At 47.7% G+C, this 66,536-nt stretch overlaps 4 protein-coding genes across 4 annotated transcripts; 2 read left to right on the top strand and 2 right to left on the bottom strand.

Annotated features, from left to right (window-relative positions):
• Positions 1-20,436: 20,436 nt before the first annotated feature.
• LOC133907156 (uncharacterized) lies at positions 20,437-22,708 on the top strand. The gene is made up of 2 exons (XM_062349196.1): positions 20,437-20,551; positions 21,222-22,708. Exon 2 carries the CDS (start codon positions 21,344-21,346, stop codon positions 22,331-22,333), a length of 990 nt encoding a protein of 329 aa, XP_062205180.1. The 5' UTR covers positions 20,437-20,551; positions 21,222-21,343; the 3' UTR covers positions 22,334-22,708.
• Positions 22,709-22,854: 146 nt separating this feature from the next.
• On the top strand, positions 22,855-23,743 carry LOC133904834 (uncharacterized). The gene is made up of 4 exons (XM_062346420.1): positions 22,855-23,122; positions 23,198-23,277; positions 23,370-23,436; positions 23,548-23,743. Exons 1-4 carry the CDS (start codon positions 23,025-23,027, stop codon positions 23,741-23,743), a joined length of 441 nt encoding a protein of 146 aa, XP_062202404.1. The 5' UTR covers positions 22,855-23,024.
• A 5,256-nt stretch (positions 23,744-28,999) lies between these two features.
• LOC133907149 (uncharacterized) lies at positions 29,000-32,577 on the bottom strand. Its single transcript, XM_062349192.1, has 9 exons — positions 32,383-32,577; positions 32,148-32,259; positions 30,766-30,802; positions 30,495-30,564; positions 30,213-30,317; positions 29,812-29,962; positions 29,640-29,722; positions 29,446-29,539; positions 29,000-29,355 (listed from the first exon to the last, which is right to left on the bottom strand). The coding sequence occupies exons 1-9, from the start codon at positions 32,405-32,407 to the stop codon at positions 29,268-29,270; spliced, it is 765 nt and encodes a 254-aa protein (XP_062205176.1). The 5' UTR covers positions 32,408-32,577; the 3' UTR covers positions 29,000-29,267.
• A 14,427-nt stretch (positions 32,578-47,004) lies between these two features.
• LOC133907125 (putative cytochrome c oxidase subunit 5b-like) lies at positions 47,005-50,323 on the bottom strand. Its single transcript, XM_062349160.1, has 6 exons — positions 50,035-50,323; positions 49,864-49,943; positions 49,698-49,748; positions 47,638-47,704; positions 47,456-47,535; positions 47,005-47,319 (listed from the first exon to the last, which is right to left on the bottom strand). The coding sequence occupies exons 1-6, from the start codon at positions 50,177-50,179 to the stop codon at positions 47,254-47,256; spliced, it is 489 nt and encodes a 162-aa protein (XP_062205144.1). The 5' UTR covers positions 50,180-50,323; the 3' UTR covers positions 47,005-47,253.
• Positions 50,324-66,536: the final 16,213 nt, after the last annotated feature.

Genomic DNA, 66,536 nt, shown 5'->3' with positions numbered 1-66,536 from the left:
CTTCAGCTCATAGATTGCAACAATGGTTTTGTCAATCTGTTCGTAATTTGGTAAAATTTACTCCTTCGGTATTTAGTTTGTGGCTTCAGACTTTTACCGGCTGTGCAAGAAGGGGTTCAAATGATAGTTTTAATGGAATGATATAGATGTGCCTTTTGTTTACACGTGCTTTTTAGCTTTGACTAGCCCGTGGTATACTCCTGTAATCATGTTGTAACCACTTTTTAGTGTGGTAGTGAAATCATTCTCTAGTGTTCCATATTGCCATCATTTTACATACAAGATAATGCTCTTAGATCACTCCCAATACTCCACCATGGATAATGTTTTAGATATTTAATGACCATGTCATATAGGATTTGTGGTGAGTTGGCAAAAACTAAAGAAGAGATGGAGAGAGGTAGTGTCTTCTTAAAGACTTAAGCGGGGAGAAAATTAAATATCAGCACATATTTTGATATGCGAAAAAAAAACTATGTATTAGAGAGCTAATTTCAACAGTAGCTAGTATCTACGTGAGATATAAGTAAATAGATATCGCTCTAAGATATCGCTCTAAAAAAATGTAAAGATAAAATTTTAGCTAAAGTTAGTAAAAAAATCTGAATGCATGACATATGGACTAGAGTCTAATAAAAGCATGACTTGTAACAATTATAATAATCCTCAAACAGTTACCTAAAAATCTATAACATAAATAAACTTGTGCATAGTAAAGTTACACACAAATCAAACTTGTCCTTGCACCTGGTTGATAAACCGCTGCTACCGGGTGTAGTCCAGTGATCTCTTAAGAGAACAATTGCAAAGGAGACACACTGTAGGAGAAAAACTATTTATTTTTTATTCATCTATATTTTTATAATGAGGGGTTCTGCCCCGTATATATAGTGTCAAAAACTCCTAAAATATATAATCAAATCTTTCAAGATTGTAAAACTCCAGGTTTTCTAATACTCCCCCTTGATACTTCTTGCAAAATACATATGTCTCATTAAAACTCCCTAAAAACCCAGTGAAAAAATTAGAAGAAAGAGTACATAGCTCGCGATATGGTCATATGAATTGCCTCGTTAAAAATCTTAACATGAGAATCTTCAGGAAAACTCATCTAAGAGAAAAAGAGTATAATCCCCCCCCCCCCCCCAAATGCTTCATATAATCTTTATGATTAACTTTTAGGCACTTAATCTTCTTGACTAAGATTTAATTCTTCATATCGGTTTTATGTGAAAATTCTTCCCCTGAAATGTACAACTCTCTAGTCTCATCATCCCAATGCCACGAACACATCTTTCAAAACTAGATGTAGGGAGCGACTTGGTGAATAAATCTGCAAGATTCTCACATGACTTGGTATGCATTACCTTTATTTCATTCATCTTATGCAATTCATGAGTATAAACAAATTTGGGGTTAATATGCTTCCTTAAGTTGCTTTTCACATATCCTGATTGCACTTGTGCAAGACATGCATTATTATCGTCATATATAATGGTAGGGTTGTTAATAGTGTTCAAACCACATGACTGTTGGATATGATTGATCACTCTTCTAAGCTATGCGTATTTCCGTGCGGTTTTATATAAAGCTATTATTTCTGAGTGGTTCATCGAAGTAGATATAAGACTTTGCTTTGATGATTTTCAGGAAACTACAGTTCTACCACATCGAAAAATATAGTCAGTCTGTGATTTCACTGTATTCGGGTCTGATAGATACCCAATATCTACATATCCAACTAGATTTAGGTCTTAATTCTTTCTGTAGAACAGACTCATATCTTTGCTACCTTGCAAGTAACGCAAAATATCCTTCAAGACCTTGCAATACCTTTTAGTGAGCTATGCATTGTATCCTATTGCACTTAAGTATGAGAATTTCGGTCCTAATACTTCCTCCCTCTCTTTTCTAAGTCTATAGGGATCTTGATCTGCTTGAAATGACCTTCCAACTATGGGGTTTTAGCGGAAAATAATTTTTTAAAACCAAATCTCTCTAACACCTTCTGAGTGTAGTTTAACTGATATAAAAAATTCTATCTGTCACATGTTCTAGCTATAGGGCTAAGCAAAACTTAGTTTTACCCAAATCTTTTATTTCAAATTTAGACTTCAAGTACATGTATTTTTTCTTCTATACTGATGATATTTAGATCATCTTCATATGCAAAAATCCATTTTGGGACCTGACTGTTTTAACCTATATATCGACTTCTTCAATTGTACATTATAAATGTGTCTATTTCTTCTATCCTGATTTGGCAATGGTATTTCTTCAGGTACCTTCATATAAATATCTGAATCAAAGCTCCCATAAAGATATGCGGTCACAACATCCATCAATTTTATTTTCAACTCTAGATTAACTACCGTCAAGATTAAATATCTAAAGGTAATACCACACATCACTGGAGAATAGGTTTCTTCATAATCAACGTCTAGTCGTTGAGTGAAACCTTGTGCCACTAGTCGTGCTTTGTACCTCACAATTTTATTCCTTTCATTCCTCTTACGAATAAAAACCCACTTTGTCGGTGTAAGGTATATGTGGGTCCTTTGCCAAGACGAACGTCAACGACCGGTTTTTGCGGGACTAGTTCTTTTTCTCTAAACAGGGTCCACCACGCGACCACTCGGCATCGCACGACCACACTCCCGACCCCCGCTGGATTTCCCGCGATCAGTCCCTACTGGTCGCGGGGCAGGTGCACCCCACCAGCCGAGGCGACTGGGGCAGACACAGAGCTTCCGTGTTCCCTCCCGTGGCATTAATTGTTACAGGATGGGTTCGCAGACGTCACTAAAGGTGTGGTAGGCGCGCGTGGGCAACCGGTGATGGGACGGAGCAGGCCGGGCGACCCAGACTGATAAGTACAGAAGGAGCTGATGGATGGGACAAGCCTCGCAGCGCTCCGGAGCTGGCGTGGCACGTGCGTGCTCCGTAATGATAGCCTATTGTTGACTGTATAGATAGGGATGGGTCAGTTGGATGGGCCTACTTGTAAGGATCTTTCCCCCCCTGGGCTATAGAGAGGAGAGGAGAGTAAAAACGGAGACCCAAAAAAAAAGAATACACAGGATGTAGGGCCATTACCCTAAGGGGGGGGTCTGAACCTGGATAATCCTCGGTGTTCTTGAGTTGCACATATACAAACAAATTCAGTAGGCACTCCCTGAACAAAGATCACGCACCCGTCGTCCGATACACCTCGGAATTATTTTCGAGTTCGGGATCCAAGTTGTTGTGAGGTGTTCTTCATTGGGTACGACTCAGACAGATCCGATATGTCCCAAACTCAAGACATTGGATCAGGATCCGAAGACTTCGGGAGGCGATGGGGGGCAGCAGAGGCATCCATGCTCCCAGCGCTAAGGAGAGCTCACAGACCGCAAGCTCTAGGGGAACTGGCTTCTTCGGTGGTAGCCCCACCCGGAAGAGTGCTCACCGCGCTGGGACTGCCACCCCCCAGCCCCGTGACGTGAACTGAAACCATGGGCCATGTATGATTCGATCCGGCAAAAGAGTATCCGGGAACTAATCACGCATGTCGTTTCTCCGAAGGGTCTACACCATGAACTTTTGGCATGAGTAACGACCACTCCCCGTTGGGTACTAGTAAGGAAGGCAGCTTACCAGAATCTTAGAAAGGTAACCATCTCCTTTTCCGGTGCTGACCACCCTTCAATTAGAAGGGGGAATCCTTGTCCTACCTTGCAGGATTTCAAAGGGCCATGGACGCGATACTGGTCGCTAAGCGAAGCATGCTTTCCCCCGACCAGGAAGGAGCGAGCACAGGACCATGCATCGTCAGGTACATGGTTCAATTATGTTTTTTCCAATTATTAAATGCGAAGCGGAGTATGAGGGCCTCTTAACTGGAACACGAGCATCACCCGCACGAGGGAAAAACGCTTACTAGCGATGAGGGACTCGCTACTAGGTATAACCCTGTCACCAAGGGGTTTTCAGTACTTGGACCGGACGATGGCGACATACCTCTCCGAAGTGAGAAAGCTATAGCAACGCTCTATCGGTCGGAAAGTCACACACGTCCCTCGCAAGGATTTCTTCCCTGGCCGATGGGCTGGCCCGTCTAGCCTCTTCTTGCAAACCTGTCTAGGTCAGAGTCTTTGAGAAAAAGACTCACACAACCACCCGTTGCGGTCTCGGGCCGACGCAGAAGGGATGCTTCGCTTGGAAATGGAACACCAGAGGCAACACCTTTGGCGGCAACGCCTCCCTTGGTACCGTCGACCTTAGGTGGCCATCATGTGGTTGCCCTGCTCGATTCGAGTACGACCTGGATGAATCAGATCTCGGACTACATTCAGAATCAAGCAACCCCTGATGGCGATGTGTCAGTAGAAAAGGTCACGCGGGCTAACCGCGAGAATCCTCCTCGGTAGAGGGACGCCTCTACCACCAAGAGAGCAACAACCCTTTACTGAAATACATCGCTCAGGATGGGAGGAACACTGCGCTCCCTAACATCCTCGGAGGAAGACATGGAGGCCGAACCTCACACCACCCTCCAGGATGCTTGCGAGCAGGTGAAAAGGTGCGGGTCGTGCCAGCACCACGACCGAAATACCAACCTACCAGCCCAGGTACTGCAAACCATACCACTCTCTCTGCTTTTCGTTGTCTGGGGGCTGGACATCGTGGGACCATTCTTTGAAGCCCCAGGCGATCCTAAATTCCTACTCATGGCAATCAACAAATTCACAAGGAGGTTCGAGGCCAAGCCCGTTAGGAAGATTACCGCCGCAGCAATGGTTAAGGCTCAAGCAAGTGCTGGCAACGTGGCCTACCAGTCCAAGTTGCATAAATACGGACAACGGAACCCGATTCGCCAGTCGATGGTCGCACGCTGGCCATCTCTGATAGCCAGCTAGTCGGGCCCGACCAGTTGGCCCGGCGAAGACAACGATGAAAACTCGAGCGAAGAGGTCCGCGAGTGTACTCCATGGCCCAGGTAGCCAGGTCCTAACAGGGCCTCAGGCACGACCGTGACCACCACGCGCGAAACTGGTTGCAGGTCACTTGCGACCTCCAGTTTCCTGGCCTCACGCGGTCGGGTTTGTCGGGGCGGTCGGTCGCCGATCATACAGCTCGGGAAGCGCCAGCTCTGTGTATAAGGTTGCTCGGCGACGAGCCTGTTTGTCTATTTTTCAAGACCTTCTAGACGAGTGTGGACATGACTTATAAGTTTTTTCAAATCCAAGCAATCAAACTCTCTATGTTGCAGGACTCCACGGACAAACGCGGTCTCGTGCCAAATTCCAAGATTTGTTTAGCCCGCTCGCTCGTGTTGGTGGGATGAGATCCAAAGCTAACCCGCTCGCATGATGACTGGGTAAAGGCGCCCAAGGGTTAACGACTACAAGGCCCTAAGTCCTAGCTCGGGTCGAGCGCTGGTCGCCACCGAAAAGCTCATCGTGCTAAGAGTCTCCCTTAGCACCAGGAACGTTGCTTGTGAGCGACTTGAAGCGTTCCTCCCTAAGCGCTACAGGCACTCCGAAGGCTATTCATCATTCGAACACGGAAAAGACCCACATAAAGGCCAGTGCGTGTCATTACAAAGCCCGGGGGCTGGTTCCAGACAAACCTAAGACATTCTTCCTAGGACCCAAAAATACCCCTAAGAGGGTCGAACCGGACGGTCCAAAGACAGGAACGAACGGCATACAAAAATGAATCAGCACGGACGCCGAGTTCCTCTGTGGTCATCCGAGTACCCTCAAAACCAGCGCCAACTGCCGGCAAGAGGTCCAGGTTGGGGAAGTGGTCATGGACGCAGGCAAGGGCAAGGCAGGTGCCAGAGACTCCGACCTCGAAAAGATGGTCTCCGGCAGTCTCGCGAATCCTCTACTCGAGGCCACCTACCTCCTCGGAGGCCGCCAGAAACCACTCGATATGACCGATCATGGTGTTCACAGGGGTCGGGCGAACCTGGACACCGGCGAACCAAAGCAATGAGTCAAAAGGGGTAAAAGCTCGGCTAAGTTTGTGGTAGAATGCCACTCGCCGCTCTTCGCTCTCCTTGGTCAGTCGCTCGAGTTCTTTTTGCATCGCATGCAGATCTTCGCGGCAGCGGCGAAGGCGGTCATAGAATTCCTCTCTCTGCTGGGCACTTTCCTTGGTCACCCGTTCTAGGTCCCTCTGCACCCCGAGTAACTCCTCCCTGCAGGCTAGTCAAAAAACAGATCATAAGCCACACCAGTGTCAGCCGGTCGAATCCTACATGTGTAACCTAGGACCATCACGTGATGCAGGTGGTCGGTGCAATGTACCTTGAAGGTCGCTCGACGTACTTGTCCGCTCGGCCGCAGACCCCCACACACATCTGGTCGCTGCCTCCAAGAAATGTCGGTCGGAAGGGAGTTCGACGGGTATGGTCGGGGATTCGGTGAGTGCTGGGGAGCCAATCAGCGTAGGCGGGGGATTAGTTTGGGCGGAAGGTTCGGACACTCCGGGAACTCTACGACCACAATGATGCAAACTTATCAGAAAACAAAAGCATGGGGGCTCCATTAAAAAATGTTACAGAACAAAAGTTACAATCAAGATTTTACTCCTCGGCGGCCTCCACCTGGAAAATGGACGTCACATAGTCTAGCGCCCCCTGACACTCCCGGTGTAGTCTCTCCTCGGCTTCGAGTCCGGCAACCACCGCCCCCTCTCGGACCAAGTCCAGGTTGAAGTTGGGGTCACAGTTGCGGTAGCACCAGAAGATATATTCCGTGGTCGCTTTCACTGCCTGCGAGACATCTTCTGCGCCCCTCAATGCCAGGGTGGCTAGGAGCTCAGTGAAGTGCTCCGCAAGGACCTTGAGGGCATAGGCCCAAGCTCGGGCAGTGCAGTAATCTTTCGGCTCGGTAACCCCCAGCCCGAGGCTACCCAGGGGATCCGCCAGCACTTCGAAGGCTTCCCAGAGAATGCTAAGGGTAGTGCATTCATCCTCCTTGAGCTAAGAGCACTCAACGGCCAGTGTGGCCTTCTCTTGGGAGAGCTCACCGCACCTCCGCTGCAGCTCGGTTAGCTGCTTCTCCAGTTCGACGCATCTGCTAGTCGCCGCCTCCTTCTCTTCGACCAGCTTGCGGATGGTAGCCGGGAAACGGCCGACCCATGAGAGCAAGTCAGGAGTCAGAATGGACTCCTTGACCGAGCCTGTAGGGTCTGGAGCTGCCGTCGATGCTCTGAGGGTCAAGACCAACGCTGGCAGATGGGCCGGGGTATTTGGCTAGGGCACCATTGGAGGGGTTTTCACGGTGGTCGCCGAGGGCCTGCGACAAACAAGCAAAGTTGTGGACTCAAGAAGAAAAGAGCAATTCAAAGTATCTACACCTGCCCAGAAAAGCTTACCTCAGCGACGGAGGACGGAGCACCAGCTTGGCCCTCACGAAACCGCTAGATCGGCCAGTCGGAGATAACAACCCCGCAAGTGGGCCGCAGGCGCTTGGGGTCCCGCGGGAACGTTTTGACGCCTTCGCATCCGACGATTCTTCCACCGCCCTCTTCCCACGCTGTGTAGACGCTAGGCCCACAGCGGTGGGTCGGACTACGCTTGGCTGGGGTTGGTCGTGGGGCACCGGGTCGGTCCCGGGCTCGTCGCAGGGCACCCGGTCGGTCCCTATCTAGTCACGAGAAGCCAGGTTGATCCTGGACTGGTCACGGAGCACCTGGTCGGCCTCCTGCTGACCGACATCACTCATGAGGCCGCCGCCCTCGACCACCACCTAACCCTATGAAGGTTGGCTGCCTCCCAGCCCAGTCAGGTGCGAAGCGCAACCAGGACAAGGGATGTCCAGGGCGGGGGCAGACACTTCATGATCAATCTCCCGAAGGGCCTCCTCGACCTCATCGATTATTGGCCTTAGGGCATCGATCTCGGGAAGATGCTGACGATAGCTCGAACAATAAAACTCTGACCAAGGAAAAAACTTGGAATAGGAAATTCTGGAAAAATGCTAAACATACCAGCATAACCCGAGCCCTCTCCACTGGGAGGGGGGGCTCACATAGAGGGACACTCGGAGGGCCACCTTTCCTGGTGGCCGCTGCCATCAACGATCTGACATGCAGGTAGATGACCTCGTCGGGAAGATCTGAAAATAATAATAGTAAAACACCACTCGATCAAGCCTCTTGAGGCAAGAGGATGGCTGTAATATTTCCTGCGGAGCTCTCCCTGGTATCATCATCGCTTCCGATGTACAGGTAGGCCGGGTGCGCCCTTCGCCGTAAGGGGCACAGCCGGCGCTTGATAAAGTCATGGACGACATCTGACTTTGACATACCGGCTTTCGCAAGCGCCCTGACCCGGTCGGCAAGGGATAGTAGTTCGGCGGTCGGCGTGGGAGAGCTTGCCCAACTCTCTGCAAGGCGCGCCAACGCTTCCGGCATGCAAAGGTTATTGAAGGAGTCATCGGTCATAAGGTAGAACCACTCCTCCCTCCAGCCCGACCACAACGATTTAAGATTCATCTCCAGGTAGGAACTGGTGACACCATCTTGGAGACGGAAATTGCAGCTCCCGGTGGCCGACCCTGGCTGCAGCCGGGCCACATAAAAAAAACCTGAAGAGATCGAGACATGGCTTGACCCCGATAAAGTTTTTGCACATGTGAGCGAAGACTCTCAGCATGATAATGGAATTGGGGTTTAGATGAAGATGGCAGATATTATAGAAGGAAATGATGGTACAGAAGAACTCGTAGAAGGAGGGGACGAGACTCGCCAAGAAAAATGAGGTGAAGATTACAATCTCCCCCTGGAGGGGAGTAGGAACTTCTTCCCCAGGGCGGTATCCGGAGGACAGACGACGCGGAAGCAGTCGATTCTCAAACATCTGCTTCAGCTTCGCTACGGTGCATTTGGACTTGAGGAAATCGGCCTCCTTTCCGGTGCGCGGCGCCATGGGAATGCAGTGGTGGTTCTCTGAAAGACTCTGGTGGGGATTGGAGGCGATGGTCTCTAGTGCAAGGGCTCGGAAGGCGTAGAGATTTCTGGGACCTTCTGTCCTTCCATTTATAGGATCGACTCGGTTCCGCCGCCTCGGCTCCCGAGGATCCATATGGGGAACCGAAATTCCCTTGAAATCCAGCATCCATTAAGGTTTCTCTTTCCCACGATTCTCTCCCTTGTGCATGCCTCCCTATTTTCTCTCTCCCATTATCCTTTTTCTATGGACGCTTAATCTCCCCTTGGGGTGCGGTTTTCTGAACCCATCGCTAAAACGGCCTGCGTCGCTAACCACTCCTCGGGCATGGCTTGAGTTTGTCCGAGGCTCAAATGGCACGACCAAACCCAACCGTGTCCGTGTAAGGATCGGTTCAGGCCACCATACCCGCGGGGGAGCTTGGGGGCTACTGTCAATGTAAGGTATATGGGGGTCCCCTGCCAGGACGGACGTCAACGACCGATTTTTGCGGGACTAGTTCTTTTTCTCTAAACAGGGTCCACCACGCGACCACTCAGCATTGCATGACCACACTCCCGACCCCCGCTGGATTTCCCGCGACCAGTAGGGACTGGTCGTGGGGCAGGCGCACCCCACCGGTCGAGGCGACTGGGGCGGACGTAGAGCTTTCGTGTTCCCTCCCGTGGCATTAATTGTTACAGGATGGGTTCGCGAACATCACTAAGGGCGTGGTAGGCACACGTGGGCAACTGGTGATGGGACGGAGCAAGCTGGGTGACCCGGACTAATAAGTACAGAAGGAGCTGACGGGTGGGACAGGCCTCGCAGCGCTCCAGAGCAAGCGCGACGCGTGCGTGATCCGTAATGATAGCCTATTGTTGACCGTCTAGATAGGGATGAGTCAGTTGGATGGGCCCACTTGTAAGGATCTTTCCCCCCTGGGCTATAAAGGGAGGAGAGGAGAGTAATAACGGAGACCCCAAAAAAAAGAATACACAGGATGTAAGGCTATTACCCTACGGGGGTCTGAACCTGGATAATCCTCGGTGTTCTTGAGTTGCACATACACAAACAAATTCAGTAGGCACTCCCTGAACAAAGATCACGCACCCATCGTCCGATACACCCCGGAATCATTGTCAGGGATTTTTCCCCCGACACACTTGTATCCTATTGGTTTGATGTGGGAAGGTATTGGTTTGATGTGGGAAGGTATGCGGTATACTGGCCCCAAAACCTCACTTTTGTTTAGGGATAACAGTTCAAATGTTATTACCTTCTGCCAGTCTTCTCAATCTGACCTCATTCTATATTTAGTGAGCGATGTTGGCTCAGGGTCATGATCTATCACTATGGTAATTTTATTTGCGAAGTAGATGTCAACTATTGTGGCTGCTCTATTCCAGGTTTCCCCTGAATTCATATAATTCATTGCTATTTTATCATGAGTTGAACTTTCAGGTGCTTCTTCATCTTGATCTTCATTATTTCTTTTCAGGTGCACTTTCATGTGCTTCTTCATTAATTGTTACTATGGGAGCAAGGTCATTTAGTTTACCAGTATCAATTTCAGCATGCACATTTTTGCTGGTTTTTTCCTGCGTGGAAAGATTCATATCTGGTATGCCTACCTTCTAAGGTTCCATTCCATCACCCGATCTCAACTGGCTCCCCTTATTCTTCCTTTGGGGCATTTTTATGATCGACTATGGTAAGCTCTCATTTCTTGTCTTTTTATTATATTTTAGAGCTTCTAGGACAAAATGAGGGGTACCTTATTTTGTTACTTCCACCCTCTCCGGTGTACTGCGTACAAGCACATACGACTTAGTCGCACTCTTCAAATCACAAAAATGACCAGGCAGATCATTTGCTAATTTTTGAAAAATGATAATTTTATGTACTTCATCATTTGCTTCACTAGTGCGAGGATCATGTGCCGCAATTTCTTCAGCCTGCCACATAATTTCTTAACATTTTCATCCAAGGGTATATTTCCTCCCCCTAATGACGAAAAATTATTTTCATCAAATATGCAGTCAGCGAAGCGGGTCGTATGCAAGGCCCCATAGCGGTTTACTATGACGGCGGTATTGACACATAAACCACACATCCAAATTTGTATAAATTGGAAGTCTTGAGAATTACTGTGAGGAACCATTCAAACAGTATTTTAATTAATCATTAAGCCAATCATTTGATGAATCACGACTTTGATGATTAATTAAAATACCGCTCAGGTAGTTTCGGCACGTGTTTTGTACCCAAAATCGGAACATATGCCTTTCCAACATATGCATCAGAACATAGCTTAAAAAAGAGCGAGTAGTTAAAGTTATATTACATGTTCTTAAACATGCAACTATTTACAACAGTTTAAATAAAGAGATAACTAAGCAGCGGAAGAACATCTAAAACGACAAAAGGAGAGGCATCATATGCTCTTAGGCACCGCCCCCAAAAACTACGCCTACAGAGTAGGATGCACTACTCATGCCCACCGCTATCACCGGCGGGCGTGAAGTAGCCAAACAACGCCTCTTCCTCACCAACAGAACCTGAAAGAGTAGCGTGAGTACGAAGGTACTCGTAAGAATTAATCCATATAGGGCACATATAAATTGCCTGACTCCAAGGATTATGCATTGAGCCATTAGCAATGAAAAAGGCCACAAGATTAGATAAATTAACATGTATAAGCAACCTAGACATATATGTGTGAGCACCTATACTTAACCAACTATGAACAAAACTACCCTACAAAACTCCATATGAACATAAATGTGAATAGAACCATCATAAAAATAACTGTAAAGAACCATCTCATCCTCATACCAACATACCATAGCCACCAAACCAAAATCGGAAACTCTACGACCGATGTAAATGAACAAAAGCTTGCTCATGACCGAGAGCGCGACATTTCAAAATATTTTTACACCCTGCACGGGGATACTCCTGGAACCATATGACTCGAGGACCATATAGCTCATGTGTCCACACAGGCCCATGCAAGGGGTACTTCTGTCAACCTTTCCCAGTAAGCTCCAACCATTTGGATCATACATCGCTCGATGCAGAGGTATCTAGAACTACTCCCAGAGCAAACTAGATACCTCTACAAGTCCGTCATCTCACACCGTCGATGTTCAAGCCAAATGACCACAACTATAGAGGTATTCGACTTGGCTTACTATTAGATCAGCATGTGGTGAGTAAGGTAAGTGCTAGAGACAACTGCACCAACGGACGGCCTTAAACGATGCAGGCGGTCTACGGTGTCCGGTTCCTCTCCAGAACTGCCCCGAGGACTCCTCCTGAGCACAAAACACCCCTAATACCACCCACATCTAGTCTCATACTCATCACTCATCCAACTATTTCAATATCATAAATGTATTCGTAAACCAAAAGTGAACCCTATGCTCGCAAACAACGGGGGCACCATCGCTCGACTTCTACCGAGGACCTAAGCATTGCTAAGCATTTCGAGCGACTCTTAAGTTAGACATCAACCTAGTGAACAAGGCTACAAGGATATGAATAAACAACAATACTAGGTAGAGATCATGCATTCAACATAGGTTTTACCCGAATAAGCCCGACACTTGACTCAACACATGCAAACATACATAAAGCATAATTTATCAATTGAGACTCCATTCAATTCGAACAAATGGTGCAATATTCTTAGATGCTTGCCTTGCTACTCCGAGGTCTGTCTGATGCTACCTGCATAGAATTCGCAAAAGTGGTATGCCTCGGTGTCACCCTCGATCACACCCACGTCAAGCTCCGATTCTTCGTTCACTAAAAGAACACATGCAATGATGAGCATAAATGACGTGCAATGAAAGATACTTCACAGTGCATGACGATAGTGGAGATACAATGTTTTCAGGTCATGAGTTTTAAGGCCTCAAAGATTTCCTAATTTGGATCAATATTAAGCATTTAATCATTTCCTAGATTAATTAAGGTTAACACAAAGCTTAGACCTAATTAGAATTTATACTTAGCATGATGGTGATTATTTTTAATGAGCATGGAATCAATTAATAAGATTTACAAAATTGATTTCATCAATGTTGGAGTTACCAATATTTATTTATGAATTAATAAAACTTTAAACATATTTTATTAGTTATAGAAATTCCAGTACATATTTCATATCCCGTAGTATTTTTATCATGTAGATTATGATCATATGAATCTAACAAAATTGGTTTCACTATTTTTGGAGCTATATTCATTTGCATATGAATTTTACCAATTTCAGCCAATTAACCATTGAGCAATAAATTGATTTCACCATTTTCTAAATAACTGAATAAAAAAATTGGCACGAAAACCTTTTTGCACTAGGCCATTTCTAGCCACAGAGATGAAACGCGAGCTCGACTTATTTGACTTGGGTCAAAACCGACCCGCGCCAATGGTCGGCTATGGCGGGTGGCGCTGGCGGGGTCTGTCGGCAACAAGCGGCGCAACACCGACGGCTGGGGAGGGTAGCAATAGCACCAAACAATGCATGTGGACTCGACTAGGGCACAGGTCATCAACGGCGACGGTTGGAGAGCGGCGACGACAGCGCACGACAGCAGTGACACGACAACGGCTTGGTCCGAGCGTGTCGGCGGTGAACGGCAACCCAAACGACCCGACCGAGGGCGCCTACAGCTTCCACGTGGGACGGCGAAGACAACGGTGTGGCTAGATGTCAATGGGCCTGATGGCGGCTCGAACGGCGGCGTGTGCAGGGAGGCAGCGGCGGCTCGGCTATCGTTGACAACTGCGCCAGCAATGAGCTAAGAGAAAAATAGTGCGCGTAAAAAGTAGAGGAGAGCACAGGGAAGCTCACTGTGGGCTTGGTGGACCGAAGAAGCAACGACTCGGCTACTTGGTAGTGAGAGGCAGAGAGAAGGTGCTGGCACCAAGGAAGACGGCACGGGCGCTCAAAATCCGGCTGAGGAAGAGTGGGGTCTTAGAGGGGAAACGACCGAGGTTCTTCGGAGGCCTTCTTCCTTGCTTCACATGGCTCGGGCTCGAGGGAATTCGTCGGTGGTGCGGCGGATTTGGCGGCGGCGTGCGTTGTTTAGCTCTGCTTTGTTGGCTCGGCCGAGCGAGAGAGAGAGAGAGAGAGAGAGAGAGAGAGGAGAGCGAGCAGAGAGGGAGGCCGAGGGGAGGAGATAAAGGCAACGCCCGACACCTCGGGAAGGATCACGGTGCCGTGGCCCAGCTTTCCGGCGACGTGGGTGTGGCTGACCTCCAAAGTTAAGGAAAACGACAGCGAGAGAGAGAGAGGGATGGGCATGAACAGTAGCCAACAAAAAAATCCCCATCCCTTTTTCAAACCATTTGGATATCTTCATGTGGTCCAAAATTTGTGGGATAAATTTTATATAAAATATAATTCACGTGAAATCCATTTTAACTTGTTTGACCCCAATAGCCTGAGCCAATGTTAAACTAAAATTCTCCAAAGATGCAATTTTTTCTGACTTGTTATAATTTTATGCCTTCAAAATAATTCCCAAAATTTGGAAAAATCCATTTATATTCTTCATATGGCATGGACTAATTTCTAAAATGGTTCCCCACTCTATGTTATACAACAACTTTGTGAGATGCTTCACAAAGCACCATTTAATATTGACTTTAACCATTTATGTTTAATTTGAGTTGCATATCAAAACTTGCTCAAAATAATTAAGCAAAATGCTAATGATGCTTACGATGCTTAATTACGTGTTTACAGACTTTGGGCTGTCACAGTTACCCCTTGCACTAGTTGCATAGGTGAATGTATATTATAAGATGATGATCTATAATTAATGAGAGCCGTCGCATGTAAGACTGCATATACCCAACATGTAGCAGGTAAATTACAGTGTTGCAACAAAGGTCTAGTAATATATTTTATTTTTTTATCAGTGCTTTGGCTAGTCTATTCTGAGTGTGGATGTGCAGTATAGAATGTTCAACTTTAATTCCCATACCAGTGCAATAATTATCGAACGCTTTAGAAGTAAACTCTCCAGCATTGTCTATTCTAATGGATTTCACTCGATGGTTAGAAAAATTAGTCCTGATTTGTATGATCTACAAGATCATCATTCTAAGACTAGGGTTATATAATCTATCATGTCATAGGGAGAATAATTCTGCACTATGAAACATAGTCTTCAAGGTAGTGAATACTTCAGGTGTTTTAATGAGAGTGTAGTACAAGCCACTACTTATGGTAGGAAGTTTTTTCTAGTATTCTCACTTCACTATCACACTTAATGATGAGCATGTGCTCCCTACCATATTCTTCACCAGTTTCTATATAGAAACCGTTAGCCTGAATATCTGTAAAACTTAAGATATTTCTTGTAGATTCAGGATACAACATTACTTCTTCAATGTGCAAAGTAGTTTTCATTGGTAGTATGTTTGTGGCTCTTCTAGAATCTACTATGCATTTACACTACTAGTGACAGTCATCACTTTCTTAAGATAGTGTCTGTGGTTCCACTATCCACAATACACACTTCCTCCATACGGGCGCCACACATATTCTATAAATACCAAAAAATATTGTTTGCAACTAAGTTTGCTCTTCTATAACTTTCATTTATTCATTCAATCCTTCTAAATTTAGCAACTGAATAAATAGCTAATTACTCTAATTTAAGATAGAGTCTGAAATATCCAACCACTTCTTCTTTAATGGCTTTCTTTTCTGCTTCATCCTTCATGACATCTTCTATGGCAGTGGAGGAGGGCAAAGTTGAGGCCTCTGCATCCTTCATTGGGAGGTCTTTTACTGTCATTGTGGGAGCATCATCAACTCCATGTGAGATGATTCCATTTCAATTATGGCTACTTTTTCCACCTCCATCCCCACTACAATGGTGAGGTGTGCTTCTGGCTGCTCCTTCTTCTTCTTCTAGTATGGTTCCACAACATGCTTTGGTGTTTTGCAGATTCTGGTTCTACTCACCATATGACTTAACTTATTTCTTTGTCTTGCCATTATCATCACTAGGCTCAGCATCGTCTGCCACCATTTTTCTTCCTCCCTTCCCTCGCTTCTTATTACGGTTCTTGCATGTTTTGAAAGAGCTGTGATTGACTTCTAGGTCACTGCTCTTCACTTGTGACTGAGATAAGAAGTTCTTGTTTATGACTTCATCATGAACTTCATGAAGTTGCAACACATCAATCAGTTCAGAATACTTCTTGTATTTTGATTAACGGTGATTGCATGCGGATTCTGCCGCATTCGGGTGGAAAGTGGAGAGAATCTTCTCGATTTTCTCCTCTTATGTGATCTCTTTCCCACAGAGACACGGGAGTGTGCAAATACGGTGTAGTGTGGAGTTGTACTCTCTGACATACTTTTAGTCACATAAATAGAGCCAGACCCATTCTTGCTCTGTAAGAGGCTTAATGGTCTACTTAAGACGCTCAAAACGCTCCTATAGTGCATCTCATAGTGCCTTAGTGCTGGTTATTTGAATGTACTAGATGTTGCCTAGAGGGGGTGAATAGGTGTTACCTGAAAAAATAAAACTTCGCAGCAGATTAACAAAATCCGGAACTTTCGGGTTCTGGAAGTTTCGAGCACAACCCGGATAGTCCGGCTGGAACACAAAATTGAAAACTAAGAACACCTATGCAAGTCTAGTTGGTTCTAAATGTTACCACATATTTCAAAGGTTTCCTAGAGGATTTTCTACCAAATACCTACAGTCACAAACTCACAAATACATAGATCAGGGCAAATCGCCCAAAATACCAACTAGAACAAGTATGAACTCAAGAAAGCAAAGGAGTCATGAATTTGTTTTCCGAAGTTCGTATCCAACGATCTTACGTTTCCATTGAGGTGCTCACAAAGAGCCGAGTCTCTTTCAACCTTATTCCTCACCAAGCGGCCACGAAGATCGAGTTTGGGCTTACTCAAGTGTTCATCTTCCCTTGCGGAGGCGAGGATGACCTTCACAAACTTATCGGAGTACTCCACAAACTTGGGTGCTCCCCGGGTGACGTCTAGCTCTCTAGGAGCTCCAAGCTCCAAGAGTAATGAACGCGAATCGACGACTTGATGATGAACTCAAGTGCTCAACATTTGAATTTGGCTCACTTACACTCAATCTCTTGCTCTCACACCCAACTCTCAAATCCTTGCAAAAATTAAAGCACTAGAGGAGTGGGGAGAGCTATTGAAGAGTTATGAATGCTTTTGTCTCAAGGTAGTTCAGCAGCTAAAGAAAGGAGGGGGTGAAGGGGTATTTATACCCTTCCCCCCAAAACTAGCCGTTATAGGGTTTTCTGACCTAACCTGGATACTCCGGGTTCAATCCAAAACCTCCGAGTTGGCACTTGAATGCGTAATCGAGAACCCCTGGCCGGAATTCAACTTGGAGGGTCCAGATGAAACACCAGAACACAAAATATCTAGATCAACCTGAAACCTCCAGGTAAAACATTTAGAGCTTAACCGAGCATCCCTACTCGGAGCAAACTCCGGAGACTTCGGCAACACAAAGCATCCGGGTTGGCTTAAAAACCAAAATAAAGCACCTCTGTCGAAGCTAAACTCGGAGACTCCGGCAACCCGAAGTATCCAGATTAGCCCGAAACATTCAAGTACAGACAAAGACTTAGAACTTCCTGATCCTCGTGGAGTGATTTGTGTCTCTCATCTTTGGTCTTAATAGGTACTTTGAGCACTAAGACATCTTCAAGTCAATCTAAACGTATCCCTATTTATAGTACGACACACATATACTCAAATTTAAAGATAAAACGAATTTAAATCTATTGAGTAAATACATGTCATTTCTCTTTTCTTTTGAGGGACGCCAATGTATTTTAACATTTTCAATGAGACTAATACATATTCATATTCTCATTCTAATTAAATTCATTAGTCCCTTAATCGTTTGTCATCAATTACCCAAAACCCACTTAGAGGGCCTAGGTGCACTTTCATCATTGCCATGAACTCATCCTTCACAGTGGGAGAGAGATGGTGGCAGAGAAAATGAAGTGCTTGATCATTCTCATCCTCCGTGGGAACCATTGCACTACTTGTTCCTATGCCATTGGCAGCACGAAGCTTTTCTCGCTCCTAGTATAATCCAGGCATCTGATGCCCAAGTGAGATAGGCTACGGCCATTTGCACTCAGCTCAGCAAACTCCTTGTTCGTGATGCAAGCCATTTATATATTCAAATGACTTAAGTATTACTACTAGTAAAGTTGCATTGTGTTGCTAAGTAGGATTGTTGTAAATTTTCCAATATTTTCTATATTGAATATTACTAAATTTAAATGCATAACATGCAATTTAAACAGTAATAATAACATAAAAATAAAATGTATAATTCCAGGGGTACTTTCATGCAGAAAAAACTATTTCTGGGGTTTTCTGCAAAGTCTATGGGTTTATACGCAAAATCTAGAATTTGTGTAATTTCTAGAAATCATAGGGTCTAATATGGAAAATCAGAGCCTTTGATAATTTTTAGAACTACCAAGAGTTTAAATGCAAAAATACATAGGTTGCGCTCAAATAAAAGAAAACTTAGGGTGTTAAATGTAATTTTTTGGATTTTTTTTTATTTTCCATCAGATTTGTTCCTCATCCGCCTGATCTAAATGGGGGGGGGGGCTAGGGTTTGAAAACCCTAGCCGCGACTCAGATCGGCGGCCGGCGGCACTCGATGCCCATGTAGGGGTGGCGACGGTGTGGCTCATCGGGCCTACGGTGGCCCATGCCGGTACAACTCCAGGCGCAACACACCGATGGGGTTGCAGCGGCACACGCTTCGAGCGGCACATGCTTTGGGCGGTACATTCGGCGCGGCGGCACGCGCTTTAGGCGACGGGGCGGTCCTCGGCCAGCCAGACTCTATGGTCTGCCGACCTACCAACATGACGGCCTTGAACGACGCGAGACGGATGCATGACCGGTGGCAGCTCGGTCGCTTGTGGGCGGTGCAGTGGCAATCGGCCAGCACACGGCGCGGTAGAGCTACAAGGCCGTCGGTTTCCATACCGACGGTATGCCTCCCTTTTTCTTTTTTTTTTCAATCTATGGCAGTGACCATCTAGTCACCATGTACTGTGTAGGAGGACGACCGCTGGTGTGCTGGTCGATAGTGTGGCGGCGGCTGCGGGCCTCACCAATCTTGATATGTCGTAGTCATGCATCTGTTGTGTGCAGAGATGGCAGTTGTCGGTTCCACCTAGCGGTGTGGTGTAGCATATCTACTGTTTATGCTATTTGCTATTGTTCGTGCATACGATGCTACTGTTCATACGGCGCAATTCTAGATCTATTTTGATGCAAAAGCAGTTGTATCAAAAATACATACTGAATCTATCGTACCTTTCAATTCTTGTTAACAGATTCGTGTCGCGTAGGGCCTTTAGGCTAGGTCATGACCTGTCCGCTTGGCTACGATGTCGATACAATGCAGATCTGTCGCAGACAGATTCGTTCCGCTAGCTTAGACTTTGGCAAAGTTTCATGTTGATAACGTGTTAAAAAATCGCTACTATCAGGTATCTAATGATCCTCAATAGAATAATTGCAAATGAGACATATTGTACGAGAAAAACTGATTATTCTTTATTCATCTATATTTTTATAACAGAGATTCTATTCGTATATATAATATAAAAAAATAAAAAATAAAATCAATTTTTTTTAAAAGATCGAGAAGAACCTATGTTCAGTTATAAAACTCCGAGCCTTGCTTTTGTGGCTTTGGAAAGTTGAGATTTTTTTAATTTTAAAGGCTCAAACTCCGAAGTACGGCAGTATAGCAGCATTGGTGGCTCGTGCCAGAACGAGGGAGAAAAGTTTCAAACGAGAGCATCCAAATGACAGTACAGTTTAAATGCTCCTTGAGACCTCGAACGTACTACGTGCCCCGCATTCCTACGTGCCGGGCCGCTCCTTTCCCCCGGTCCCACCAGAATTATTCCCGCCCATGCTGTTCCAACGCGCATTCACCCATTCGCACACCCGCTCGTCTCACCCACGGCCTCGCGTACTACCGAATCCACCCCTGCGCAAGGGACCCACATGTCATGCGGGTTCCGCGGCTTTAGTGCTCCTGCGCCTGCGGCCTTGCCCAGCTTTACCGTTCGCATCGCAGTAGGGGCAGCAGAGCAAGCCGCACACACACCCAGGCGCTGATGTGGCGCCTACCGTACCTTCCGCGTCGGTCGGTCACCTCACTCACTCATGAACCACCCCGTCCCGGTCCCACCAGTCATCGTTGCGCTCACCTAGGCCGGCGGGGTCCACGCGATCGTCTTGGAGACACGGACAGGCGGGGCCCGAGTGCCGGCGCACGGTGAGGTCGGTTCACGCGAGGCGGCGCAGCCGCCCACAGGGACGGGGTTGAGCCGCCGAGCCGGCTGGGCTGGGAACCCTAGCCAACCACGTCACCGTCCACGTCACGCCCACCTATAAAGTTAAGCGAGCCACCACACTACCTGACCCTTCTCGTTTCCTCCTCCTTTCCTTTCCGGCCTTCCCTTGGCGTCTCCTCGCCGCGACCGCGGCCGAATTCTAAGCCTCCTCGCCGGCGGCTGCCGCCGACTCGCTGGGACACGGTAAAACCTTCCTCCGCCTCGTCTTCCATGTCGCTGCGCCGGGGCCCGGTGTCGCCGCCGCCGGCGCCGATCTGGGGCCTCGCCGGCGTTGACCTCGCCCGATTCGGCTCGGTCTCGTGCCCGGCTGCGCGACCTGCGCCCCCGTTAGCGTTTCCTTAAAATTATTTCGCCGGTGTGGTTGTACTTCGAGTGGATCGATTGCGGATATGAACTTCTGCAAGATGCTTTTGCTCTTACGCTTCTTGAGAAGGGAATCGTAGAAGTAGACTTTTTTTTTTTTCGAGGGAGTTCAGATGTGGAGCCTCGAAATCTACCTTACTGGGTCCAGTGCTCTCCTAGTTCAAATTTTCACGGGAATTTGAACTATCTAAGGGCTCCTGCTGCGCCCGATGGCTCAGAGGATTCTATGTTTTGGGGATTACCGGCTAATTTCTACCTTTGAAGGCAAGGTGTTCGTCTCCAGATTTCCTAAAATTTCATCATCTTTGAATTAGAGTTTGTTATCGTTAGGAATTCGCAGTCAATTGCCTTTCCTTTTGCATAAGATAAAGAGTTCTTCAAATCACAACTGTCTAATCCTTGTTTATATATATGTATCTGATGGCTTCCGGAGGCTATTGCTTGCGATCTGATCAAAGCCTTTTCTTCTTATTGTGATTCTTTTTTTCAGAGTTTGGAGTTGGAAATAAAGAATCAACCTTGCATCTGTGTCTCTGTGCCACTTTTATTTGGATTGCAGCAAAAAAATTGGAACAAACAAACACCCTTGCATCTCACTGACTTGAGGTAACTATGCCAAAGGACAGGAGCTCCCGTGTTGCCTCCTTCGAGAGCCGCCGCCGATCTCGCGGTTCGCCATACTTCTCGTCGTCGCGTGGACGGAGCGCTTCTCGCCTTTCAGAGGAATCTTCTGCGGCTGCTGCGGCGGCCGCAGCAAAGCAGGCCGCCGAGTGGGAGGAGGTCCGGTGCCCCGTGTGCATGGACCACCCGCACAACGCGGTTCTGCTTGTCTGCTCGTCGCACGAGATGGGCTGCCGCCCCTTCATGTGCGACACGAGCTCCCGGCACTCCAACTGCCTCGACCAGTACTGCAAGTCCTCCAAGGAGTCCTCTAAGGATCCGGGGGCGGCGGCGGCGGCGGCGGCTGCGGCGGCGGAGTGCAGCGAGTGCCAGCAGCAGGTGAAGCTGTCGTGCCCGCTGTGCCGTGGGCCGGTCAGCCATTGGATCAAGGACAACGATGCGCGGAGGTTCATGAACTCCAAGATCCGGTCGTGCACCACGGACTCGTGCGAGTTCAGGGGCGCGTACCACGAGCTGAGGAAGCACGCCAGGGTGGAACACCCGGCGGCGAGGCCGATGGTGGTGGACCCCGAGCGGCAGCGGGACTGGCGCAGGATGGAGCAGCAGCGCGATTTCGGGGACCTGCTGAGCATGCTGCGTTCCGGGTTCAGCAGCGGCGTGGAGGATGACGGCGGGCTTGGAAACGGCGAAGGGGAAGAGGAGATAACTGAGACTGCCCTGCACAGCCGGTCCTTCACAATGGTTGTCATCATGCGGTCAACCAGGTCGATCAACCAGTACTTATCAGGCCGGAGAACGATTTTTCTGATCAGGGAGGGCCTTGGTGAACCCTCCCCAGCAGCAGGAACCAGCGGCAGTGATGATGCCAACGCCGCGGCTCCCGACGGCGAGGCAGGGGATGGCCCTGCGCCATCAACAGAGGCATCTACCGGTTCGGCGCATGACTGCGAAGAATTAGCCGACGGCGACCCCGCACAATGATGGGTAGCAGCTGGTAGGAGGTTCCATGGCGTCCTCTTGGCCTGAAGATCCTGACCAGCATGATACCGTGCATCCTGTGCCACCGTGCTGGGAAGGATAAAAACATGGATGCTTGTGTCTCCAAGGCGTAGTCAGGACATTCTGCCTACGGCAGAGACGAATTTGAGAGGAGCTTAGCAACGCAGGGATAGGCTCGAAGCCGTGGTGGAGTTGGGCCTGTACTCGAAGCTCTAATGTATTTGCTTGGGTCTGTAGCAAACAAGAAAAAACAATTGGGTGGCTGTATTTACCTTGTCTGGGCTCTGGATGGGTTCGATTCGCTGCGTTGTAATCTCACTTATATGAATAGATTCGTTTTGCGTTGGAGAATTTGAATTTGGGTTTTCCTGTTGCTTTCTGCTTTCTTCTCTGCATTGGAGAGTTGCTCGTGCATCTAGATGTACAACTTGTAAGCGATCAGGACTCTCTGCATGGACTCTCTGTCTGGCGAGAAATCCAACTGCGTCAAGCGGTAAGGAATCGATGGATTTTTATTTTGTATCTTTACTAGTCCCTCGTCTTTGTCTTCCCTGCCTGGCTCACGATCAGAACCTCCTCCTTCCTCCCATGGCAGCCACTGCAATTTCTTTCGGCAGCAGGTGGTTCTGCTCTGAGAACTGCACCTGCACGGACTGCCGGAACACCACGAAGTATGAAGCCTATGTGGAGGAGAGAGCTGAGATGGTACTCAAGAAGAAGCCAGGCGCGTTCCAGTCCAAGATCGAACAAGATGCAGGCCCCTCCACTTCGGTAAGAACCTTGCGTGCGCGCGCAGCAGTTTCTTGGTTTCTTAGTTCATCAAAGTTGGCTTTGCACTGACGGCAGGGGCAAGAACAGAGGAGCATATGAAGGGGTGCACCTGCAGCAAGTCTCAGTGCGCAATGAACTACTGCGAGTGCTTCAAGGTATGGAGATTATTGCTATCTGATGCTTGCTTTCTACTGACGACTGTGTGTGTTGCGAGTCAATCCTGTTGATTGGAGCTGTTGTTTTGAAGAACAATGTTGCGTGCACCGCGAGATGCAAGGGCGAAGGGTGCGCCGATACTCGTGGAGCAAGGGACGGTGAGTGCATCAGACATGTCCTGCGCTTTTCTTATTTTCGTTTTTGTTTTTGGGGTTTCTGACTTTCTGCTGCTGCTTTAATTTGTTCTTGGATGTCGGTGACTGGAACAGGCGCGAAACGCGGCTTCAGGAGAATGGAGATTCGGGTGGAGCATCAGGCAATTCTAATGGAGCATCTGACGGATTTGATGGATCACCTGGCAGTTATAATGGAACGTCTGCCATGTTCAACAGAAGCAGGTGTGACCGAAAATTTCTGGGGGAATTCAGGAAACAACACTCGTTTCCGGTGGTGTTCAGGAAATAGCACTTCAAATCCTTATATTCATCAAACATCACTGGTTTTACCAAATAGATTAACAAAACAGCACTCCATCTACTTTTTCTACTCTCCCATTTATTTCTAGTCTTTCTTCACATATAAACTGACTGGGTTGCCCCTGCTGCATTTCAAGCCATGCTGGCCTCCCTTTCTGCCTTTTCCGTCCATTTTAAACAAAGAAAATGAAAAAAAAACAACACAAATAGATAAATAGAAAAAATACGAGTTCTATTTTAAGCAAGATTAAACATAGCAGATTGCATATTATAAATAGATCCACTTCGATATACAAGCAATACAAATAGACTATTACAAGTTTCATTTTAACAAAATAGCATACATAAGGTTGCATGTTACATATTTATAACCAAGTTTGCCATTAAGACATCACAAGAGAACTACTAAATTCCATGTATCACAAAAGTATCACACAAATTCATACATTACATAGCACTAAACCATCATATTTGACATCATAAGAGAAGGCAGAAGGGCAAGTTGGTCATTGGATTTCGAGTAAAACGATGGGGAAAAATATAATAGAGGGGATAGTGACGTCGAGTGCTCTTCCGTGAATCAGTTCACTTCGTACTGCTGTTTTGTGAATTTCATCATTCCAGGTGCTGTTTCCTTAGCACCCCTCCAAATAAGTGTTGTAGATGTTACGACAGGAGATTAAGGCTTGTCATTTAATTAGGAGATAAGTTTGATTTGATTTGGTTAGGAGATAAGTTTGATGTAGTTTCCAATTCAATAGGAGATAAGTTTGGTATGTTAGGATTTAGAGTTGATTTAGGATTGTAATATTCCCTTTATATAAAGGGGTAGCCGCGCATTATTGCGATCAAGCAAGAATAATAGATCTAATTCTCAGTCCCCTTCTCTAGTCTATCCTAATATGTTGTCTCTCCAATCTATGGTCTAATCCCTTCCCTAGCAACCGACACTGTCCGACTATCCTCCGACGGATGTGTACCCTAACATGAGGTAAGCTTATGATATAACATTGTTGTCATTTGTCAAATGTGATGTGCAGTCCTGTGTTATCACAACTACAAAAAAATGTGAATTCGGAAGCATTTTGATTTTAGTAACTAGAACAACACCAGTTTAATGGACCTCCTCCTGTTGATATGTTCATAGCTGATTTTATTAGAATTATCGAATATCTAACTATAAGGTATATACGCATAAGAAGTATACTATATACGGATGGGGTATGCCATGAGCATACTTTACAACTCCAAATATTATGGAACCAAATTCGTAGTACCTAATACGTCCAAAATCCAAAATGTGTATACTAGGAAGACCTTGATTGCTTACCCAACTCGAGAAGACTAGTATCTAGGATAGATATATCTACTTAGACTACAAGAAAAAGGACTCCCTATCGATTACGGCTGGATAGGAGATGATATATCACCTCTATATAAGGAGGGGACCTAGACCCCCCGGAGGAGGCTTCTTTTCTCTCGGCTATTGGAGGTAGGCATCAAGACCTTAGCGCAGGAGGAACTCGGTGACTTTAGACCTATGTTAAGCTAGATTCGATCTACTCATTGTAATAGGTTAGCCACATTGTCTGTACTTGAGTGAATACATATCCATAATCATGCACACAGGACGTAGGGTATTACTTCAACTGGAGGCCCGAACCTGTATACATTACGTGTGCCTCACTTCATGTTCGATCTTTGATCCATGAAGGTAACCCTTTATTTTTCGGATACATTGTCAGGAAAAAATCCTCGACAGTTGGAGCGCTAGGTACGGGCCTTCTACCTTCCAGGATCGACTATGTCTCGCGGCACCGGATTCTTTGACGTCGGCTTCTACGAAAACTTTGGGTCAACAACGATCACCCTTGAATTGCCCTTAGCCGGATCGGAGATCGCATTCAAAACTATGATCTCCGCTAGGACCATCAAGGTGAACTGATCTGCACCAGTATTATCGAGTCCAGGCAATTGGATGTATACGCGAGGTGGGACATCTCGAATTTGATCCTAAGGAACCTAATATTCTCTAGTGCATGGACACCGACAGCGATGAGGGTGGCGATAACGACCCCGCTGCCAGCCAGAGCAGCCGAACAGATCGATTCATATTCATGGTCAGAGGAGCCGATATCCCACCTACTGACCTAATGGCCGTAGATCCAAACACCATGGTAAACAATGACACGGAAATTTTTGAGGATCCAGCAGCAATAACCGTCGCTCATGCTACCAACGTTGCTGACGAAATACCACCGGAGACATATGTAGCTGGAGCTTTAGGTGTCCCTGACACAACTTTTCATCTATGGACCACAGGACGTTAGGTACCTCCTGGTCTTCAACAATGACTTCCGGTGGGCACACCTCCACCACCAGCTGCTCAAGCATCGAGAAGCGAGCTCCCTCAGGATAGCAACCACGGAGCAGCATCGTCTCGACAGCCAAGTTTGGGCAACGATCGTTTTAGCACTCCGGATGCTAATATCCAGGGAGCCCATCTGATTCTAAGATCCATTCCAGAGTTGGATCCAACAAATCCCTTAACTCCTATGGTTAGTCAGGTCAGGGTCCTACTCGACACAACCCAGATCCAAACTGCTCGAGCGAACAATCCTAGCAACTCTAGGTGCCCCAGCCGGTAAGGCACCGGCTCGAGAAGCCATGAACGTGAGCATCCCCAAGTCGAGGGATTCCAGGAGGGAAGCTCAGGTGATCGAGCCTGAGCACCACTTTACGGGCTAAACTATAACTACCTTACCCATAGGCACATGAACCAGGAAGACCTAAGGAATCATATTCCTCACTATTAGCATGATTTACGTACAGTGATAGACAACCTTCGTGAGGAACACCATGAGAATGACCACCGTTATTACGACCACAGATCTCCAGGATGAGATGGTTGATGTAACTCCCCTGCTCGAAGGAACAGGCTTGATAGTCCTCCCCCACCTCCTCCTGAAGAATTTGATGGAGGTTGCGAAGCTTTCGTACACGAGCTTTGGTCGATACGGTGGCGTGAAGCGGGCCCAATCCAGAAGTATGATGGGAAGATCAACCCCAACGAGTGGTTACAGATCTATACCACAGTTATTTGAGCAGCGGACGGCAATAACAAGGTAATAGCCAATTACTGCTGATCGCGCTCGATGGACCTGCCAGGTCCTGGTTATTGAACCTACCTCCTAACTCGATCTGATCATGGGCCAAGTTGAAGGCTCAGTTCAAAGCCAACTTCCAAGGCACATTCGAGCGCCTAGGAACGGAGAACGATCTCCATCAGCTGAACCAGGGTGAGGATGAGTCACTCTGAGATTTCATTCACCAGTTCCGTGACATGAGTAATACGATCCTAGACATCTCCGATGAGTTAGTCATCATCGCCTTCAAGCGAGGCGTCCCAAACACGGATCTGCTTGGAAAAATGGCTACTCGGAAAATCCACATGGTCAAAGAGCTCTTCGAGTTGGCCGACAAGTGTGTAAAGCGAGCGGAAGCCCAGGTACACGCTAAGAACCCTCAATCTAGCAAGGACAAGCCCGAGACCTCAAAGAACGGGGGCGGAGGGGAAAGAACAAACCCAGCGACAAGCGCAAGGGTTCAGATATGACCATAACTATGGTCAACAGGAGTAAGTTGTACAACACTGGGGACAACAAAGGCCTGAGTCGATGTGGAGGGAAGTGTGTCCCGTTCATCAAACCAGCCAACACGACTTCGATGAATACCATGTCATCAAAAACAAAGTCGATGAAAAGCTTAGGGCCGCTGTTGTTGAGCATAACAGCAAATAGGCCAAACCGAACATTAACGGTGATGAGGCCAAATTCCACGAGGTCGATCAAAGTCTAGCACACATCTTTGGAAGATTCACCGGTCCAAATTCCACGAGGTCGATCAAAGTCTAGCACACATCTTTGGAAGATTCACCGGTCCAAATTCCACGAGGTCGATCAAAGTCTAGCACACATCTTTGGAAGATTCACCCCGTATAAATCTAAGAGACAGTACGAGGCGGTCGAACGAGAGGTCAATTTGGCTCTGACTGGGCCTACTCGATACCTCAAGTGACCGGACTCCCTCCAATATCTAACTATATGGTATATACGTATAAGAAGTATACCGTATACGAACGGAGTATGTCGTGAGCATACTTAACAACTTTAGATATTATGAAACCGAATTCGCGGTACTTGATACGCCCGAAATCCAGAATGTGTATACTATAAAGGCATTGATTGCTTATCCAACTCGAGAAGACTAGTATTTAGGATAGATCTATCTACTTGGACTATAAAAAAAATAACTCCCTATCGACTACGACTGGATAGAAGATGTTACATCACCCATATATAAGGAGGGGACTCAGACCCCAGGGAGGCTCTTCTTCTTTCGGCTATTGGAGGCAGGTATCAGAACCTTAGCGTAGGAGGAACTCGGCAATTTTAGCCCTAAGTTAGACTAGATCTGATCTACTCCTTATAATAGGTTAGCTATATTGCTTATACTCGAGTGAATACATACCCATAATCATTCACATAGGACATAGAGTATTACTCCAACTGGATACCCGAACCTGTATACATCGTGTGTACCTCGCTTTATATTCTCTTTGATCCACGAAGACAACCCATTATTTTTGGACACATTGTCAGGAATAAATCATTGACAGAAATAGCATGGAAGACTATCGTCGAATCAATAAATGATAAACTACAGTATAGTAGGTTATGTGTTGTGTTCCTGTTGTGCAGTGCTAGTAACCTTGAGCCATGCTTTTCAACCTTTTAAATGAACGTTACTTGCACATCAATGTTCACCCCCAAATAGATCAGGGATCTGCGCAGGCTGTGCCACAGGGTCCCTCGAACCCTGACACTTGTAACATCAAGAATTGTAGCCAACATGATCCAAATGGAAGTTGATCTTAATGAAGCTGGTCAACTCAAGACATAGGCATGTTTGCAGCTGGCACTAGATATCCCCCCTTTTCCCCCTTGCAGCTGTGAGTTTTGCTCGGTTTAGTGAGTTAGTGTAATAAACCTTGCCTAGTTATGATCTTTGCTCAGTGTAGTACTTGAAACCTTGAAGCTGGAATTATGCTATATGGTTTCTTTCTGAACCTCTCATCTTGGCTTTTGATGATTATGGAGATCTGATTATGTGACGAACTGACGTGTAACCATATGAAGTACAGTAAACTGATATGGAGCACGGTATATTATAACTGCAAGATTGATGAGACTCAACAGCATTACTACGAATGTAATCAAACAAGCAATACAATACTACATTACAGACATCCTCTTTAATTTAGTGGTGACAACCGACAAGGTACATTACCAGTAAACTAACGTGATATGTAGCTATGAGGAAAGCGCATGGGGTTACATGCTACCAAGCCATGACAGTCACAATTCACATAGCCTATCAACTTTCTCCTGTATATTGTCAATACCTCTTCTTATATACTTTCAAAGACATTGTGCTGCACACATATTTTCGGATTAGCTGCGGGATCGGTCAAGCCCCAGCCTTGAGCTGAGCCACTTGCAGACATCGTCCATTTCTTCAGGGATAGTATAGTGACCCAGTCTGCATAAATAACATCTTGTGAGTTCTTGATCTCAGAAAATGAATGATGAAGTGTTCAGCGAGGAAATTGAAGAAATTTTCTGTATATACCCATTGTAGGGTTTGAAACTCAGACACTGGAACCCTGAGGATCGCAGAATATCGGCTGACCTCTCACCGTTTCTGTAGGCGACAACCTCATCAGCTGCAAGAACACAAAAGAAATAAACCATTTTAGCTCTTTACAATTTTCAGTAGATTAATAAATGTAAACATATTTGCTGCAAAACAATATCAGTATTAACCTTTTCCATGGTTGAGCAGGATTGGCAAAGCCGTAGCTCTTCTCAGAGCAGTCTGCGAGCTCTCAATCTTGCTCCTCAGGGTCCTAAATAAGAAGACAGAAAAAATAATTATAATTCAGGTCATCAAAGAAAAACTATTAACACTATTCAAACTAGAAGATCGAGCTCAAACCTTGAGCAAGGAAGCCAGCCGCTCAAACTGATGACTGCGCTGAGTGTGATCGGATAGGCAATGCCATTTGTGAATCTCCCATGAGTATAGCATGCGGCAGAGTGGAGGGCGGCGGCAGCGCCCATGCTGAAACCTCCGATCCCAAGCCTCACTGATATTGCAAATTTATCAACATTAGAGAGATGAATAGCGATTACTATGACAACTTGCAAAGAAACTGTTAATTCTATATTCCGCAAAGCTGTATATGCTCAAATAAGAATAAATTGCACATAATCTAAACATTAAAAGATAGAAGTCAAGAATTCATATACGCCGCACAAATTAGTTACTATCGGCGGTTTATTATTTAAGCGATTTCCTTTTGTTTTGCTGCTATTGTGTTATTTTGAAATTAGTACCATCAGATGGCTCGGAAGACAGTAAGTTTGCGATATGCGCAGCTGAAGCATCGAGCCCTTCAATATCATCACGGCCATCCAATGAAGTTTCCTCCACATCAAACCCTGGTTTAGTTCCAGAAAAGAAATAGGGAATCAGTTCTTGCTCATATAAAAAAGGATGAGAATCTCATTTTTGTCTCAGAATCTGTAGCCAAGTTGCAGCACAGAAACAGTCCAGAAGCTTGGAAAGCGAAGCTACAGGTTTTGCAGCTGAGTCATATGTATAGTTCAGAGACCCACATGCAGTGCAAGGGAATCCACCGAAAGCCACGACAGGCCGTGTTGGTGCAGTAGGGCAAATCCATTTGATCTGCACAAGGATGAGATGAGTTTCGGAGTCATTGAACTTATTAGAAATGCAGGGACAATAGGGTAGCCTACTGATTCAGATAAGTTTTATAAATCTTAAGATAATAATCAGCTATATATTACATAGGGGAATAGGGTAGATGTCTGTATGAAACTATGAATATTTCAATTGCAAAAGTGAAAGTGTAGTATGGTTTCTTACATTAGGCAGCGGAAGAGAATCCAGGAGCTGGGACCAGCTGCAGAAAAAAACAAAAAGGAGGAAAATAAATTAGACAAGTGTTTCAAGTATTGCAGAAAGTGAGCAAGTGAAGATATTTTAGTTGGAGCTTATTTGAAGTGACAAAATCGAACATAACATGCTGAGGGAATAACAGAAGTAAATATTTGGGAACCAATAGGGGCTCTAGGAGCATATATATTCATATAATTTACTTTGTTTTTTCTGAATATTATAATCTAACATCAGGTAAAGCTTAGTCGTGAAACATGCCATTTAGTCGGTATTGATTTGAAAAGCAGACAAGTGGAGACAGAACATTTGGAGCTGACACTTTGACAGTTTGCACATGCATATTGAAGGAAATAAATCAAATTCATGCCAGGCATATCCTTTGCTTTGCTCCCAAAACTCAGAAAGCGGGTCGTCACCAGAAAATTTTCAGTAATTTAATGCCCTACCACAAGACTGAGGTGCTCCATGCATTCTTGTAGGCAGACAGAACCTTGCATGAGCTACCCACAGCTCTGCAATATTTAATCTGTATTATCCCTCCAAAAAAGCTTCGATTTGACGATCACTGAGCGCATGAGTTTACACGCTCTTTCCAGAAAAACCAGGATAAACAATTAACTCAACCATGGATATTTTGTTTTAGGATATGTAGAGTATGTTCTTTTCGAGAAAGAGCGGCGCCACCTTTCTCACCACGGCTTGTCTTTCCCTTGCACACGAAAGCGAAGCGGCGCTAGCTGGCTAGCTCCCATGGTTATTTGTTTGGTAGCAAGCAAAGAGGCATGACAAGGAGATCACCAACTTTGGAGCAAAGCAATCCTAGGAATACACATGTATGCATGGACATAAATGGAGGGGCCCTACCAGCCATTTCTAGCAGCTGGGAGAATAAAGCGATGGAGTGCATGCATAACAACATGTCAGAGTTACACTTGCCGGTGATTTCGACCGGGGGCATGCGGATGTATGGTTTATTAGGATCGTTTATTTGCGTTGAGATTTGTGTTAAATAGTTGGATGAAAAAAATCATATGATACATAAGAGAATCTATAAATAGATAAGAATCAGATTAGGAAAATGAATGATCGAGATAAGACATTTGCGATGACATGTGAAGTTGCATTTCCTAACAACCTAACCTAGTTCCCTCCCATGTCATCTCATCCCATCCCATCCCATTCGTGCTTTCACATGTCCAAGTTGCATTCTGAATTTCATGCTAGCACTCTACAGCTTATGATATTTAGGTAGTACTTTGGCTTTGCTGGGAAGTTCTGAAAATACCATCTTGAGAGTACTATATGAGGTAGAGATGGATAGCGGTGAGCAGTATGCATGGTTAAATTACCTTGCGCCATTGTCACCGAGGCCATGGAGCCACACAATGGTGGCCTGGTGCCTCCCCTTGGGCCTCACCACGTACGTCCTGCCGTACTCCACTCGTCGCGTGCCGCGCCCTCCTGCATTTTGCCATGGCCAGCCAGTCGTCTCAGCGAACACAGCACCTCCATGAAGCAACCATGGATGGATGCAAACGGCCATGGATGTGAAGGAAAGAGGAAGTGATTAAATGAAACACAGACCAGAAGAGTTGCTCCCGTAGCTCATGGTGTCTGCAAAATCCGCCGCCGCCGCCGCCGCTTGGTAGCTGCTTGTGCAAGGAAGAGCAGCCGGTAATCGATCGACAACGATAACTGCACGCTCAAGAGAAAGCTTGGCTTGTTGCTCGGTTGCTGTTGCAAGTACGAAGTGCACAGGCCCAATTGACCACTATTTATAGCGTGAGCTCGGCCGAGGGGGTAGGGAATAATATGAATAGCCAGCCAGCCTGAGGCTGCTGAATCCGCACCCGGTAACAGCTGGCCGCCATGCGTCGCCGCAGCCCGCAGGCCGTCGTGAGAAGCGAATCCGGGAGTCGCGTGGAAAGTGAAAGCCAAGATCGCTACATACAGCCTACAACTATGATCAGCAAAGGTAACCAAAGCTAAGGCATTTGGGAGAGGAGATAGATAGATGAGGATAAAAAGATTGGCCCTTTTGCTCACGAGGGGAGGAAAGAACTGAAGAATATCTCTTACCTCTCACTAGTGTCATTGCTGGTGTCATTGTGTGTGTACGTGTGACAGATGGCAGTGCGTGTGAGAGAGAAGCAGGATTATATTTTTGCAGCAATGTAATGGTGAGCTAGGGAGCAGGGTGGGGACAACATATCACAGGCCACGGCAGGGCCTATCCTATTCCTAACTAGCTGAGCCATTTCTATGCAGGATTAAGGAGGAGGCATGCATGCATTTGGGCAGGGGGCACAAGACAGGGGAGGAGAATAGATGCACCCTTTGGCAGTGGAGATGGAACCAGAAATATAGAAATACTACTTTCATTTTTGAAAGAAAATATATAAATATTACTTAGGACCCCTCTTTCAGCCGTTCCTAGCTAACCACCCAATTTCTTCTTCTCCTCCTCTTTGATCTTGATAAGGAACTAATGCCCACTAATCCAGCACAATTCCTAAATAATACTATATAACCTTAAATCAAAATGACAAGGAATAAGCATAAGTATATTTATTTCCTATTCTAAGATAAAATAAAGGCAGTGAATATCTCACTGTCTGCTCGGTGCTGAGGGAAGGTTCTTGTGGACAAGAGTAACACTGTTAGGTCTTAATCGTGTGCTAATCCACTAATTCTAGGTCTAAGATCGAACACACGTTAGTTTGCGGAAGCGTGAGATTGATCAACGTTCGGATATGCCATTGGGTGCTCGGTGGCGCCACGGAGCAGAGGTGTGTCGTAGGTGCACAACGACATGTAGTCGTGGACGACGCGATGCCGGTGAAGACGTGTGGGCGCAACACCGGGGTACATGCGAAGGAGATTTTTTTCGGTGGCAGTGACGGTCTTTGCCTCACTCCTATGCCCTGATGATCATGTTAGTTTTTATAGTTGTTCCAAATTTGTTAAGCCTCACGGAAACCCCCCTATATATAGCGCAGTGCGAGGCGAGATTGCAACCAATCTATTGGTCATGCTTCCGATCAAAGTGTGAGCGTGGGATTGGGCTCCTCCTCTTTCTCGGTCATGTTCATTTGGCACACATCAGGATAGAGCCGAGATCAATTCCAACATTCTTCCCGTGATCGTAAGGCTAATCATCATAAGCTCACTCTCAATGAAACAATACACCAATACAAAGAGTTACAGTGGATGATGAAATACCACACCCAAATACCTATAGTATCCATTCCATCTCGAAATGGAAATTCATTATACTTAATGGGAGTTGGTTTGCTTTATGATCCTTTTATCCAGGATTATAGACTTCCTTATAACCCCATGCTGGCAACATGATCATGAAAAATATGGAGGTGGTAAGTCTTTAGTGAGTGACAGTGCAAGTATTAATTCAATATTTATATGCTTGGCATTGATGGTTTGATTCTGGATTCTATCTTTCACAACATAATACTTAATGTCAATGTGTTTGACAATACCACTTTACTTAGAAAAGCTACGTAAGCAGCTTTAAAATGTTATCTAACATTCTTAATTTCGGGATAACATAAGTTCTTTAGTTATACAACCTGCTCGGTAGCTTCATAACATGCTATAAACTCATATTGTTTCATTGACGATGCCGTAAGTGTCTGTTTGAAGTTTTTTCCATGAGATAGCTCCTCTGGCGAGGATGAGGATATAACATGTCATGGATTTTTTAGTATCCACACACCCCGTAAACGGATTCTTAAACATGAGCATGTAGTATTCAGTGTATTGCAAATAGCAAATGACTTTCTTAACGGCTTTTCAGTGGTCCAATTCTGGATTTGACTGATATTTGCAAGTATCTCGTTTATAAAAACTAAAAACAAGGTGTGTACATAATGCTTCTAATAGTTGAAGCATAAGGAACCGACTTCATCTGATCAGTTTCATAATGGTTCATCGGACATTGCATATTAAAGTACCCTAAACTTATTGCATTTTACAATAGGAGTAGGTGAGACAGAGCACTTATGCATATTGTATTTCTTCATCACTCTTTCAATGTATGCTATTGGACCTATCTCGGTGAATATTGTTATAAAGAATGTAAGAAGCTTCACCGAGATTCTTCTTATGACTAAGATGGTGAATTTTCCCCTTCTAAACTTTACATAAATGCAGTTGCTCTTGACTTTATCAAACTTGAGGTACTTTCATCCTTAGTCTTTAACTACAAGCCTTGCTTTGAACCTTACGATATCTCCTTGGAGTCACGCTTTGTTTTGTAGACCCATTTGCAGTCTACTGTTTTGACTCCATCGGGAATTTCTACTAAGTTCCATTCATCATTATCGCCCATATTATACGAGTTGGAACTGCTTAAGCTCATTGTTAGGTGCTTTTTGAATAAGTCTCACTATTCAGATCACAGACATTGAGAGATATCAAAAATTCATTCAGAGGAAGCAAGACTAATAATTTCTAAATTTAAATTTAATGATACAGTTATTGTCTTTGAAATTACATTCGTAACTTTAATTGTTCAACAAGGAAACTAAAATAAGGTTCCACCTGATGAAAAGAACATGCAAACATTATTAAGATGGAGAATGAAGCTGCTATCTAATACTAATGGAAGTGATTTGACATCTTCAACTTCAGCTTTTTTCTGTTGGAGACTCTAAGACTTTGCTCCCCCTTGCTTAGGGTTCTCATAGTATGGAATGCCTGTAATGAGTTGGCAATGTGCACAACGGCACCTAAGTCATTCATCGAGTAATAAGAAAGAAATTATCATAAGGAGATTCATTAATAAATGTCATTATATCATTACCATTTCTTGCGAACCACTTCAGAAAACAAGCACAATTTCTCTAGTAATGTCTTATGGCAGAAGTGACAGCCATCATCCTCAGTTTTTTTTAATGTCAGGAGCAGAAGGAGTAGGTGCCTAGGGTGCCCTCTGCACTACCTTGTCGTACTTAGCGATGAAATACAATTTCTTCTTAGACATATAATCCGCTTGGAATTTTCTTTTGTTCCTAGGGCTGCTTATTTGATTAACAAAATCCTTATTTTCATCCCTCAGTCTCTCTTACTCTCGGACACACATTGTGATCAAGTCTGAAAGGATCTAATAGCCCTAGAGGGGGGTGAATAGGGCACTAATAAAAAAACTAAACCAACTATCGATTTCTAGAACAAGGAGCAAACTTAGCCTAAAATGTATAAAAGCAACTAGATGACTTAGCAAGCTAGAAAGATAAGCACAAACATGAAAGCATATAGAACATAAGTAAAGTGCGGAATTGAAACTTGCATGAAGAAAATGCTAGAAGAAAAATGCCGAATGTAACAAGAGTAGAGTAAGAGGACACCGAGTTTTTTCTGAGGTATCGAAGAGTTGGCACTCTCCACTAATCCTCGTTGGAGCATCCACACAAGTATGTCGCTCCCCCTTAAGTCACCAAGACTCAAGTGCTCACTAGTGATTGCTCACTTCTCCATCTCTGGATTTGCAGGCATCAAACCAAGTACACGAGCTTCCCGGGGCTCCCATAAGACCTCCAAGAGCTCACCGAGAACACCTCCAATCTCCACGACCGGCTAGGTGTTGCAAACCACCAAGAGTAATAAGCTAACTAGTTCACATGATCCCAATCAAACCTAAAATAACAGCTAGATGCACATTCACTATTTTTGAAGCACTAATGGAGTCCTTAATCTTCAATTAAGAACTTGCAAATCACCTCAAGTGCTCTCCCTTGTATCTAGATGATACACAATATGTATGAATATTTCTGGGTTGCAAGAGAGATGAAAGAAACCAAGTGAGCGGATATATATAGACTAGAGGTCCAAATCTAGCCGTTACCCGACCACTCATTTTTTCTGTGAACATCGGACGATCCGGTGCACACGCCTCTGTTAACACCGGACAATCCGGTGAGTTCACTTTTTCCACACGCTGATCTGATAGTTATCAGTAGTCATTGCAAAATGCTTTGGTGTTCTTCCATATAGCATCACCGGATAGTCCGGTGAGTTATAATCCATTTCCTCCGAAAATACCAAGTTTCTGTTAAATAGTCTGGTGATAACTCGTTTAAGTCACCGGACAATTCGGTCAGTTCAATTCTGATTTTCTCCAGAAAAACAGTCCTTCTGTTAAATAGTTCAGCGTATGCCTCCTTCAGATCACCAGAAAATCTGGTGCATGTAACTTCAAATTTATCTGAAAAATGACTCTTCTGTTAAATGCTCCAGTGCAAAATTCCTCCCATCACCGGACAATCTGGTGAGGTCATTTGAAATCTTCACAGAGAGGAAAAATAGTCTGGTGAGTTTAATTCTTCTCACACCGGACAACCCAGTGAGAACAAATTTTCTGAAACTTGTCCAATTCAATCGACTTTGTGTTCTAACTTTTCAACTTCTCACTCATGGGCTTCTTTGAGCTACCTAGTGCTAGATTTTCGCAAGTATGCATCCAACTATATCTAGACTCAACTAAGTCAAGCTACAACACTTAGCCCCCCTTTATAGTACGATCAAGAGACAAAAAAGAGACATATGTCTACTCTAAATGTCCTTCATCACCTTGTGACACTTAGAATTAGAAGATCCTTAATCTTGACGCAAATGTCCTTTGATCGACCAATAGAACTCCATGAGGGAACAAGAAAAACCATTCAATCATTGTGAATTAACGAATTTGATTTCCTTCAAAACATACACATTAGTCACAATGATACGGTTGTCATTAATCACCAAAATACTTACCACTTTCCTAGGGGCCTAGATGCTACAAAGTCCCTCATGGTCAATTTCTCCTTCTGAGTATTACATTTGATCTTGAAGGGAGAAAACTCAAGAGGGAGAGATATCATAATAGAGTGGACAATAAAACCCTCTGAGATTTCCATGTACATACCCTTTAGCTTGGCAACCATGTCTGTCATTATCATGATATGCTCTCTTATGCTGTCAGACCCATTATACTTAGAGTTGAGGAGTTTTGAATAATTGTACTGGCATAAACCTGGGAGGTGCCTTTGAATTGCTCCTCTACGGACGCCAAATATGTCTTAGCTTTCTCTGAGTTAGGAATTTCTCCCCTTATGTCATTTGAGATCGAGTTCTTCATTATCATTAGTGGCATGCGGTTGGACCGCTCTCACTTCTTAGAAAGTGCACCATAATTTTTCTTAAGTTCTTCATAATTCTCTGCGCCAACGGAAAGAGTAGTAAGATCATCAACCCTGAGTGCATAGTCAAGGTTCAAAACTCCAAGGACAACTGTCATTTTAGCTTTTCAAGCTGGAAAGTTGTTCCCCGTTAGTTGATCTATGCTGTCAATTGTGACGGCAATAGAGGAAGCGTTGAGAGCTGAGAAAAAAGATTTGGCAAGATTAGAGAATTATCATGAAATAATATTTTCATGAAATTAACACTAAGTTGGTCTGGTTAAAAATATGCAAAACTCGATTCCAATCCGTATCACCGTTAAGTAGAAAATGGAAAGAATTTTAATAAATACATAAATATCACATAATTACAATCAATGTCGGTCAGAAAGTAATTATAGATCTTCGTCAAATTAAACAATGTTGGTTAGTATCCAACAATGGCTAATAACATCAAAATACTCTAAATAAATTTTCTCGTTGGTTCCAATTTATTCAGAGAAATGTTCATCAATTTTGGTGCATAAAATATCATTATTTGGGCCACATTAGTCAACTAATCCAGTGCCTAAAAGAAAATCATTAAGTTCACTAGAAAATCACTTTAGAGAAATAATCATGCATTTTGGTATATTTGTTTATTTGGCCATTATCATAAAAAATTTCAGTGCATAAAGGAAAAACATTATAAATCACTGAAAAATTACTTAAAAAGTAACCTTAAATTTATTTATTTTGGGCCATAATCATTAATAAATTCTAGTGCATAAAAAAGAAAATCATTCGGAATTTATTGGAAAACTCATTAAATGGAAAGAGACCAAAAAACCTTCATGAAAATCACGCGGCCCAAAAGAAAAGGACTAACCCATCCTTATCCCGTGTGTGGGCGCCGGCCGTGCAGCCCAGCAAAACCCTATGCCAGCCCACTTCTTCTCGCGCCGGCATGACCTACATGTGCGAAGTCTATCCATCCAATCCTATCCGAAAGTCCACCACCAGTTTCGCTGGAACAAAAACATCGGTCGGTGCCCTGAGCCCTAACCCTAGCATCACTCTCTCGCTTGTCCTTCGAAACAGACATGACCGCAAGCGTGAGGGAGAGAATGTGAGGCGTCCAAGCCAAAAAAACCAGCAAGAAAGAAAAAGAAGAGGGAGCAAGACAAGGCACTGCAGTAGGGGTGCTCGCCAGTGCTAGCATGCGACAGAGGTCACACACCGCACCATCGAGCACCTCCATGGTGGCGCCTAAGGAGACCATCGCACGCAGCATGAAGATGAAGCCCCGACGCTTGTACATGAGGAGTGGCAGAAGCGTGAGGATGTCGGGCGTGAGGGATATGCACACAAACGGACGACTCGAGGAGGGAGGTGCGCCGTCGGAGAAGGAAAGTTGCTCCGATGGTCGTATGTAGCAAAAATAGCCCCATTAGACCATGATTATGATTTTGGTGATTGATGACAGTATAGTCAAGGGGACTAACATATTTGTCAAGAATATATGTTAGTAGGTCTTATGGATGCAATACATGAAGAAGCCACCGCAGCTAAGATAAAGTTCGACTGAATTGGAGAAGTCCCAGGAAGATTTACCTCACCGGATGATCCGGTGCTCGAGGTGTTTGAACTCATCAGAGTATATTTGTCAAATGGGAGAAAGGCGTGAAGGCCTTACCGGAAGGTCCAGTGTTTGAGCAGAGTGCTCACCAGAGCAATTCTTCCAAAGAAGGTATTGTGCTAAAGAAAGAAGGTTAAGCCTCACTGAATAGTCCGGTGATCAGTGGGAGTTGCACCGGAGCATTTTCAGAGAAAAGATTAAAGGTTCAACCCATCAAATGGTCCGGTATGAATGGAATGAACATCGGACAATACATCAGACAATGAACAGTGCAAAAGAGGTAGAACAAAGTTCAACGCAACGGATGGTACGGTGATGAAGGTTGCGTAACACCGAAGCATTATTTCTAGAGAGGGTTGCATTGGCTCGGATGGCTGAAGTCAACTCGCTAGATAGTCCGGCGATCAAGTGGTGTGCATCGGATGCATACACTAGAGCAATTTACACAAAGAAAGAGGAAAGGCTCGAATGGCTCAGAATAACTCACCGGATAGTCCGGTGATGGAGATGAAGTATACACCAGAATGTCCGGTGTTCACAGAGGTTTGAGTGGGGTTCCAACAACTAGTTTGTGAGTGTGTACTCACCAGATCATCCGGTGTTAAGAGCTTTTCAGAGCCGTTGGGTTAACGGCTAGTGCGCGAGTTTGAGGTTATAAATACCCACTCACTCAATCATTTAAAGGTGCTGGAGTCCAGAGAAGTTTATGTACACCTGAGAAGACATCCAAGCCACCAAAGTGCTTAAAGTGATCATCCAAGATGATTAAGTATAAAATTAGAGAGTGTTTAGTACTTATAGGCCTAGAGAGAGTGTTGCTAGGTGATTGCTACCTAGAGACTGATCCAACCTTGTACCAAGTGGTCCAACCTTGTATCAAGTGGTACACCGGTACCTTGGAGTCTTGGTGACTCACCGACAAGCTTGTTGACCCTCTGACTTGGTGTGAAGCAGCGGTAAGGCGATTATACAGGGATGCGGAGATCCTTACCTTAGTGGCTCAAGCTCCGAAGTGATCACGACAGTAAAGAAACAAAAGAGAGGCTAATAGTGAGACCTTACCTTGGTGGCTTGGTGACTCATCCGGGTGGAGGCCTTGTCTTTGTGATTTGGTGGCTCAAGAACCGTGACCGGGTGCCAATCGGGAGTATATCCTTTGTGTAGCTCCAATATGGACTAGAGGTGACATTCATGCCATTGATACTATGGAAAAAAATCTCTTATAATGAGTTTGCTCTTTCTACTTTATTTACGTTTCCGCATTTACATTCTTGAATTTATCTTCTTAGATAGGTTCCAAGTGCTCTGATCAGTAGAGTAGACACACTAGATAAATCTAGACCATATTTAGATAGAAATTGATATAAGTTTATTTTGTATTGTTTTTAAGCCAAAATAGTTGTAAATGTCCTAATTCACTTCATCCCCTTTTAGAACATCACCGATCCCTTTACTGTACATCATCAATAAGAGATGCAAAACTGTAAATCCCCTCCTTTAACAAACCTAACGGAAGCACCACTTATATATATAGCGTAGGGTGAGACGGGATCTCAATCAATCTATTGGTTGCACTTTCGTTTGGCACACGTCATGATAGAGCTGAGATCAATTCCATCAAACACCTATATTTAGCAGGAAAAGGCAGAATATTTGGCGTTTTTTCCCCTGTGGGATGTCACCGCAAGAGGCTTGTTTTTCTCCCTCCTGTCGTACTGTGATCAAAAGCTCCTACGGACAGTTGTAGAGGTAGTTCTTCTTGCAGGAAATATCAGTGTTTTCGGCCGTGCATAAGGCGCAATTGGGCGCCAAACTGATGAAACTCTTGATACGTACTGTTTCATATACTAGGAAAATACAGTGAAGAGCTTTTCAGCTAGGAAGATTCCAGAAATATATTATCTTGAAGGTATCGGCATCGTCGGCACCGACAACAAACAGATATCTAAGCCAACTTGGTACAATTGCAGGCCTAGTGGCACTGCAGAGAACTGATGTTTTATTGGGTAAAATTGGTATCTTATTTCAGACACTATATTTAATAATATATACCGAATGTTCGGCATGGTGACACTGTTTATGAAGATATCGATACTGCAGGACAGCAAACTGATCTGCGGAGCATGAACCATACACAGGGAAGTGATAAAGTAACACTTAACTGCAAAATTGCATATTGACAGTAACTACAAGATCCTGTACCGAAGAATTTTCGCGCACCTTCCTGCTCTTCTTTCGTACTCCTTACATCTCCGTTATAAATCTCGTAACGTTTACATCGGCCAAAATATTCCCGATCAGCGACATGCATAACAAACTGCTGCTATTCTGAGGTTCTTGCCTGAAAGGAAAGCGATGCGCCTTTTGCACATGCTGCAGGGTAGAGGTAGGCTCCGATCCCTTCTCGACGATGCACATTTAAAATGGATTAAACAACGGCCTAAGTCAAATCTAAACTACTAGTGACTGCTAAGCGAATGTGACGGCAGAATAATGCAAAGGAATTGCACCTGGTTTTTTCATCTTAAAATGTGACAGGTCCACTATATGCAGCAGGAAGAATCATATGCACTACACCTCTGCAATTTTGTATTCACTGGGATGAGGAGTGTGGGGGCAAGCTTAAGCTAGATTATGTGAGCTATACCTGTTTTTGTCCCTATGTTTGCTTGAGATGACAGAGGATGCAGAGGGAGGGGATGCTAGGTGAAGTTTCTCATGGAGACAAGGATATTAACTACCTAATCTTTGCTCCTTGCTAGAGGTTATAGGCTATGATTGTGTTTTGCCATAGGCTTGGAGGCTGCATATTCATATCTTTTCCTGATTTAGCATAGGTTTCTTCTAATTACAGATGCCCCTATGAAATGTGAAGCATCCACAAAGTTTTTATAAAAAAATGTGTTCTGAAAAGGTTGCACGAGTCAAATGTGGACAACTGTGGTTACTAAAAAGCTCAGATCTTGTCGGCTACTGTTAACCGCAAATATTGTTTGCAGAAACCTTCTTAATTAACTGTTTATTCTCTGGTTTAATACCTGACTTTTATGCACACACTGGTTAATTCAGAACCCATCTGTTAAGAACATCGATAATTTCTTCTTTATTCTAAGAAAAGAGCATTGATACCTCAAATCAGTGGCAGACCCAGAATTTGGCGATTGGGTATTCAGTATTAAAAAAAATATTTAATCTAAAATACGGAAAATCTATAGTAGCGTAAATTTTAAAGTATAAATTGTTTATAGTAGAGAAGTTTCAATTAATTAAGAGAAATTACAAAATACTTAAAAGAAAATTATAATTTAACTTTGTGTTCCTTCATGACTTAGAAGCGTTAAATGATGTCACTATCTTTAACTTGCACAAAAAATTCACGTTCAACTGCTGACTGCCGAACTGGAGAGTCACAACATGGAGATCATGAACTCTTGAAGCTTGTTGCTGTGGTATAAAAAGATGAGCTCTTTCTAGTTAATAGGCCGAGTGGAGGATGGATAGTAGTTTGGGCTCATGATTTGCTGGGTGGTCTGATAGATTGAAGCAGCAAATAAGTAAGTTGGCCTAACTAGAGATATATATACGTAGTATAGCTGCTGTATAATCAATTTTTTTGCAAAAAAGTTAGGTATTCATTTGAATACCCATGCATCATGATGGGTCCGCCCATGCCTCAAATACCCTGTAACTATTTCTTCTTTCTTTTCAACTGATAACAAAGGTTGCAGAGACAGGAAAACGACCTAAGTTCACTCATATCAACACGTTAGAGGTGATTTGCTTTTGTTAAAATGTTGGAGATACGGTATTGTTATGAAATGATTTGCGGCTACATTTGGTTATTGTCATGTAATCTACTAAACATTATCCTGAGTTCCCCGTATGTTGTTATTATTCCTCCTGTGCTCCCCGTATGTTGTTATTATTCCTCCTTAGTTGATCTGCAGAAAATGATTTTGTGCCTTGTTGTACTATATATTTCACATGTTTTGACAAGATTGAGATCTTGCCAGATGAAATAAAGATCAGCTAAGCTAGAGCCTGGGCCTAGCAATCATGTATGCGTAAATCAGAATTTGAAGAGTGCAATATATGATGCAATAGAAAACTAAATTTGGACTTCATAAGTATCCGTTGGATCTTCGGAACACACAAATTTTTATACACAAATTTTTATACGTAACGCATCAAGATTAATCTTTGAATTATCTAGGTGGGCCTCGAAGAACAACATTACGGAAATATATGATCACAGTTCAACGCGGTTTCATTACAAACTTCTTTCCTTCTCACAGAGGCCAGAGGATACTGTTGATTGTAGTATGCTTCAAGCATGCTTCTGATTGCGCATACCGTTAGGTAGGGTACCTTTGTTCATCATCCCCCACCAAATAAAAGAACGGAAAGATGAGCTTCTGTATGAATTGAGTCCACATCAAGGCACAATTAACGCAGGTCAACGACCAAATTGCAACAAAGAATGATGCAAAACTAAAGAGAGGTGTTTGAGGCCACCAATGTCTCAAGAAAGAATAATGCCATCTAAAAATCTCCAAATTCTCTTGCCGGTTGCAATTACAAGATCTCACCGGAAAAATGCTTGAGTAAAACCTGCTTCCGTACGTTCCCTCTCTTCTTAATTCTGTGATGCCTCTTTTTTTGTATTTGATTTGGTCCTTTTTATTCAGTGTTTACACTTTGAGGCGTTTCAAAGAATTTTAGGAAGGAAAAGGAAATTAAAGTGGATTTAGTGCTGAACAAATACTCTGATCAAACTTGAATAATCCAGAACAAAATTTGGTCTGTTTATCTGGTTTCTTCCTGTCTGATAAATGTTCTTGCATGTAACGGAAAAAAGAGTACGGCATCAAAAGCTAAAAATATAATATTGTTAACTTCAAATCCAGCTTTTCACATGAGCACACATATTACAAAGTTTCAAATATAGGATTTTATTCCACCCTCTATGTGCTCCTTTGCTGCCAAATGTTATCATTTTGTCAGCATCCTGAGAGTTCTTTTTTAATGCTCAGCAGTCCACGAGTTTTAAGCCGCGGAAACATGTCGTTACAAGTATCGTTTCTGCTAGCACTAGCAGTCACTCCATATGGATGCACTGAATTAGTAAAAAGGAAAATGTAAAGAAAACTCAAACAGAATATGATGATGTGTATAAAACTATTTTTTCACACTTTCTTCACATGAAAGGAAGTATGCATGGTGCACATTCCCATTAACTACTATATCATCCAGATCAAAGGAGTAAAAGAAGTTTATCTCGTTTACCACTTAAGCTGCTGATGGTATGGCCTGTATCCCAAAAAAGAAGAGTCGTGAGCCTTTAATCACTTAAATGAAAAAAATAAAATTTCATGTCTCCTTGTTAAATGTGAATCAGCCAAAGAAACTATGCGCATGTGTAATCCTACTCTTCCACGAATTAATGCCTGAAAGTAACATGACATGAACTGAGAGAATGAACTTGTCAACATCATCCGATGCCGCGGGAATTTCTCTGGTGTTTTTTTGGCGCCCTTCTTTCCAAGTCTATTTGTTACTACTCTGAATCACTAGAACACTAGCTGGAAGCTTATGGAATAGGAGAATCCAGGCACAATCTTATTTGCATTCTTGCTTTTCTATTTTTGCAAACTCAGAGAATACCATATCCTAGCCAAAAATGTCAATTCATATACATCGCATGAAAGTTCAGTACATACAGGCATACAACGGTTGAAAAGGGAAGGTGGTAGGTAGAAGAGCATCAAACAACTAGACAGCACTGCAATTTGCAAAGAACGAACAGCAAAACACTCCAGACTTCTACAAAAGTGACCAATCTAGTGAAGGATCTGATCTGCTCCATGCTACTGAATTGTGTGCGATTCTTGTGTCGTGTTGCTGTCGTGTTCGTCGTCGTCGATGATCTGCCACCAGCGGCGGAGCATGGGCAGAACATTGCTCCTCCACATCTCCCCATTCGCCTAGAGCATATTTTCTTTTAAGGGGTAGCAAGTACGCCCCCTCTAGAGCTCCCAAATCCAGCGTCCTTGTCACACTCAACTGTCCAAGAAAACCACTCACTTTGGCATCCCCAATCACTTCACCAGCACGGAATCCTTTGGTCTCTCTGCGATTTCCCATCGCGCAATGAATATAGCGGCACAATTGGCGCAATCGAAACTTCATCAATTGTGGAAGAATCAGATGTGTAGGTAACGTATATGTGGTATTTAATGCATTGCTGACAGTGCATGAGTTGGTGATGCTTGGTAGTACGAAATGCAGAGAAAAAGCTGCTCTTTTTCTCTCTTTTGGAATGGCTGAGGAGCTGTAACCAATCGAGCAGACAAACCAATTTAGCAACTCAAATCGGCTGCTGCAGCCAGGAAAACAATAGTGCTGCCGTTCACATCACACATGATATAAAGAGACACTTTTTTTTGCAGGAACTGGAAAAGGTAAAGAAAAGAATGGAACAAAGATAAGCAGATTATCCCCTATTTCGCAAGCCTTCCCATTCGTCGAAACCGAGTTTGTTATGCAACTCATGCCGGCACGACACGTTAGCGACGAGGAACAAATATTAGAGGAGTTTGCTGAATGTTGTGAATAGCCAATGTTACAACTTGCACAGGTGCCGGTATCGTATCTTATTCCAATCCAAGGGCTATGTTGTGTTCGCCCATTTATGCCAGGTGAGCTGGCCAGGTACAAGTGCCCGTTGTATGAAATCTGCCATCTGTTGACAGGAAAGGTTTACATCACCTACTCATGACTCGCATCCTTTGGTGTCGACATAACTGTTATATTCTGAAGTTGAGCAGGTGATTACACTGTTCTTGGCTTTCTGTACCATCTGATGCATCGAAGATCAAACACGTTTCGAGATGCATATGGTGACACAAGATCAATCCGCTCAACTGGTCGTTCACTAACCACTTAACTGATGAGTCATTTTGCACACAAGGTTTGTAAACAAAAAAACTAGGATAAGAGGATGAGTACACCCAGCCCGAGTAATTGCACCCCTACACACGACAAACAAAACCGATACACAAGATAATCTTAGAAGTTAGAACCAATAATAACAAATCAGTACTTAGGATGATTAAAAGCAGTTAGTATACACCAAAAACTATACCCATTACTAATTAGCACTAGGAAAATGACCCCATGGAGATTGCCACGGAATCCAGAATTATTTCGAGAGCAGAAGTATGGAGACAAGACTTCACGAAAAACTGCATAGTAGGCACTCTCGCAGTAAAAGCGTGATCCATCACCAAACTCTGGTTTGAAAATTGTCAAAGATTCAGCAGGCTGTTTGCAAACTACCCGCCAAACTTAGCAGAGAACAAGTCTGCTGCATGACTGAATATTACATGTCCATCACACCTGATGGCCATTAGGTAACAAAAGAAAACAATCCGATGCAGTCATCTTTTATTCAATGATACTCTGAAAGAAATGCATGGGTCAAGTCTGGAAAAGTTTATGTTTGAACAAAATCCCTAGGCGAAAACTACCACCTGCTTGATGGCCAAACGTATATTCATAAACAAGGACACGGTAGAGCAGTTTGGTACTGTGGTGCTAAAAAAAGTGTAAATGAAATCATCTGCCTCATCAAATTCTTATTTTCAGAACCACGAGGCATCCTTAATGATGCGCGTCATCATCGTCATCATGTCCATCTGGATCTCCACCGTCGCCAATGACCTTAAGCTGCACAAAGCAAACAATCAAATAATTCAATTAATGAACAGATCAATACAGCTTGGCAGAATGTGCTGCTTCTATACGCTGGAGAGTGCCAATAAGTTCATAATATGTCAAACAACAATTTGGTAATTTCAATTACCACAAAGTATTGTGAGCAAACTGGACACTCATGTGGCTCATCTTTTTTCAACCAGAACCATACAACATCATGTTCATCCTCTGCAAATAAAGCAGGTGAAAAGGGGGGAAACCATGTCAATTGTGTCATACCTGCATGTTAGTTTACACAACAAAAGAAAGGGCAAACAAACACTGACTTACCTCCTTCACCACCAGGGCAACCAACTATCCTCTTGTTATAGTAGGATTCGATGACAGCTGGTTCCTCCTGCAGGTACATCATCAAAGTGAAATGATGAATAACACAACGCAGAGTACTTGTGAACTGGAATTAAGAAGAGAAGAGGATAGAACAACAAAACACTCCATGCTTAGATCCAGCACCCCTTTACAGAATAAGGCACATCTCTAAATATTATAACAGTCCATAGGTATTGCAGCAGAAACTGTAACTTAAAATTGTGGGCCATCATTTATGCAAAATAGAAAAGGATGATATGTACATAGTTTTAGGTGCAAAAGCAAAAACAAAAGGGTAAGGCACAATAATGCGAAGTGATAAACATCTAATGTTAGTGTACAGTTGATTGAGCAAAATAGAAAGGACATGAGAAAAATACATCAGAAAACTTCTGATGGAATTTGAGCTTATGAAATATAAGTTTCCAACTTTCCATAAAGGCTCAACTTTAAAACCTTCATGTCTGCCATGTAATCTGAAATGAATTTCAAGTATTCACAATTTCATGTAATACACTATCTGACGATCATCACTGGTTTTACATAATTTGCACCTGCAGCTCAATAAGCTTGCGCACGACCTACCACAATTATAGAATTTCAGTGATAAAGGAAAACTCGAACACATTCAGTCCTGCACCTTCCCAGACGATAGCACAGGTGCCCATTTTTTGGGGATGATAAGGGTAATATTTTAGCAGAAGAAATACAACCACAAGACTAGAGTGTTTACCCTAGGCATGAAACAAACATTGCCATGGCTAGTTACAGCCTTGAGATAGCAATATTAATGTTACAGCTCAAAGAACATGAAAGTTAAGTCAGTGGACTTGAAGTCAGAGTTATACAAGGGCATACTATAACACGTAATCAGAATCCTACAAGTTGTGATTCAAAAAAAAAAAAAGCTGTGATATTAAAGTTGAGTTATATATCACAATCAAGCCAACCAGGACACAAAATTACTTAACAGAAATGAAACTTAAGTTGAAGCAGAAGAGAAGATTAAAACTTAAAATCCTTTACAACGTACAACTGAACAATCAAGCTTATTCCAAATCAGAATTGTAGATAACTGACTCTTACTGCCATAAAATACTTATACAGTTAATAATTAGAGGTATCAGTTTGCCTGGTGTCTCTCTGCGATAAAGCAGTATAATGCCAATACTGCCAAGATAGAACACCCGCAATTAAATATTCAGGGTTCTTTTGCACAAATGTACAAATGTTCTGAAGTATGCAAGTGCGTCTCATAATTAATCAGTTCTCATCAGCATTTTACTTCCACATTCCAGCATGGCTAGGCAATGAGCATGACATATACCAAAAGCAGCTTAAAATAGAAAAAGGAAGCAAATTATCATGCATATACAATGATAGTTTGAGTAAGCCCTGATAGGCAGTTACTCATGTAGATATAATATGGAACTTGGAACATGATTCCAGTACGATATTGAGCAGGGTTTAATGTGCACTATATAATCCATAGTGTCTGATGCATGGGAGTTTGAAACAAAAAGTATCTGTCTGTTTCTAATATGCGGAAAGCAATTAAAAATCATTTCAAAGAAAACATGGAACCATTGGTGCTACGGTAGTGACAAATGGAGGACAGATGGAAAACACATCAGCCATAGCATAAAGCACATAACCCAGTTATTTTTGTTAAAAAAAATGATATACTAATAAACATGCTTTATGTTAGAGCATAGTACAATCAGATAACAAAATATGAGTAACAATGAATGAGGCACCAAGAACAACATAATATACTGTATTTCCCCCCTAACAACAATGTCAACACTTTGCAGCACAATACAAATATAATCACTAACGACTAATTTACCAGGACATCATCAATTCAGGATTATACATCCCAGTCATTTCATTAAACTACCAAGGAATGAAGCACCAAAGTAGTTTAATAAACCTAATTACCTAAACATATCCTCCGTGCATGATCTCGATCTCAGATTCAGAACACAAAACAACGATCAAATGTACGACGGCCACCTCACCTTGGTACCGAAGGGGCCAACGGGAGGATCCATGTCGAACCGCTTCTTTCCCTGTAAAACCCAAACCAGATCGACGAATCAGAAACCATTTCCCAGGACCGAATCGGACGTGCATTCCGCTCCAACGCCCCCCAACTAAACCTCCAAAAGGCCCGGGCCGTCTCACCTGGAGCTCGGCCTCGAGCTCCTCACGCTCGAGCCCCGTGGCGATGGGCATGACGTCCTCCACCGTCGCCGGCTTGTCCCCTGCACAACGCGAACCCACCACCAAACCAATCATCAGCGCCCGATGCCTCCAGATAACCCGAGATCCGAGAAAGAGCGGGGGCGGGCTCACCTGAGAGGAGCGGGCTGGTGCGGCGGAAGGCGGCCGTGGCCGAGGAGAGCGGAGCGGCTCGGGCAGCAGAGGAAGCCGGGGCCGCGGGGGCGGCAGCGGCGGCACGCCGCAGTGCGGGGGCTAGGGTTTGGAGTCGGCGCCACATGGCGGTGGGTAGGGTCGGGATTACCTCTCGGGCGGCGGCGGCGGCGGCGGCCGGAGGACCCGGAGATGGGAAGGCGGGGTAGGGTAGGGGAGATACCGGGGGCGGGGGTGGGCTATTTGGCGACCCGGGGAGGTGGGGTAGTGCGCTGAGGTTCGTGCGGGAGATGATGGACGGACAGGATCGGATGGGATGCCGGGTTGGCCGGTTGGGTTTGTGAGGCGTTGCAGCTTGTTGGGCGGCTGAAAAGTGCCTTTCTGATTAATCAACACTTCACTAGAAGTTTTTGGCTATTTCAGCCAAATTTCTGTTTTTTTAATTTTACTTCTCATTTTGTAATTCATGTACCTTTAAGTCTGATAGAATTTCTAGCTGTCGTGAAGCTTAAGACTAGTTACACGTCGCTAGTAATGTTTTAAAATGTGCCCGTGAAGTTTAAGACTAGTTATACATCACTGGCAGTGTTTTAAAATGTAGCGATGAAGCTTAATGCTAGTTACACGTCACAAACAGTGTTTTAAAATGTGTTATGCCCTAGACGGGCGACGAGTATCGCATGAAAGTAATTTGCTCGCCTTCTTTAAGACTTCAATCATGGTCGAGGTGGAGAATGGAGAGTCTACCCGTTTCTGGACAGATAATTGGTTGGATGTTTAATGTATTCAGACACTTTCTAATATTTGGAATGCAAATGGTAAGCAATGTAGGAAATTAAGGTCAACAGGCAACAACACAAGGTTATGCCAATGGTCGCTGGATTAAGGATATCTCGAGTGCTCTTATGGTTCCTACTTGAATATATACAAAATTGGGACCTAATGTAAACAGTGTGCCTGTAATCAGGAGTGCCAGACACCTTCATATGGCGATGGTCTTCCACCCAACAATAATCCCTATCGTCAACATATCAAGCACTATTCCTTGGACAGACGAAGTTGTGGGGTGCTGATCGCCGGTGGAAGACAAGGGCACTGCTGTCGGAGGGTGAACTCCCAAGCGAGGATCCGGAGGGACCCCTTTGAGATTTGGCCGGGGGGGATGATTCTGAGTCCTCCTCGTACGTGAAATAAATGGGAATAAATGAGATGCAGGTGGAGTGGATGATCGGATGCAGGAGGAAATAAATGCTCAGGGGATTTTAGATAGGTTCGGGCCGCGCGGAGCGTAATACCCTACTCCTGTTTGTATGCTATAAATGCTTAGGGAATATCTCTCTGAGGATTTCTCGTGTTACAAGGACGTTTGTCTAAGTCTAGAGCTTCGTGCTTCTTGTTCTTCGTTGGCTTGTCTTCTGTGTGTCTTGATTTACTCCGAGTTCCAGAGTTGTTCGTCCTTCGATCCTTTTCTCTCCGAGGAGCCCGCCCCTCTTTTATACCTGTCGGGGCGGGTAGCGTGCCCAGAAAGGATGGCGCAAGTTCTAAGGCATCATAAATGGAAAATAACCATCATGGGCTGCAGCTTGAGGTGACGGGGAGGGTTGAAAACGCGCCCCCGTCCGGTCTTCGTGGTCATCATTCCGCTTTTCAGCGGGTGCAGCGGGGAGGGCCCGCCGGGCAGCCACCGAGCAGCCCCACGTGCCCGGCCGGTCAGAGCGAGCCTGACACAGCAGGGCGGCAGGCGTTACGCCTCGAGCCCTGCGATATTATCCCGAGGCGCGCTGGATGACGCGCGATAGGACCTGTGCATTAAATGTCCCCACGCCTCCCTGCCAAACCGTGGCAGGGACTGACAGTAGGCGTGGGGGGAGTGGTTGGAAGTGACAGGCCACACGCCCTCTTAAATGCAGCATCAGGCCTCTCACTAATTGATACCTCGCCGCTGAGCCCCTGTGGGAACCACCGGCGAAGGACTTCTCAGGCCCTCGGGGAACTGTGAGTGCTCGGGGACTATTGTTCACAGCCCCGAGCACTCTCTCCCGGATATGCCCTTCCTTGGTCCTCGGGGAACTCGGGTGCTTGGGGACCACTGTTCATGGCCCCAAGCGCCCTCTCCCAGAACTTGACTGCTCGGGTCCTCGGGGAACTCGGGTGCTCGAGGACCACTGTTCATGGCCCCGAGCACCCTCTCCCGAAACTGTGACTTCTCTTGTCATCGGGGAACTCTGGTGCTCGGGGACCACTGTTCATGGCCCCGAGCACTCTCTCTTGGAACTTGACTGCTCGGGTGCTCGGGGAACTCGGGTACTCGGGGACCACTGTTCATGGCCCCGAGCACCCTCTCCTGAATCTTGGTCTTCTTGGACCTCGGGGAGATAGTCCCCGAGGGAGGGCGCCACGTGGCACTCTGCTATCCTAGCCTTAGGACTCGGGGACCCCTGGTTCCCATGTCACCGACAGCAGCCCCCGGGCATATTGGTAGGCGATGGCCCAGAGACTGTGGATGGGGCCCTCGTTTTCTTCGAGGCCGATCCCAGCAACGATGCCACGTGGCCTATTCTCGGGCGTTGGTCTTTCTGGCCTAGGCTTTCGGTACGGCTCAGGCGGGGAACCGAAAGGACGCGTGTCCTTCCAACTTCCGAGGAGCATGATAACGAGGCGGGAGGTGCGCATGGCAACCGCGCGGATCGAGGATAGTGCGCCTGGCAACCACACGGATCGAGGGAGATTCGCTTGGTGACCACGCCGATCGAGGGGAAGGTGCTTCGCAGAATGTGCCGTGGAAAGAGCCATTTGAAATCCCCAGGACATAAAAAGGAGAGGGGAGCGAACCGTTGCCCCTTACGCCATTCTTGCGATCGCCACCTCCGTCTTCTTCTTCTTCCTTGCGCTCAGGAGCTCTCGCCCCCTTCAGCGCATAGCACACCCTCCTTCTCATCCCTTCCAGCACACTCCCCACCCCCAAAGATGCCGAGGGCAGGAAGTAGCCGCTGGGACAAGTCGAGCTCCGACAACGTGCTGTGGGAGTCGCGCATCGTGAACGAGGAGGGGGCGGAGAAAGTCCGTAAGCTCATGGTGCCCGCCGGCCAGCGGGAGGTGTCGGTGGTGACACTGGCGAGCTTTCCGCCCTCCACGCGCCGGCCGGAGCGGATCGTCATCTTCGTCTCCTTCGTCACCGCCGGGCTGGTGCCGCCCTTCTTAACCTTCTTCCTTCAAGTGCTGGACACCTTCGGCATCCAGCTCATCCACCTGAGTCCAAACTCGGTGGTAATCCTGGCCATCTTCGCACACTTCTGTGAGATATTCGTGGGAGTGCCACCGTCGGTGGCCCTGTTCTGGCACTTCTTTGTCCTGCGAGCGACCGGGAAGAAGGGATCCTCCGACATGGACGTCGTCGGCTGCTGCAATTTCCGCCTGCGGGATGGGCTCGGCGAACTCTACATCCCGCAAGTGCTGCGCAGCAAATGGGAGGACTAGCGCCGGGACTGGGTCTACGTCGACGTCAGCCCTCATGACTGCCTCACGTTGCCCGAGACGCCGATGGAACCCCACAGGCCGACTTGGGAGGCGGCCCCCGCGGAGGATGAGCGCATGCGCCTGGTGCTGAACCGCATCGACGACCTGCGCCGGGCGGGGCTGACTTTGGTGACAGTGGTGGCCGACTACCTGCGCCGCCGTCTGGCCCCCTTGCGGGAGTGGGCCTGCTTCGCCTAGATGTACACAGGCTCGGGCGACATCACTAGGACCCGCATCGGTGCGGAAGGGGACCTGGAGGAGGGGGCGCTAGCGACCTTGCTGAAGGTGGTGACCGGCGTCAAAGACCTCGCCCGGGTGGTCCTGCCCCGAGAGGAGCTGGCGCTCTGCACGGACCCGGGCCGGGTGGCACTGCAAGCGACCTTGCTAGATTTTGATGCCCAGGGCCTGGTGGAGCGTCCAGGGCGCCGGAACCCCGGGACTATACAAATTCCCGGGGTGGATGAAGAGGCCGGCAGCAGGCAGCAGGCGGGTGGCAGGGACGCCGCGAGCGGCAGGCAGCAGGCTAGCGGCAGGGATGCCGCAGGCAGTAGGCAGCCAAGACCCCACCTTCCCGTTGGAGCTAGTCCGGTAGGGAGTGGTCGAGGCCGAGGAAGCTGCCGCCCGTGAAGCTGTCCGCGATGTCGCCGCCGAGGTGGCGGCATGTTTTACGCGCGAGTCGACGCTGGAGCCGAAACCGAGTAGCGGCGGCAGCGACGTGTCATCGCCCTCGTCGGAGCCTGCGGATTAGTTAGATTTTTTGTTTTTTGAATGTTGTAAATATGGGAGTGATCCCCTCCAGAATGCTTCCTTTGAAATATAATAGAAGCCTTTCTTTGGGATCGAAACTCCATTGTGTTTGTCTTGATATTGCTTGCTTTTTGCTTGATGTTCCGAGAGCTACTTGCCAGACTGAGCCCGACTTTCTTCCCCCGAGAGTTAAGTTGCCCCAACCACTCATCGTAGGAGTAGTGGGACCACCCGAGCGTCCAGCCCCTGAGCCCTCGCGAGTCCGCAGCTGCTAAGTCAAAAGACACAGACACGAACTTCCTTGCTCGGGAGATAAGTCCATCCAGCACGGAGCACGCCACGACCAGTGAACACGCACGCCACAAGCAGACTGGAGACACGTGCGGGCGGAAATACGACCAAGAGTCCCCACAGTTTGGTGGTGTCTGGGGTAGGACTGATCAGACCGAGCACCGACAGCCCACCCCTGGGGTCTAGGCGGTCCAGACCACTCTTTGCTCAAGAAGTAGGATTACCCGAGAACCCCAGAGACTCGGTAGTGCCCGAGGTACTGCCAAGCCGGTCGAACACCACAGCCACCATAAAAGATCTCGGTCAGCCATTGCCGCCTGTATGGTGAACCGACTGCTGTCTGTTTTTGTCATTCCGGAAAAGCGAGCACGTGGGCAGGGTTTTGTGCGCGAGGAGACCATCTCGTCGAACAGATTAGAATGCGAGGGTACCGAGGATCACTCGAGAACAATAGTTTATTGTGTATGTACGAAAGGAAAATTCATATGACTTTAGTCACTCACCGGACAGCTGTCAGCCTTCCGGCCGACCGGTCCAGGAGGGGGTAGATGCCTCGAGCTCGGGGTGCCTGGGAACGTTGGTTCCCTCGTACAGAGTGCCCGAGCACTGGAAAGCGGGTGAGAGAACCAAGGGCTAGGCGGTCCCGACTACTCATGCCCGAGTGGTAGGATTACCTGAGGACCCCGTAGGTTCGAGTAGCGCCCTGGGTACTGAGGCCCTTGCGGTCGGGCTGCTTTGTTCTTGATCATTGATCTGTAAGCTTAAGAAAATAGGAAAAGACTCTTTGTTTGGTGCGCTCTGTTAGTGCGGTACTTATTTTAGACTGCTCTTGTTTTTGACCCGAGACCTCTCGAATACCCGAACCGGCGAAGTGTACAGACAAAGGCATAACCAAGAGATCTAATGGTTCGGTGGCGCCCAGGGTAGGACTGGTCAGACCGAGCACCGACAGCCCGCCCCTGGGGTCTAGGTGGTCCCAACCACTCTTTGATCAAGCGGTAGGATTACCCCGAGAACCTCAGAGGCTCGGTGATGCTCGGGGCACTGCCATGCAGCTGGACACCACAGCCTACCACAACAGACTTAAGTCAGCAGCTACCGCCTGCGTGCATACCGACTGGGATTCATTTTTATCAACGGGAAAAATGAGAGAGCGTATTTTCTCACACAAATTGAGCATCTCACCAAACAGATTAAACATATGGATTCCAGAGAGGAAAAACTCGGAATAAGAGTGTATATTGATAATTTGTAAAAAAGTGGTAACTTACATGGTTGGTGGCAGCCCCTAGCCAACTTGGGCAGGGGGGACCCCTGGCCTGGTTGGCCCGAGCACGAACATGTCCACCTAAGGATAAAATTTGCGCAGATGCTCGACATTCCACGCGTTTGGGAGCGGCTTCCCGTCCTCTGTGGCCAGCCGAAACGAGTCTTGTCGCGGGACACCGACCACGATGAAGGGGCCTTCCCACATAGGGGACAATTTATTCTTTCCTTCGCGCGATTGGGTGCGACGGAGAACTAGATCCCCAACCTCGAGTGACCGGACCCGGATGTGACGCTGATGATAGTGCCGCAGGCTCTGCTGGTGTCTGGCTGCTCGGATGGTGGCTCGTCGCCGGCGCTCCTCCAGGTGGTCGACATCATCGCGTCTTCGCTGTTCCTATTCGCCTTCGGAGTAGGCATTCACCCGAGGGGAGCCGAGAGTGAGCTCGGAGGGGAGGACCGCCTCGGTGCCGTACACGAGGAAGAAAGGAGTCTCCTCAGTTGTGCGGCTTGGCGTTGTCCGGTTGGCCCATAACACAGCAGGCAGCTTGTCAATCCACCCTTTCCCGTGCTTTGCGAGCACGTCGTAGGTCCGGGTTTTGAGCCCCTTCAGTATCTCAGCATTTGCGCGCTCGACCTGCCCATTGCTCGGAGGATGAGCAACAGAGGCAAACCAGAGCTTGACGCCGAGATCCTCGCAGTAGTCCCCGAACAGGGCACTTGTGAACTGGGTGCCATTAACGGTGATGATTCTGTTCGGGACGCCGAAGCGACTTGTGATACCGCGGATGAATTGAAGCACCGTGTTCTTGGTAACCTTGATAAGTGGGACTGCCTCCGGCCGCTTGGTGAACTTGTCGATGGTGACGTAGAGGTACTCATAGCCCCCGATTGTTCGGGGGAATGGACCCAAGATGTCCAGCCCCCAGACCGTGAAGGGCCATGACAGGGAGATGGTATGGAGAGCCTGAGCTAGCTGGTGAATCTGCTTTGTGTGGAGGCACGCCCTGCAGCGCCAAACCAACTCGGAAGCGTCCTGGAGAGCTACAGGCCAGTAGAAGCCTTGCCGAAAGGCCTTCCCAACCAGTGTGCGGAATGATGCATGGCCACCGCACTCGCCCTCGTGGATCTCAGTAAGGAGCTCACTGCCTTCTGCCCGGGTGATGCATTCCAGGAGGAGACCGTCCGTGCCGCGCCGATAGAGATCCCCATCTACTATGGCATAGCGTTTGGACTACCGTGCAATCCTCTCCACAAAAGCATCATCACCGAGAAGGATATTTTCTTTCAAGTACCCTCGGATCTCGTCGATCCACGAGGCATCTTGAGAACCACTGGCAAGCGTAGCACACTCACCGAGCGGCGGCACCCTGACGGGACCTCCCACTAAGGGTGCTACCCGGGTCCCCTCAACTAGGCTCGAGGGTTCCCCTTCGCCCTGGTCGGCAGGCAGGACGGATGGCCATGTGAGCCTTTCTTCAAAGGCTCTGGCTGGGACGAGCGCTCGGGCAGAGACCAGGCTGGAGAGGTCATCGGCCAGAGCATTGTCACGGCGAGATATGTACTGCAGCTCCAGGCCGTCGAAGTGCCTCTCCAGCCTCCTGACTTCCGCCACGTACGCCGCCATCTGAGGATCTATGCACTAGTATTCTTTGGATACCTGGTTGACCACCAGTTGGGAGTCTCCCTTGACCAGCAGGCACCGTATCCTGAGGCACACCGCTGCTCGGAGGCCAGCGATGAGGCCCTCATATTCCGCCATGTTGTTGGTTGCTCGGAAATGCAGCTGCACGACGTACTGGAGTACTTCACCTGTTGGGGAGGTGAGAACCACTCCAGCCCCCACGCCTTTTAGCGTGAGGGAGCCATCAAAGTGCATAACCCAGTACCCGGACCCATCTTCCCTGGGGTACGCGAAAATCTCTTCATGGTCGATCTCGGGGACCGGCGTCCACTCCGCCACAAAGTCAGACAGGGGCTGGCTTTTGATTGCCTGGCGGCTGATGAAGTGCAGATCGAACTCCACCAGCTCCACTGCCCACTTGACGATACGCCCAGTGCCTTCTCGGTTCCGGAGGATCGGCCCTAGTGGATATGTAGTTACCACCGAGACCTTGTGCGCCTGGAAGTAGTGGCGCAGCTCCTAGAAGCGACGAGCACGGCATAGAGCATCTTCTGGGCCTGGGATTCCTTGTCTTGGCATCTCGGAGGACTTCACTGATGAAGTACACCAGTCGTTGTACACGGCGAGCCCGGACTGAGGACTCGCCTGAGGGCTTGTCACAGCCCCTGAGCTTGGCGCAGTGGTCGGGGCCGACCGATTTCTCGGGCTCGACTCCCTGGTCGGGAGGAGCCATGGTCTCAGGCTCAACTCCCTGGTCGGGAGGAGCCGTGGTCTCGAGCTCGACTCCCTGCTCGGGAGGAGCCCCGAGAACTGAAGGCTGCTCGGGGGCGGTCAGGAGCTGGGACCCAGCACCTTGCCCCGAGCACTCGTCACGCTCCACCACCAGCACCATGCTCACGACCTGAGGAGTGGTCGAGACGTAGAGCAATAAAGGTTCGCCCTCGGAGGGGGACACCAGTACGGGTGGTGAGGTAAGGTACTTCTTCAAGTCTTGGAAAGACTGCTCGTCCTCCGGTATCCAGTCAAAGTGACCCGTCTTCTTCAGTAGTTTGAAGAGAGGGAGCTTTCGCTCCCCGATCTTGGAGATAAAGCACCCCTGTCGGTGAATCAGGAACCAGGGGTCCCCGAATCCCGAGGCCAGGTCAGCAATTCACCACGTGGCGCCCTCCCGCGGAGATCATCTCCGCGGGGTACGAAAAGACTAAGTCCCGGGAGGGGGTGCTCGGGGCCATTAGCAGTGGTCCCCGAGTACTCGAGTTCCTCGATGATCTGCGAAGACCAAGTGCCAGGAAGAGAGTGCTCGGGGTCATGAACAGTAGCCCCCCGAGCACCCAAGTAGTCCCCCGACGACCAGAAAAGCCGAGTACCGGGAAGGGTGTGCTCGGGGCTGCGAACAGTGCCCCCGAGCACCCCGAGTACCCCGAGGACCCAAGGAAGGTACTTCCGGGAGAGAGTGCTCGGGGCTGCGAGCGGCGACCCCCGAGCACTCAATTCCCAAAGGATCTGAACAGTCAATTCCGGGAGAGAGTGCTCGTGGCCGTGAACAGTGGCCCCCCGAGCACTCGGTTTCCTGAGGACCAAGAAAGGGTGTTTCTGGGAGAGAGTGCTTGGGGACGTGAACAGTGACCCCCGAGCACTCGATTCCCCGACGGCCCAAGAAGTCCTTCATCGGTGGCCCCCACAGGGGTCCAGCGGTGAGGTGTCAGCCAGTGAAAGGCCCGATGCCGCATTTAAGAGGGCGCGTGGCCTTTCACTTCCAACTGCTCCAGTCACGCTCGGTGTCAATCCCTGCCACATCCTGGCAGGAGGGCGTGGGGACAATTAATGCACGGGTCCTATCCGGCGTCATCCGGCGCGCCTTGAGATAGCATCGCAAGGCCCAAGGAGCCCCGCCTGCCGCCCTGCTATGTCAGGCGAACAACACCGGGCGGGCACACCGGACTGCTCTGTGGCTGCCCGGTGGGCCCTCTCTGCGGCGCCCGTTGCCAACTCCATCATGACGACCAAGACCGGGTGGGGGGCGCATTTTCAACCCCGCCGTCACTTCGTGCAATAGCCCATAATGACTGATTTTCCATTTCTGGTGCCTTGGAACTCGTGCCCTCCCTTTTGGGGCACGCTACCGCCGGCGAGTATTTAAGAGAGTCGGTGGGCACGGACAAAGACAGACTCAAATCGGGCTCTCTGACTCTCTCTCTAGGACGAAGATCCAAGACAAAGGTTCAGTACAAGCACAGAAGCTGAGACCACCGAAGAACAAGGAGCCCGAAGCTCTAGGATAGACAAACATTCTTGTAACCAGCAACATCCCTGAGGGACATTCTCAGGGCATTTATAGCATCCACACAGGAGTAGGTATTACGCTCAGTGCGGCCCGAACCTGTCTAAAAACCTCCAGAGCATTTACTGCATTCTGCATTAGATCATTCCATTCCACCTGCCATCGCATTTACGCCCATTTACTTCACCCGCAAACAGATTCAAAATCATCCCCCCGGCCGGATCTCAAAGGGGGTCCCTCTGGATCCCTGCTTTAGGAGTTCACCCTCCGACAGCCCCAGAGCTGCCATGCAGCCAGCGAGACGCTGGACTTCCTTGAGTCCAGCTAGGGGACGCATCTGTTCGATGGCCCAGATCTTCTCCGGATTGGCCTCGATTTCTCGGCTGGAAACCAAGAAACCGAGGAGCTTGCCCGCGGGTACCCCGAAGACGCACTTCTCAGGGTTGAGCTTCAGGCGAGTAGTGCAGAGACTGTTGAAAGCCTCGGCTAAGTCCTCTAGCAGGGTGGCGCGGTCTCATGACTTGACCATGAGATCGTCGATGTAAGCCTCGACGTTGCGGCCAACCTGCGAATCAAGGGTAATGCGCACGGCCCGCTGGAAAGGCGACCCAGCGTTGCGCAAACCAAAAGGCATTGAGACATAACAATAGGTCCCCACCGGGGTAGTAAAAGAAGTTTTTTCCTCATCCTGTTTGGCCATACAGATTTGGTGATAAGCCGAATTTGCATCTACAAAACACAAAAGATCGCATCCCGTAGTGGCATCTACAATTTGATCTATGCGGGGTAAAGGAAAAGGATCTTACGGACAAGCCTTGTTTAAGTCGGTGTAGTCGACACACATGCGGAGCTTGCAGTTGGCCTTCGGGACGATGACTGGGTTTGCCAGCCACTCTGGGTAGAGGACCTCTCGGATGAAGCTGGCGTCAAGGAGCTTGCTGACTTGCTCCGAGATGAACTCCTGGCTCTCAGGCGCCTGTCGCCGGACCTTTTGCCTTACCGGCCGTGCGTCGGGGTGCACATCAAGGTGGTGCTCGATCACCTCCCTAGGATCCCGGGCATATCGGACGACTGCCATGCAAACACGTCGATGTTAGCCCGGAGGAAGGCGACGAGCGTGCTTTCCTATTTGCCGCCCAGGTCACCGTCGATCCGGACGACCTGGGAGGAGTCTTCGCCCACCATGACCTCCTTCGTAGAGATGGAGGCGTCGGCGGCGAGTCGGGGTTTGGATGAAGAGGGTCCCGGGCCCCCTGGGTGTCCTTCGACCTCGGCCCGAGCAGAGACCAAGGCCGAGTAGAGCTACTCGGCGTAGGAGACGGCGCTACCGGTCTCGGCGGGCACGGAGATGGGGCCTGCTGGGCCCGGTATCTTAACTGTGAGGTAGGCATAGTGCGTGACCACCATGAACCGAGCGAGCGTCAGGCGCCCGAGTATGGTGTTGTAAGGGAGAGGGACTTCCGCGACATCGAAGATGACGTTCTCCGTCCGGAAATTGTCCCGGCTTCCGAATGTCACGGGCAGCTCAACCTGCCCGAGGGGCAAAGTGTGCCCCGGTGTCACACCGTAAAAGGGGAGCGACGGCTTTAGGCGCCGGGAAGGCACCTATAGCTTCTGGAATGACTCCTGGGACAGGAGGTTTAGGCCTGCACCCCCATCGATCAGCACTCTGCTGACCTTCACATTGCAGATGGTGGGGGACACTACCAATGGTAGTCGCCCCACGCCTGCAGTACTCGCAGGGTGGTCCGCCAGACTGAACGTGATCGGGGTGTCCGACCACTTCAGGGGCCTTATGACCGCAGTGCTCAGGGTCACCGAGCACACCTCACGCCTCATGGTTTTGATGCAGCGACTGGAGGAGAGCGTGTAGGCGCCTCTGTCGATGAAGGCGACAGTGTGCTCTGGCTCCTGGAATCCAAGCTCTTGGTTCTCGGGGGTGGCTCTGTCATCGCCGCCCATGCGGCGCTCTTCGCGCTCCTTCTGGCGTCGCTCGACGAGGCCTTTGACCGACTGGCACTCTGTGAGGTCATGCCAGTCAGTCTAGTGGATCTCGCACCACTTTCCCGGCTCGGGTTTCATGGGAGCGGGAGCCCTCAGGGGAGCAGGAGCCCTTGCGGGAGCGGGCCTTCTGTCGGCAGCCGCCCGGCGTGCCGTCCTATGGTATGGGTCCTCTGCTGGTACAACCGGGGCAGCATCGCGCCTTCTTCTCTTTTTTCCCTCCTATCGAAGTGGGAAGAACCTGGTTGGTCGGCAGCGGGTTGCTCAGGGTGCGGGACATGCCACGCCCGAGCCTCCGCCGCCTTCGCACACTTGTCGGCCAACGCGAAGAGCTCCGTGGTGGTTTCAACCTCGTGCGTACCTAGCTTCTCGAGCATCCGCTCGTCACTGACGCCCTGCCGAAATGCGACGATGATGGCATGGGGGGTTATCCACGGGATGGTGTTGCGGACCTGGCTAAAGCGCTGTATGAAGCACCTCAGCGTCTCCCCTTCTTGTTGCTTCACGGTGTGGAGGTCACACTCCAAGCCAGGGCGCGTGAAGGTGCCCTGAAAGTTGTCCATGAACTGGTGGCAGAGATCATCCCAGAAACTAATAGATCCTGAGGGTAAGTTCATAAGCCAGGAACGGGCAGAGCCCCTCAAGGCTACATGGAAGTAATTGGCCATAACCTTTTCACTGCCACCCGCCGCTTGAACGGCAGTGGTGTAGATCTGGAGGAACTCGACGGGGTCGATGGACCCGTCGTACTTCTCCGGTAGTTTTGACCTGAACTTTGTGGTCTAGGTGACCGGACGGAGCTCATTGGTGAACGCGCGGTAGCCTGTGTCGTATCCGACGGCGTGAGCAGCGCTCTTGGGTGGTGAACGCCGGCGCGCCAGGGAGCCCCGGCGGTCACGGGCCGGCATAGAGGAATTTTGGTCCTCTGCGTCGGCTTGACGTGCGCATCTTCGATGGCCCTCCGCTCATTGAGGTGTAAGCGAAGGTCCTGAGCTCCGGTTGTGGCAAGGGGGGCAGCGCTCCGCCTAGAGGCCCCCCGGCCGGTTCTACCGCCACCTGCGGATGGACCGGCCTTGGTTGCGCCACGGTGGGAGGTGACACGGGAACTTTCGGCCAGCACTTGCCGGTGAGCTGTGCCCACTAGGGTGGCCACCTCCTGAAGCCAACGGCCTTCTGGGGTTTCCCCCGCTGCCTGGACAGGCGGGTGCCTGAGGAGTGCTTGCATCGCAAGCAACGCACTCGCAAGCAACGCGCTGTTCGGACATAGATCTCGCGGCAGGAGTGTTTGCTGCTTGCTGAGGGTTAGGCGGCCTACCTGCGACGTCGGCGGCAGTCCTGCTGGTGCCAGCGCCATTGTCCCCATGAGAGGGGAGCGTCGTACGGGCGGACCGCTACTGCTGCTGAGGAGCAGCAGAAGCTGGGGCCTCCTGAGCGATGGGCTCCACTTCTTCGCTGGAGCTGGAGCCGGTGCATTGGAGATGATGTCCACCTGCCATCTTTTCTGCAGGAAACAAAGTGGATTCAGGGATGCAACCCCCCTACCTGACGCGCCAGCTGTCGGAGGGTGAACTCCCAAGCGGGGATCCGGAGGGACCCCCTTTGAGATTTGGCCGGGGGGATGATTCTGAGTCCGCCTCGTACGTGAAATAAATGGGAATAAATGAGATGCAGGTGCAGTGGATGATCGGATGCAGGAGGAAATAAATGCTCAAGGGATTTTAGACAGGTTCAAACCACATGGAGCTTAATACCCTACTCCTGTGTGTATGCTATAAATGCTCGAGGACCACTGTTCATGGCCCCGAGCGTCCTCGCCCGGAACTTGACTGTTCGGGTCCTTGGGGAACTCGGGTGCTCGGGGACCACTGTTCATGGCCCCGAGCACCCTCTCCCAGAACTGTGACTTCTCTTGTCATCGGGTAACTCGGGTGCTTGGGGACCACTGTTCATGGCCCCGAGCACTCTCTTCCGGAACTTGACTGCTCGGGTCCTCGGGGAACTCAGGTACTCAGGGACCACTATTCATGGCCCCGAGCACCCTCTCCCGAAATTTGGTCTTCTCGGACCTCGGGGAGATAGTCCCTGAGGGAGGGCGCCACGTGGCACTCTGCTATCCTGGCCTCGGGACTCGGGGACCCCTGGTTCCCATGTCACCGACAACTGCTCAAGTGCAATTTTTTTTATTTGGCTGCATCTTTATTGTCACTATTGGACCTCCGAGCACGTCCACAGCCATGGACCTTGACACGATGCCTACATGCACGCTATGCACAAAGGAAGACGAAACCATTGAACACCTCCTAGTATGTGCTGTTAGTTGAGAAGTCTAGTACTACATCCTCCAACGTTGTGGGCTTCAGAAGCTGTTGCCATAGCACAAGGATAACTTGCCGAATTAGTGGATATCTAGTCGTAAGCGGGTGTCCAAATAATAGGGAAAAGGTCGTGCAGGTTTCAATGGGTTAGTGTTGGTGAATCAGGAACCAGGGGTCCCCGAATCCCGAGGCCAGGTCAGCACTCCGCCATGTGGCGCCCTTCCGCGAAGAACATCTCCGCGAGGTACGAGAAGACTAAGTCCCGGGAGGGGGTGCTCCGGGCCATGAACAGTGGTCCCCGAGTACCCGAGTTCCCCGATGATCTGCGAAGACCAAGTGCCAGGAAGAGAGTGCTCGGGGGTATGAACAGTGGCCCCCGAGCACCCAAGTCCCCCGATGACCAGAAAAGCCGAGTACCTGGAAGGGTGTGCTCGAGGCTGTGAACAGTGGCCCTCGAGCACCTGAGTACCCTGAGGACCCAAGGAAGGTAGTTCCGGGAGACAGTGCTCGGGGCTGCGAATAGCGGCCCCTGAGCACTCGGTTCCCCGAGGATCTGAACAGTCAATTCCGGGAGAGAGTGCTCGGGGCCGTGAACAGTGGCCCCCGAGCACTCGGTTCCCCGACGGCCCAAGAAGTCCTTTGCCGGTGGCACCCGCAGGGGTCCAGCGGTGAGGTGTCAGCTAGTGAGAGGCCCGATGCCGCATTTAAGAGGGCGCGTGGCCTATCACATCCAACTGCTCCTGCCACGCTCGGTGTCAGTCCCTGCCACATCCTGATAGGAGAGCGTGGGGACATTTAATGCACGGGTCGCATCCTGCGTCATCCGGCGCACTTCGGGATAGCATCGCAAGGCCCAAGGCGCCCCGCCTGCCGCCCTGCTGTGTCAGACGAACAAGACCGGGCGGGCACGCCGGGCTGCTCTGTGGCTGCTCGGTGGGCCCTCTCCACAGCGCCCGTTGCCAACGCCATCATAACGACTGAGACCGGGCGGGGGGCGCGTTTTCAACCCCCCCCCCCCTCACTTCGCGCAGCAGGCCATGATGACTGCCTTTCCATTTATGGCACCTTGGAACTCGTTCCCTCCCTTTCGGGGCACGCTACCGCCGGTGAGTATTTAAGAGAGCCGGTGGGCACGGACAAAGACAGATTGAGGAACTCTGGAACACAGACGCCAAGACTCGAAGACGCTCACACGCTGAGACCACCGAAGAACAAGGAGCCCGAAGCTCTAGGATAGACAAACATTCTTGTAACCAGCAACATCCCTGAGGGACATTCTCAAGGCATTTATAGCATCCACACAGGAGTAGGGTATTACGCTCAGTGCGGCCCGAACCTGTCGAAAATCCTCCAGTGCATTTACTGCATTCAGCATTAGATCATTCCATCCCACCTGCCATCGCATTTACGCCCATCTATTTTCCCCGCAAACAGATTCAGAATCATCCCCCCGGCCGCATCTCAAAGGAGGTCCCTCCGGATCCCTGCTTTAGGAGTTCACCCTCTGACAACTGGCGTGCCAGGTAGGGGGGTTGCTTCCCTGAATTTGTTTGTTTTTTCCTGCAGAAAAAATGGCAAGTGGCCATCGTCTCCGACGCATCGGCTCCAGCTCCAGTGAGGAAATGGAGCCCCTCGCGCAGGAGGCCCCAGTCGCTGCTGCTCCTTAGCAGCAGCCGCGGTCCGCACGCACGGTGCCCCCCTCTCATGGGGACCATGGCGCTGGGCCCTGCAGGGCCGCCGCCACCGTCACTAGCGCATAACCTAACCCTCAGTAGGCGGCAGAACCTCCTGCCGCCAGATCCACGTCTGGACAGCGCCGGGTGCCGTTGCAGCGTAGGCTCGCCTTCGGCGAGGCCAGTCCTGGGAGTGCGCTGCTTGCGGCGCAAGCTCTCCTCAAGCACCCGCCAGTCCAGGGAGTGCTGGCTGCAGAGGACGGGCAACTGCTCCCAAACGTGTGGAACATCAAGCATCTGCGCAAGTTCTATCCATAGGTGGTATGTTTGTGCTCGGGCCAACCAGACCGGGGGTCCCCCCGCCCAAGTTGGCCGGGGGCTACCACTAACCATGTAAGTCACCTAGTCTTGTATAAAATTGTCAATATATATTATCATTGTCTAGTTCTTATTTCAAATTTTGTTTTTTCTGGAATCCATATATTATCACCCAGATGCTCGACTGTGCGAGAAAAACATCACTGAGCCTCTGGGGGTTCTCGGGTAATCCTACCGCTTGAGCGAAGAGTGGTCGGGAGCCTAGACCCCAGGGGCGGGCTGTCGGTGCTCGGTCTGGTCAGTCCTTCCCGGGCGTCACCGAACCATAGGACCTCTGGGTTATGCCTCTATCTGTATACTTCGTCGGTCCGGGTATTCGAGAGGTCTCGGGTCGAAAACGAGAGCAGTCTATAATGAGTACCACACTAATAGAGCGCACCAAGCAAAGAATC

The sequence above is a fragment of the Phragmites australis genome, chromosome 2, assembly GCF_958298935.1.
Source record: "Phragmites australis chromosome 2, lpPhrAust1.1, whole genome shotgun sequence".
Classification (NCBI taxonomy): Eukaryota; Viridiplantae; Streptophyta; class Magnoliopsida; order Poales; family Poaceae; genus Phragmites; species Phragmites australis.
The sequence above is the reverse complement of the archived record's forward strand: the minus strand, read 5'-3'. Positions and strand labels throughout refer to the sequence as shown.

Excerpts from the sequence above, each read along its gene's own strand:
- LOC133907156 (XM_062349196.1), top strand. The coding sequence starts at position 21,344 with ATGCCAAAGGACAGGAGCTCCCGTGTTGCCTCCTTCGAGAGCCGCCGC.
- LOC133904834 (XM_062346420.1), top strand. The coding sequence starts at position 23,025 with ATGAAGCCTATGTGGAGGAGAGAGCTGAGATGGTACTCAAGAAGAAGC. Across the intron at positions 23,123-23,197 it reads ATGCAGGCCCCTCCACTTCG|GGGCAAGAACAGAGGAGCAT; the intron begins GTAAGAACCTTG and ends CACTGACGGCAG. Across the intron at positions 23,278-23,369 it reads ACTACTGCGAGTGCTTCAAG|AACAATGTTGCGTGCACCGC; the intron begins GTATGGAGATTA and ends GTTGTTTTGAAG.
- LOC133907149 (XM_062349192.1), bottom strand. The coding sequence starts at position 32,407 with ATGAGCTACGGGAGCAACTCTTCTG. Across the intron at positions 29,723-29,811 it reads GGCTGGCTTCCTTGCTCAAG|GACCCTGAGGAGCAAGATTG; the intron begins GTTTGAGCTCGA and ends CTTCTTATTTAG. Across the intron at positions 29,356-29,445 it reads AGTTTCAAACCCTACAATGG|ACTGGGTCACTATACTATCC; the intron begins GTATATACAGAA and ends TTATTTATGCAG.
- LOC133907125 (XM_062349160.1), bottom strand. The coding sequence starts at position 50,179 with ATGTGGCGCCGACTCCAAACCCTAGCCCCCGCACTGCGGCGTGCCGCC. Across the intron at positions 49,944-50,034 it reads CACCAGCCCGCTCCTCTCAG|GGGACAAGCCGGCGACGGTG; the intron begins GTGAGCCCGCCC and ends CGCGTTGTGCAG. Across the intron at positions 47,320-47,455 it reads TTTGCTCACAATACTTTGTG|CTTAAGGTCATTGGCGACGG; the intron begins GTAATTGAAATT and ends TGCTTTGTGCAG.